The 56,044-nt window shown below is 41.5% G+C and overlaps 1 protein-coding gene across 1 annotated transcript; it reads right to left on the bottom strand.

Moving 5' to 3' along the window:
* Positions 1-10,665: 10,665 nt before the first annotated feature.
* LOC115192088 (opsin-5-like) lies at positions 10,666-52,275 on the bottom strand. The gene is made up of 7 exons (XM_029750209.1): positions 51,941-52,275; positions 43,549-43,703; positions 16,543-16,662; positions 15,266-15,436; positions 12,968-13,302; positions 11,958-12,202; positions 10,666-11,455 (listed from the first exon to the last, which is right to left on the bottom strand). Exons 2-7 carry the CDS (start codon positions 43,679-43,681, stop codon positions 11,389-11,391), a joined length of 1,071 nt encoding a protein of 356 aa, XP_029606069.1. The 5' UTR covers positions 43,682-43,703; positions 51,941-52,275; the 3' UTR covers positions 10,666-11,388.
* Between the last annotated feature and the right edge of the window lie 3,769 nt (positions 52,276-56,044).

Raw genomic sequence — 56,044 nt, 5'->3', positions numbered from 1 at the left:
ATAAGGTAAAGTTGATCTGTTTTTTAAATCTGATTTTACTGCTTCAGTGAGTTACTTGATGTGGTATTTCCCAGAGTCTGTTCTGGACTTGGGGACTGTGAAGAGAACCCTGGTGGCATGTCTTGTGGGGTATGCATGGGTGTCTGAGCTGTGTGCTAGTCCTTTCAACAGACAGCTCGGTGCTTTCAACATGTCAATACCTTTTACAAAGACAGGTACTGATGCAGTCAATCTCTCCTCTACTTTGAGCCTGGAGAGATTGACATACATTTTATTTATGTTAGCAATCGATGAACATTTAAGGGCCAGCCATGCTGCTCTGTTCTGGGACAACTGTAATTTGCCTATGTCCCTCTTTGTGGCACTTTACCATATGACTGGGCAGTAGTCCATGTGCGATAAAAGTAGGTTATGTAAGAATTGATGACAAGCTTCATGGTAAATGGTAAAATGTTCTACCCAATATTTTAAAAATAAGGTACAGTCATCGCTGCACTTTGAAATGTATGTGGGGGCAATGTACCTGTGGGACTCATTAGCATATTTGGGGTTGTGATCTAATATATGTGTATTTGTGCCAACAGTGAATGGAAGTATTGTACCAGTTTAAGTGGTTGATGATTATCTTGTCAAAGGTTGTCACCTCTTTTTTACATGGGCAGTTCTGCAATTGCTGTAAGCGCATGTGACATGAAAGAGCTGCTGCACCCAACGTTAATGTGCATGTCACAGTAATTTAATGAAAAGTAGTTGCTGTGAATTTTGTATTACCTAATTGGCATCCAGCTGTCAGTGAGTTATTGTAAAACTCACAGTAACTGCTAGCAATGCATTGGCAACCAGATGTCAGTAAGTTATTGTAAAATGCACTTGCAACTAGCTGCCAGTAGCTAGCAGTAGTTTTCTGATTACAGAAAAGCTTGAAACATTAAGTAACAACTAAGTATTCTTTGTGGTGAGCACACTTGGGATCCAAGTGTGCTCACTTCTTGTGCCTTCTTGGTTGGCAGCAAGCTGACCTTCCTGTCACACCATCATTGTGCAGTGAACATTACGGTGATCAGCCACAGTAAGTTACTGTGAATTTATCAATAACTAATCACAGCAAGCTGACAGTAAGTTACTGAAAATTAAACATGGACTTCCCAATGACCAACTGCCACTAAGTTACTAGAAAATGCACAGCAATCTCTTAACAGTGCACCTCTTGAGTGTCACACGCACTTGCAAAGACTATAGAACTGGGAGTGGACAAATTAATAAATATAACAATAACGAACCACTTAAACTCGTACAACACTTCCACTAATGGTTGGCACAAATACACCATATTTTAGACCATACCCCCAAATATGTTAAATAGCCCCTGCCAGCATATTTCCCCCGCCCACCTACGTTTCAAAGTGCAGTAAGGTAAACAACAAGTTATTTTACAACAACAACTCCTTAATTCAACTGTAAAAATACTGTATCTTTACTACAACTCAGTAGCCAGTAACTTACTGTCAAATTATAGGTACTTTTTAACAGTGTGTGCCAAAAGCACATCAGAAGTATCCTGGAAGTATAACTGTAGAACCTGTCATTGGTTCAACCTGGAACCAGAGGCTTCTTCATGAGATGGTTTTCAACGGAACTCAAAAGTGTTCCCCTACAGTGACAAATCAAGGGGTGCTATGTGGCACCCAAAAGGGTTCTCTCTAATGTCTATTGGTTCTAATATTTTAACAATCTTTATCATACCCACAGATAGCAGGAAATTCAGGTCACTGGCAACCGAGAGGTAGTGAACTCAACTCCACAGTGAGATTGATACCCAAGTAATCTGAATTTTGACGGTCTGCAAAACCACTCCCGTCATTAGATTTTTTCAATTGTTTGTTGCAGTATCTGTGTTTTTGAATGTACATTGATTGATTAATTAAACAATTCATTTGTTTTATGCTACACAAAGATAGCATACATTTCTCTAAACTAATCCAATCTGTTAGTTTGATTTATTGCGCCCATTACTGAAATGGTTGTTTCACTTTATATGGTTTAGGTAGTCTCATTCATTCATCTTTCTAACCTTAGTGGTCATTCTAAATGCAGATTGTGGGATCCACGCTAGGAATTAAACATCACTTTGTAAACCAGCATAATGTGACTTGATGCTGATTTCGCTTTAGCTTATACTGGTCACCAAAACACAGCGAAGGCAGGTCACCAGCAAAAACACAACAAAGGATGATCTGACAGAAAAAACAGCTAGACCATAATGGTCTGCCAGCATAACCAGCTACTGGCCGACCAGACAAACCAGTTAGACATGCTGGTCAGACCAGTTTAACCAACATCGAACAGCAAAGATCAGCATGGAACAGCTTGAAATGTATGCTGGTCTATGCTGTTTTTTTGTTGTTGTTTTTTTTAGGCAGGGCTGAGACATCTGTTAGAGCCGCATTGATTATGTATGTGGACTAGCACTGCCTAAGGCGGGGAATATTTATAACCTCAATCAATTCACAATGCATAGCACTACTCCTACAGTTCAGTTCGCCTCCCATTCACTGTGTGTGTTTTTTTACTCCTGTGTAGCTACAATGAGGGCTTAGATGAATTCCTATTTAATGGCACTATAGTTTTTATGATATATTTCTAAAGGAATAGTCAGAGTGGAATTCATTCAAACCTGCCAGTCATATTTATCATATTTATTCAGTATCTTTGTTTACAAAATTATTCCTGGCACTCTTACTATGAATCCAGTGGAAATGCGAAGCAGAGGAATTATCAATCCATTTATCAGTCCTCACCGTGCTGAAGCATATGATGTGATTCGACTCTACTTTGAATTAACATGGGGATCACGGCTAGACAAATTAATTTAATCATCTGACAGGACCCAATATTTGAGTTTCTCCACACAAACACCAGCGCCCAGGTTTTCCCTATTGTATTCCAATGAACCAGCTAGGCCACCAGATCCCTGCTACTCCAATGAAACTGACTAACTGGAAATATCTCCCTGGCACATCTAGCCATGCAAAGAAGAATGACAATCTCATGTCTGTTTCAAAATGAATTATGTTAGAGGGAATCTCATCTGTACTAATTATAAAACCCCATCAAATTATGAAAACAGTCCATTTGGCTTGGCAGAGGCAAAGGGACGCAGAGGGAGACAGGGAGTGCTGTGGCCTGGAGATTTAGTATCTCTCATCAGCTGTGCGTGTTTGTGCTGTTGCTATGTCAAGCTATGCCCCTTCTCTCTCTCCCTCACCCCCTCAGTCACCTACCCTCTCCCTATCTATCTCTCTCTCTCTCTTTCTGTTCCTCACCCACTCCACTGTCTCTCAAGGAATGAAATATTGATGGAAGACCTGGATTTATCTGCTGCCTATGATACAGCCGTCCCCCACTGAGTTCACACAGTTTATTATAAGAGCAGGGCCCAGGCATGGGCAACCTCTATCCATCCTACTTCCACTAAAATAAATGCAAAAGCGTTTCACGGAAATGGATAATGAATGAATGCATCTCCAGATGCAGGTGTCTGCTGCCAAGGTGGACCTAGCCATTTCTAGCAGCAATCACTTGACTGTTTCTACAACACAATATATGTTTCTTTATTTAACACAGATTTCTTTCCACACCCCCATGCTGAATTTAATGATACAATCAAAAAGTGTGGAATAAGTGGAATGCAGTAAAGGCTGCTGAGGGGAGGACGGCTTATAATAATAGCTGGAATACGGAGAAATTGGAATGTAATCAAACACACGGAAACCATGTGTTTGATGTATCTGATTCCATTCCAACCTCCTGTGGTGGAATGACAATACATCTCATCCAGACAGAGGGAAAAACAGTGGTTGTTTTGTTTTTAAAGCCTTGGAAGATGGCTCCCTCTACAGGGCTTAAAAGCGTATTTAATCGTCAGTCTCTCATTTTCTTTGCAATCTTTGTTTTTGGGGTTTAAATTGATTTGTGAGTAATTACTTCGTAAAAGCTTTACAAGTTAAATGTATTTGATTGTTGATGATGATGGGTGACAATGTTGACAGTAGAATTGATCATTTAAATATGTGTACTTTTTTACAACATTAAGATTGTTTTACAGGATTATCACATCAATGTTCACAGAAGAGTAGGGCAGATGTATGAAGGGAAAAACTTCCCTCTGAGATGAACATCTACAATTGGTAAATGTCTAAGTAAAATCATCAGTGAGCATCAGGGAATACGAAAAAACTAAAGGCAAAACAAAAAGATCTAAATAACAGCAACCATACAGCCATAGTAGGAGTTACTACTGGCTACTGCCTTCTATATATTTCATATTTGTAGAATGTCTACACAAAATAACGTAACTTGCATCACCAACCACTTCCATCCAGGAGGCAAATATGGTGTAGGTCATCTCAGTTACCAGCTGGTGGCAGTAAAGGATAGTGGATAGAATATATCCAATGGACGCATAGTGACCCAGTCTCCATCCGTGGAAGGCCAAGTATTAGTAGGCCACAATTATCTTATAAGAGTTTTCATTTTGGGAGACCCTATCTTTTAATGCCACAATCTCCTCAGATCATCAGATATCATTTAAGCATGGCATTTAAAGGGCATGATGTGAAAAACTATGTCTCCTTGGATTTCCTTGCTAATTATGAAATTAAAATATTTCATCTACTCCCTATTGATTGTGTTGACCATCTGATTATAGGACAAAGTAGATGTACAGTGCATTCGGAAAGTAGTCAGACCCCTTCCCTTTTTCCAAATGTTGTTATGTTACACCCTTATTCGAAAACAAATTAAATACCCCATATGACAAAGTGAAAACCGGTTTTTACATATTTTTGCAAATGTATTAAAACCCCCAAAATATCTTATTGACATAAGTAATCAGACCATTTGCTATGACACTCAAAATTGAGCTCAGGTGGATCTTGTTTCCATTGATCATCCTTGAGATGTTTCAAGACCTCAGAAAAAGAATTGTAAACCTCCGCAAGTCTGGTTCACCCTTGGGAGCAATTTCCAAACGCCTGAAGGTACCACGTTCATCTGTACAAACACCATGTGACCATGCAGCTGTCATACTGCTCAGGAAGGAGACGCGTTCTGCCTCCTAGAGATGAACGTACTTTGGTGCGAGGAAAGTGCAAATCAATCCCAGAACAATAGCAAAGGACCTTGTGAAGATGCTGGAGGAAAAAGGTACAAAAGTATCTATATCCACAGTAAAACGAGTCCTATATCGACATGACCTGAAAGGCCGCTCACCAGGAAAGAACCCACTGCTCCAAAACCGCCAGAAAAAGGCAAGACTTCCGGTTTGCAACTGCACATGGGGACAAAGATCATACTTTTTGGAGAAATGTCCTCTGGTCTGATGAAACAAAAATAGAAATGTTTGGCCATAATGACCATTGTTATGTTTGGAGGAAAAAGGGGGAGGCTTGCAAGCCGAAGAACACCATCCCAACCATGAAGCACGGGGGTGGCAGCATCATGTTGTGGGGGTGCTTTGCTGCAGGAGGGACTGGTGCACTTCACAAAATAGATGTCATCATGAGGAAGTAAAATTATGTGGATATATTGAAGCAACATCTCAAGACATCAGTCAGGAAGTTAAAGCTTGGTCGCAAATTGATCTTCCAAATGGACAAGCATGCTTTGAAAATTGTGGCAAAATGGCTTAAGGACAACAAAGTCAAGGTATGGCCATCACAAGCCCTGACCTCAATCCTATAGAAAATTTGTGGGCAGAACTTTAAAAGCATGTGCGAGCAAGGAGGCCTACAAACCTGACTCAGTTACACCAGCTCTATCAGGAGCAATGGACCAAAATCCACCCAACATATTGTGGGAAGCTTGTGGAAGGCTACCTGAAACGTTTGACCCAAGTTAAACAATTTAAAGGCAATACTAATTGAGTGTGTGTAAACTTCTGACCCAATGGGAATGTGATGAAAGAAATAAAAGCTGAAATAAATAAATAAAATAAATAAATCATTACTATTATTCGGACATTTCACATTCTTCAAATAAAGTGGTGATCCTAACTGACCTAAGACAGGGAATTTTTACTAGGATTAAATGTCAGGAATTGTGAAAAACTGAGTTTAAATGTATTTGGCTAAGGTGTATGTAAACTTCCGACTTCAACTGTAGGTACAAGTGTCTGAATGTCCTTGAGTGGCTCAGCCAGAGCCCAGACATGAACCCGATCGAACATCTCTGGAGATACCTGAAAGTAGCTGTGCAGTTACGCTCCCTATCCAACCTGACAGAGCTTGAGAGGATCTGCAGAGAAAAATGAGAGAAACTCACCAAATACAGGTGTGCCAAGCTTGTAGCATCATACCCAACAAGATACAAGTCTGAAAACCTTGCCAAAGGTGTTTCAACAAAGTACTGAGTAAAGGGTCTGAATACTTAAGTAAATGTGATATTTCAGTATTTTTTTTTTATACATTTGCAAAAATGTATAAAAACCTGTTTTTGCTTTGTCATTATGGGGTATTGTGTGTAGATTGATGAGGGGGAAAAACTATTTAGTCAATTTTAAAATTAGGCTGTAACGTAACAAAATGTGAAAAAAGGCAACGGTCTGAATACTCACCAAATGCACTGTAAGCATGTAGTTAAAATTGAGGAAAATCTGCAATCATGGTACTGGATATCCATTTCTTCAGCAAGATCTTGAGCCTTTGCCAAATTAAATAAAATGGTTTGCTGTTAAGTGCCATTGTCAGCAACTAAATACAGCAATAAAATGTTTAGGCCATGCTTGCTCAAAGGCATGGAAATGTTCAGTTAAAATTCTGCTGAAAATATGAATGTATATATATATATATATATATATATATATATATATATATATATATATATGCTTCACATGAATATTGGTCTGACTATCTTACATTTTAGGATCAATTTATTGTAGGGTATTGTGCATGTAACTCATGATGATTAAATCAGTCTTTACAGTAGAAGTGTTATGTGACTCTGAGTTAAGTGTTTTGTGACTCTGAGTTAAGTGTTTTGTGACTGAGTTGTGTTAGGTGACTCTGAATTAAGTTTGTATCAACATGGGACCCAGACTATTTGTGTACCATTCTATTCTCTCCTCATGAGGGTGTTGGATGCCTCATGAGGCTGCCTTATCAAAAATAAATAAAACATATATATCATCTAAATATATGTGCATAACTGCACCTTTTATTTGCACTTATCTTTATTCAACACAACAGATTTGCAATGGCTATGGAATACTGTACTTTTTCTTCACAAAATAAAGGGACAAAAACAAATTCCTCAAAGAATGTGGAATGAAGTATAAGGTGTGACATGTGGTACTTGAAAGCAAACTACAGGTAGTATAAATTAATACAATTACATACTGTATGCTTTTAGGAAATACATATGACAATAAGCAATGTGACATATTCCTCCTGGACCACAGTACTTGCTTCTTCAGATTATGTTCTTCATGATAAAACATTAAAACAAAACACTTTCAGAGATTTAGTTTGGAAAATGCAATGAATAACAGATGTAGGATCTTAATTTGATCACCCTGCTGCAGGAAATTTAAAAAGGCTTCTGAAGTTTGTAATTTCCACTTTGAAATTACAGACTTGATGTTCCCGCACAAAAAAAATGTATCAACCCCAACAAAAATTAACATTAACTATAATGCACAAAATAATTCAAATTTTCCCCTACTGAATAATTACTTTCCTGCTGCAGCAAACTGCCTCAAATTAAGATCCTACACCTGTAGAGCCGCCTTCTTTTCTGAGACACAATCAAACCCTGTTGAAGTTCACTAGTGCATCATCCTTAAACCCCTTTAAGAAACCCAACAGAGGCAGACAACGTGGCAAGACTAATCCTGTGATGTGGAGACATACAGACAGCCCACCAAGGAAAAAAAATACACCTATACCTGAGATCAAATAACGACATTAGCTATCTCCTTCCTCATTCATCATTTTTGTACATAAGCAAGATGTGATGACAGGTAAGCATTGCAGTTGACTATTACCTCTTTGACGTCAATATTAACGTCTTAGTTGACATACATTTTATACAGATGCAAATCTCAAAAATGGGAAAAAATGCATAACATTATAGAACATTTGATATCAATAAGCTTCTCCTAATTCTGTCATTCACAACTTTACACAATAAAATAAAAAACAAATACAATCAAATGATTAGCAAAGCAATGAAAGAGTACCAACAGAAAATCATACAAACAACAAAAACACAGATCCACTAAAACAGGAGATATTGCTTAATGCCCTTGAAGCTGGTGTTTGGAGGATATATTGGCACGGGTGTTGTAAGTCTCGGGCCGGCAAACCATGCCAATATATCCTCTAAACACTGGCTTCAAGGGCATTATCACTCTTAAAAACGGGTAACCAACATATTCAAATAATGATTGACATATTTTCATTAAAAACATTATTGTGATGAATTTATTCATACTATTTCATCCTTTCACAAGATATAGTCCCGACACAAATCTAGAGTTGCTACCCAAGCCGTCTGGTCGTTCGTTCGTTCTATCGGTTCGGTTGACAGAGACGCGACCCATTCGTTCAGCCTTTTTGTTCTGTATCTATGGACGCGACCCAGTCGTTTTTTCTAAATGTTCCATTGACATACTGGCTGGCAACGTACTCATCCCTTGCTTTCTAGATCTCCAACTATGGCTAACTTACAGTCACGTCAAACAGTGCAGCTAGAATAACAACAGTAGCTGCATTTGCCTTTTTTTATGTTTTCTGGAGACATTTAATCGGATACATCCATAACAATGAGCTAATGAGGCGCGATTTCGCCTGGCATAGAAAATGTGCTCTCTCATCAGGAAACTGTTGTTCAGAGGAGCTAGCCAACAAGACAGCTAACAGAATCACTTCAAACTGCAGCTAGAAAGACTGTAAACGTTTCGTTTGACCTGTTTTCTATTGATAGTTCTTTGTATATATCCATAAAAATTATGCTGATTCATGATTTCGATTGGCTGAGAAAAGTTGCCTGCCTGTCTCGTCCCAACTCCCGACATGTGCATTACTATGCGACAGCTGGAGATCGAATTTGAATATTGAAGTAATATTGTAAATGTCGGAGAGACAGATAGCAAGGTTTATACAAATCTCCGCTGTTGAAAACTAAATGTTAGTCTAAAATAAATGAGATAATGTCTAGATGCTTTTTATAGTGGAGATCAAGTTTATAAATTGCCTGGCTGGGCTGATGAGACAGTGGATTGCACCGTCAGATGGAACAGAGTAAATAGGCATTTTAACGTCATAGATTTAGCCGGTGGTAACTTGTGGAATAGACGCTAGCTCGAATGCGGTTTTCCAATCAGCATTCAGGATTAGACCCACCTGTTGTATAATTTTGAATAAATCCTGTCAAATAAACATTTTTGATTGTTCTTGCCAATGTTAGGACCTTAGGCTGAGTACAAGTGTGTTGATCCTTTCTATTGTTCTAAGGAGGTCAGCGAGACCAGGGCCTCTTTTGTTTTTACAGTGTGTTGAATGCGGACACCCTCAGTTAGAGTAAAGATGAAAGATTTAAAAGACAATAATAGACAATATGACAGCTGTAATAATAACCAATAGGATCATTATTTGCGCTGAATGTTTGTTTTTCTAAAGATTTAGTTTTCTTGCATATAACTCAAAGCCTGGACTCCATATACAAGCACACACAGTATAAATACTTAAAAAAACATGAAACAACATTAAACAAAATGTTACTCAAAAGAAAACTGACTTTGATCTTAATAGCACCTCTCCTTACTTTAATTAATTGAATTACTTTAATTAATTTAGTAATTGAAAGGTATACAAGCAAAAAACACATTTATGGTTGTCTTATTCTTTCTGATTATGTGGATTTTTATTAAATTGTGCTTTGTCAATCAACATAAACTGAGTGTACACAGCATTAAGAACATCTGCTCTTTCCATGACAGAGACTGACAAGGTGAATCCAGGTGAAAGCTATGATCCCTTATAGCTGTCACCTGTTAAACCCACTTCAATCAGTGTAGATGAAGGTGAGGAGACAGGTTAAAGAAGGATTTTTAAGCATTAAGACATGGATTGTGAATGTGTGCCATTTAGAGGGTGAAAGTGCAAGACAAAATATTGAAGTGTCTTTGAACAGGGTATGGTGGTAGGTGCCAGGCGCACAGGTTTGTGTCAAGAACTGCATCGCTGCTTGATTTTTCACGCTCAACATTTTACGGTGTGTATCAAAAATGGTCCTCCACCCAAAGGACATCCAGCCAACGTGACACAACTTTGGAAAGCATTGGAGTCAACATGGGCCAGCATTCCTGTCAAACGCTTTTGACACCTTGTCGAATCCATGCCCTGACAATTTGAGGCTGTTCTGAGGGTTAAAGGGAGGGTGCAACTCAATATTAGGAAGGTGTTCTTAATGTCTTGTATATGAGACGTAAAAGCTAACATCTGCGCATACAGAATGGATAACGATGACAGGAGCATAGTGCTGTACCACATAGCCACTACTCTTAACAGACATTGTTATGCTGTGACTTGATATTTGGTCCAATTAACATGCGCTGGTGGCTACCTCGCAGTGGAGCGTGCAGTTTGTGCATGAGCTAAAATAGTATTTTGTTATGTGATGTCAATGACGTCTCTAAACATGTATCCAGTGACACTAACATTCACATGATGACATTGACCATTGATGAAAAGTGCTGCTACGGTCAAACCTGCCTGAAGCCGGGAATAACACTTAACCCCAACATCAACACCACAGCCTCTCCAGCTCTCTGTTCAGATATGGTATCTTCATTTGATCACTTTGCTCCACAGAACATTTTTAAGAGTCCTAGTAGTAACTGAAAACCTGCAGTTTCTCTTTCTATCACTAGATCTCACACCTAAACTATAGCCTACTGTGTATCCTATCAAAACTATTTTCCTGTTAGAAATTATTACTTTATTTTGAGAATAATCAAATAATCCTCCTCCTGCTGCAGGATTATTTTACTCCTGCAACGAAACTGGTCAAATTAAGATCCAACATCTGTATATCATACCTCATTCTTAACAACACTTTAGATCTTACAGGAGCACATATAGGTTCAAGTTTAAATATGCATGTCACAGGTGTCACAATACACAATTTGTACAAAATGTAAAAATACATCTTGACAACAGCCTTGAGCTGTAAACACAGAGGGACGTGAGGTAGGAGAGTACAGAGAGCTGTTTGAAGCAGGAACATAGATACAGCAAGGCTGGGTAGCATGGTCAATATCTTTGAAGATGATAGCAGGGTTGTCATTGGACAGGTTTCAAATCACAGGAGATTACCACTGTCTTTCTCTCACATTTCAATGTGAGCCTCATTACTGGATGGACTGACTTTAAGCGAGCCAGAAATTGTGTAAAACCTGTGGAAGATACAATGGGAGAAAAGTTTCATAAGTTAGAAAAGTTTCATTGAAAACTATGCAGTTTTTAAGGTATAGTGGCGATATGACGTAGATGCAGAAAGTAAACAGCATAGTGGGTCAATTTCCACAACAACTAAGAGCGTTGAAGCATGAGGCTCAACTTCTCCGCTGTTTTGGTGCCCTGACTACCACGCTGTGAACAGCGTGAAGCGAACCCGTTGCACATGAGCAGATATTATGTATGACTGTGTGAGAGCAAAGTCTTGCATCTCGCTCATCTTAATATCTGCGATGCTGCTCGTGGCAACGTCATTTAGCTGAGTCTACCTTTAACTCTAGATCTAGCAAGCTGTTTGAGAAAATGTTTAAACTATATCGTTTTAACTCTTTCAAGCCATTAAACAAGGTAAATGTTAAACTAGGTCTGTACAGTTTTAACTGTCAATCCAGGGGAATAGAAAGTAAAAGAGAAAGCCATGAAATGAATACTACTCCATACCTTGACTTTTTTAATTGTGTGCGCTTCTTCAGAACTTGAAAACAGGAGGATTTAGCGCAGGAGTGTTTCAGGTCGATGACCTGGTAGATGATGGGATTGTACATGGCAGAGGACTTAGCAAGCAGAGTGGGGATCACAGAGACCGAGATAGGCACTGAGTCGGGCTCGCCAAACGCAGACACCACTGAGACCACTGCATACGGGATCCACGCTATCAAGAAACCAGCACAGATCAGCATCGCCACCTGGAGGACACAAGTAGAACCACATCACTGGTCAGTCTCACAATAGTTAAAGTATCTCTAAGGTGAGGTTCCGTGCACACACACCCACACACACACAAGAGCTCTGCTAACCGACCCGAGCCCGACGGGCCCTGACATTATACATCGGGTTAGGGCCGGGTAGGGCCTGTTTTTTCGTCAATAACTAGGGTACGGGCAGGCCTTGGGTATCCATAAATTGATCACTAACATTTTGAAGCTGCGCAATACAGTCATATCTAACTAAGATCATAACGTTGTGTCAGAAGTGCTTTTTCAAATTTAAGACAGGAGAGATTATTTCACGGAAAATAATAATGTTCCTTGAGTTTTGTCAGAGTTTAGAGTGACAAAGTTGCTAACAGCAAACTGCTCTCTCATGTCTCATAATTGAGCAGAGGAGCCCAAGTGGAGCCATTGCTATGGATACTCACAGTCAGATTCGTCATGAGCAGAGAGTATGCAGAGTTAGCAGCGCTCAGGGAGCAAGTGACAGACAAAGAGGAGCAGCTAATTGATTTACTAACGGAGGATGTTATTTCTGATTTCGGGTTTCGGGCAGGGCCTTAAATTTGGCAGAAGCAATCGGGCCTGGGTAGGGTAGAGCCTGAACGTTGCAGGCATAGGTAGGGCTCGGGCTTAAAATTCATGTCTGTTCAGGGCTCTGACACACACACACACACACACACACACACACACACACACACACACACACACACACACACACACACACACACACACACACACCTTGGTCAGTTTCATCTCCAGATTATGGCTGTTCTTGTTCCTGGTGTCAAAGTGGGAGATTTCCTTGGCTGAGGACTTGACCTTGAAGATGATCATGACGTAGGAGAAAACGATGATGCCGGTGGGGAAGATAAGGCAGAAGAAGAGGATTGCAATGACGAAGCTCTGGCCCGCCACGGAGGCCTGGGCTAGCCACCAGTCCAGAGTGCAGGAAGTGCCAAAGGGCTCGGGAGCATAGCTGCCCCAGCCCACCAGGGGCATGGTGGCCCAGAAGCCTGCATACAGCCACACAAACACCATACTTAGGAAAGCATGTTGCCTCTTTAGCCACGTCCCTGTGGGTACAATTATGGGCAGAATGATTGATAATTAATTGGTTCATCATAATAATAAAGTGTCCAGATATCACAGATCATAATTTCAATTAACCTATTAATGAAAAAGTGCTAATTATTCATTCTTATAAAGGTCTTGTGTTACTGTAAACAGGGGTGTCAAACATACGCCCCGGATCCAATCCGGACCCCGGGTGGTTTAAGTAAAACAAATACAACTTGTAAAGTTTTTTTTATACTTTAAAATTACTAAATAAAAACTGTGTAGAAATGATAATGGACCTACAGTACATTCATAAAGTTTCTTGACTGTGTCTAGCTCGCTAATAATCACTGATTTGAAAGCTAGACTGTCAGGAAGTGTCTACAATTTTTTTTTTTTAACTATTAGATGATACACTGTACCGCCCAAACAGATCCACAGATGACACAATCTCTATTGCACTCCACACTGCCCTTTCCCACTATGTGAGAACGCTGTATATTGACTACAGCTCAGTGTTCAACACCATAGTGCCCTCCAAGCTAACAGTAAGCTAAGGACCCTGAGACTGAACACCTCCCAGATTATGGCTGTTCTTGGATCCTGGACTTTCTGACGGAACGGCCCCTGGTCGCCACGCTGACCCTTAACATGGGAGCCCTTCAGGGGTGCATGCTTAGACGCCTTCCTGTATTCCCTATTCACCCGCTACTGCGTTGTAGAGCACAACTCCAACACCATCATTAAATTAGCCTGATTTCCGACAACAATGAGACAGCCTATAGGGAGGAGGTCAGAGACCTGGCAGTGTGGTGCCAGGTCAACAACCTCTCCCTCAACGTCAGCAAGACAAAGGAGCTGATTGTGGACTACAGGAAATGGAGAGCTGAGCACGCACCCATTCACATCGACAAGGCTGTAGTGGAGCAGGTCGAGAACTTTAAGTCACGAGATCCTGAGGCCTATTGTCGTGCCATTCATCCCCCGCCATCACGTCATGTTTCAGCATGATAATGCTCGGTCCCATTTCGCAAGGATCTCTACACAATTCCTGGAAGTTGAAAATGTCCCAGCTCTTCCATGGCCTGCATACACACCAGACAAGTCAACCACTGAGCCTGTTTGGGATGCTCTGGATCAACGTGTACAACATCGTGTTCCAGTTTCCGCCAATAACCAGCAACTTTGCACAGCCATTGAAGAGGAGTGGGACAACATTCCACAGGCCACAATCAACTCTATGCAAAGGAGGTGTGTCTCGCTGCATGAGGCAAATAGTGGTCACACCAGATACTGACTTGTTTTCTGATCCACGCCCCTAGCTTTTTTTTAAAGGTATCTGTAACCAACAGATGCATATCTGTGTTCCCAGTCATGTGAAATCCATAGATTAGGGCCTAATGAATTTAGTTCAATTGACTGATTTCCTTATATGAACTGTAACTAAATTGTTGCATGTTGCATTTATATTTTTGTTCAGTGTAGTTAGGTAAACAGTTAACGAATAGCTATCCAGACTATCTGCACTGATCGCACACAGTTCTTTACCCATCACATACACTGCTGCTACTGTTTAAGATCTGTCACTTTATTCCTAGCTTTTTTGTACTTATCTACCTCAATTACCTCATGCCCTGCACATTGACTCGATACTGGTACCCCTTGTATATAGCCAAGTTATCATTACTCATTGTGTATTTATTATTACTTATTTTATTATATGTTTTACTTTTCTATTATTTCTATATTTTCTTTCTCTCTGCATCATTGGGAAGGACTCGTAAGTAAGCATTTCACTGTTAGTAATTTATTTGTTAGAGGATATTCTTTGCTAATTCTTTGCTTTGCAAGGAAATGTAAGCGATTTTCAGTGCAGCCCTACGGACACCATTGAAGACCGAATGCGACCCGCGGGGCAAATTTTTTTGTTGACACCCCTGCTGTAAACCAAACACAAACTGAGAACATAGACCACTGTACCGTATCTGAGATGGCAGATCTTGAGGTATCTGTCTAGGCTGACTACGGTCATGGTGATGAGGCTGCCAACACCGAAGAAGAAGCCAGCCCAGCCATAGAAACGACAGCCCTCCCAGCCAAACAGCCAGCGGTGGGAGAAACTGGACGCCACAAAGAACGGCTTCCCTGTGACTTCAAGACCAAACACACACAGTTGTTAACCACCTCAAATGATCAGTGTGTGCTATAAAGACATGACAATATATAGTATACATGTACAGTAACATAGTAGGTCTTAGAATGCATGAGAATTCCAATGAAAAACCATCATCTTCATCCAATTCACATAACAGAAGTGCTGTTTCTTCAAACCCACAATGATAACAGATGCAGTAAAGTTACAATCCTGAGGCATAGCATGTGACCGAAGAGGTTATCATAAATAGTGTTTCTATCGCGTGAGGAGAAAGTGGCATCCTCACCGGTCTGTCGCCAGAGGTTCAGAGAGCACAGTTATGACCCTGTCTCTATGTACATGTTGACGTACACACACTGCACTCTCCACCAACCCTCATAGTTAATAAAAGAGTATTTCTCTCACTTTATGACTCCTACAGTACTAAGGTAAAATGGCTACGAAATATTCTGGCCCTCTTTTCATTCGGACCTCCAACATCTGAGTGATATTCCCAAGATGCAGGCAAAGCTGGCAGACACAAATAGATCATGCTTGTTGTCTGCTGTGGACGTTGGCTCAAGTCCTAGAGAGCAATGCAGGCGTCTCATACAGAGAGACATAGTTGGCCCAGAGACCAAGAAATAAACAGATGAGTGAACAAGTGAGCATCCCGTGGTTGTATGAGACACAGAGAGAGCTGGCCAGAGATTGTTCTGAGACTGAGACATACTGTTGTGAATTGTGCTTCTGGCTGGGTCACAGGGACTCTTTGAGAAATTAGAATATTCTCAGATAAAGGGGATTTTTAAAACAAAATACCTTAACTAAGATGACTGCTTACAGTGGAAGTAAATCTCTTGTACATCAAAGGCCTAGTCTATCGATATATTGTGATCAACATGCCAGGTAGAGTAATATTAGAGGTGAGTTTTTTTTACGTGATGCTGTTCCTCTAATATCCAAACGATGGCGATAAAGGACTAATTCCAGATTAAGCCACAATTTAGCATATTTCAGGGTGAGTTACCAAACATGCCTAAAAAGTTATGACTTTAACTGTTCTGTCCAGAGACACACTGTACATGGACATACTGTATGAAGAGACTGCGGAATGGTTTACCTGATATGCCAAAGTCAAATATGGCTAAGTTGACTGTCATGAGCTCAGGCGGCCTTAGCTTTGTCTTGCGTTTGATGGTCATGTATATAACATAGCCATTTCCTATGGCTGACATGATCCCTGCAGAGAAAACAGAGGACAAGAGGAAGACATGACAAGTTGTAAAATGCAACATGACAGGGTGTACCTACAGGTTAGTCAATTTACATACTTAGGCCTATGGCATAATTGGTTTAATTATAATGCTATAATACTTAAAAGGGCAATCTGCAGTTGCTATGTCCATTTTTTGACTTATAAATGATTGATATATGTACATATTGATTTTTGAAGAATATAACTTATAAATGCCTCATGATCTTAGTTTAACTGTCGTACCCCATTAGAACCCAAAATATAAGCTAGTTTATTTTACTCGCTAATGTCCAATCTCTGGATAATAAAATTGATGAGCTCAAGGTGAGAGTTGCTTTTCAGAGAGACATCAGGGATTGTAACATACTCTGCTTCACGGAATGGCTCTCTCGAGATATACTGTCTGACTCTGTAAAGCCAGTTGGGATCTCAGTACATCGCACTGACAGGAACAAACATCTCTCCGGGAAGCAGAAGGGTGGAGGTATATGTTTTATGATTAACGACTTATGGTGTAACTGTGATAGCATACAGGAAGTCAAGTCCTTCTGTTCACCTAACCTAGAATATCTCACAATAAAATGCCGACCGTACTATCTCCCAAGATAATTTTTGTCAATAATAGCCAAAGCAGTCTAGACCCCCGTGGTATCCCCCCCCAAGCGGATACCACGGCGGTCCTCAAAGAATTTCATTGAACTTTATGCAAACTGAAAACCACATATCCTGAGGCTGCATTTATTGTAGCTGTGGATTTTAACAAAGCAAGAGACTCCCGAAATTCTATCAACATATTGATTGTTGTACTCGCGCTGCTAAAACCCTTAAGCATTGCTATACTACCTAGTCTTTCCTGTGGCTCAGTTGGTAGAGCATGGTGTTTGCAACGCCAGCATGGTGTGTGCAACGCCAGGGTTGTGGGTTTGATTCCCACGGGAGGCCAGTACAAAAAAAATTCATGAAATGTATGCATTCACTACTGTAAGTTGCTCTGGATAAGAGTGTCTGCTAAATGACTAAAATGTAAAATGTCTACCTTCCAGAATGCATATAAGGCCCTCCATTTGGCAAATCTGACCACAATGCCATCTTGATCCTCCTCTCCTATAGGCAGAAACTCAAGCAGGAAGCACCCGTGGTGAGGTCTATTCAATGCTGGTCTGACCAATCAGAATCCACGCTTCAAGATTGTTTTGATCATGCAGACTGGGATATGTTCAGAGTAGCTTCAGAAAATAATATTGACACATATACCTCCTCTTCGCTGATCCTCAACACTGGGGCCCGACAAGGGTGAGTGCTCAGCCCCCTCCTGTACTCTCTGTTCACCCATGACTGCGTGGACAAGCACGCCTCCAACTCAATCATCAACTTTGCAGAAGACACAACAGTAGTAGGCTTGATTACCAACAACGATGAGACAGCCTACAGGGAGGAGGAGAGGGCTCTGGGAGTGTGGTGCCAGGAAAATAACATCTCACTCAACTTCAACAAAACTAAGGAGATGATCGTGGACTTCAGGAAACAGCAGAGGGAGCACCCCCCTATCCACATCAATGGGACCGCAGTGGAGAAGGTGAAAAGCTTCAAGTTCCTCGGCGTACACACCACTGACAATCTGAAATGGTCCACCCACACAGACAGTGTGATGAAGAAGGCGCAACAGATGGATTACCAGGACGTGTACTCTGAGTATGCGTTGACCAGCTGGCAAATGTCTTCACTGACATTTTCAACCTCTCCCTGTCTGAGTCTGTAATACCAACATGTTTCAAGCAGACCACCATAGTCCCTGTGCCCAAGTACAGGAAGGTAACCTGCCTAAATGACTACCGACCTGTAGCACCCACGTCTGTAGCCATGAAGTCCTTTGAAAGGCTGGTCATGGCCCATATCAACACCATTATCCCAGAAACCCTAGACCCACCCCAATTTGCATACCGCCCCAACAGGTCCACAGATGATGCAATCTCAATCACACTCCACACTGCCCTTTCCCACCTGGACAAAAGGAACACCTGTGTGAGAATGCTATTCATTGATTACAGCTCAGCGTTCAACAGCATAGTGCCCTCAAAGCTCATCACTAAGCTAAGGACCCTGGGACTAAACACCTCCCTCTGCAACTGGATCCTGGACTTACTGACGGGCCGCCCCCAGGTGGCAAGGGTAGGTAACAACACATTCTCGGTCCCCTTCTGTACTCCCTGATCACTTATGACTGCATGGCCAGGCATGACTCCAACACCATCATTACGTTTGCTGATGACACAACAGTGGTAGGCCTGATCACTGACAACGATGAGACACATTACCTCAATTACCTTAACTAACTGGTGCCCCTGCACATTGACTCTGTACCGGTACCCCCTGTAAAAAGCCTCGCTATGTTATTTTACTGCTGCTCTTTAATTATTTGTTACATTTATTTTTTATTTTTACTTTACACTTATTTTTCTTAAAACAGAATCGTTGGTTAAGGGCTTGTAAGTAAGCATTTCACTTTAAGGTCTACACCTGTTGTATTCGGTGCATGTGACAAATAAAAATTGATTTGATTTCATCTGCTTGCTTGGCAGAGTGTCACTCTTCCATAGAAACGCTGTGCATTTATTGGCTGCAATGACTGCCAATTTAATGAATCTGGTTTTGCTAACAATATATACTGGTAGAACTGTCATCTCCAAGAAGAATAAGGGAAGGATCTAGTGGTACAGTCATATTAGTGACCTGTGATAAGATCTGAATAATTCTTCCCAATTATTGCCTAGCTCAGGGCAGGACAAAAACATATGCAAAAGTGTGCCTTTTGGCAACCTCCAAGCAGGCTGTAATGTGCCTTTTACCAAGGAGTGGCTTCCATCTGGTAACTCTACCATAAAGTCCTGGTTGGTGGAGTGCTGCAGAGATGGTTGTCCTTCTGGAAAGTTCTCCCATCTCCACAGAGGAACTCTGGAGCTCTGTCAGAGTGACCATTGGGTTCTTGGTCACCTCCCTGACCAAGGCCCTTCTCCCCCGATTGCTCAGATTGGTAAGGCGGCCAGCTCTAAAAAGAGTCTTGGTGGTTCTAAACGTCTTCCATTTAAGAATGATGGAGGCCACTGTGTTCTTGAGAACCTTCAATGCTGCAGATATTTTTTGGTACCCGTCCCCAGATCTGTGCCTCGACACAATCCTGTCTCGGAGCTCTGTGGACAATTCCTTCGACCTCGTGGCTTGGTTTTTGCTTTGACATGCACTGTCAACTGTGGGACCTTATATAGACAGGTGTGTGCCTTTCCAAATCATGTCCAATCAATTGAATTTACCACAAGTGGAGTCCAGTGAAGTTGTAGAAACATCTCAAGCATATCAATGGAAACAGGATGCACCGGAGCTCAATTTTGAGTCTCATAGCAAAGGGTCTGAATACTTATGTAAATGCTGTTATGTACCTGTAGCACTAACAACTGTTTATTTTATTGTATAAAATAGATCACACGGATTGTAAACCACTATCTACTGTTGTGTGTACACGTCCATTGAAACACCCATGAATAGAAGACAAAGAGACACTTCATGTTTAGGTAGACAGACATTATCCTCTGCTCTATTCTATGATATGTGATATGAGCATATACGCTGTAGAGCAGGGTTTCCCAAACTCAGGCCTGGAGCCTCCCCTGGCTGCATGTTTTGTTTTTGCCCTAGCACTACACAGCTGATTCAAATAATCAAAGCTTGATGATGAGCTGGTTATTAGGGCAAAAACCACGTGCGCCTGGGGGGGCCCCAGGACCGAGTTTGGGAAACCCTGCTATAAAGTGAAGGCTCTCTAGTGTTCATTCTCTGGTGACATTTTCCATTCACTCTGGACTGCATCAGCTGAATGACCCTGGTTTTGCACACAAAGAAAGTTATTGAGAGAAATTTAGGAGGGGAAAAATGAATTATCTATTGCATTCCAATTCTATCATATGATAAACAGATTAGAGAAAAACTAAACAAATGGGTTATACAGTTTATTTTTCAGTTATCGAGGGCACAGGATATGGACAGAACATCAGGGCGTAACCACATTTGATCTTTTTAATGATTAACTCCATGTCTAGCTTAAGGGTTAAATGGAAAATGTTAGAATGGCTGCACACATTTGTTTATGCCATGCAATATCAATGTGACCAAGAGTTATTTGACTTTTGTGATTCATTTATACCTAAGCAGAAAAGTAAAGAAAACATGCAAGAGAACAGTACACTGTCCTTCTCTCAGCACATATCAAAGCTACAGGCTAAAGTTATATCTAGACTTGGTTTCCTCTATTGTAATCGCTCCTCTTTCACCCCAGCTACCAAACTAACCCTGATTCAGATGACCATTCTAACCATGCTAGATTATGGAGATATAATTTATAGATCGGCAGGTAAGGGTGCTCTCGAGCGGCTAGATGTTCTTTACCATTCGGCCATCAGATTTGCCACCAATGCTCCTTATAGGTCACATCACTGCACTCTATACCCCTCTGTAAACTGGTCATCTCTGTATACCCGTCGCAAGACCCACTGGTTGACGCATATTTATAAAACCCTCTTAGGCCTCACTCCCCCCTATCTGAGATATCTACTGCAGCCCTCATCCTCCACATACAACACCCGTTCTGCTAGTCTCATTCTGTTCAAGGTCCCCAAAGCACACACATCCCTGGGACGCTCCTCTTTTCAGTTCTCTGCAGTTAGCGACTGAAACCAGCTACAACAAACACTCAACTGGACAGTTTTATCTCAACCTCTTCATTCAAAGACTCAATCATGGACACTCTTACTGACAGTTGTGGCTACTTTGCGTGATGTATTGTTGTCTCTACCTTCTTGCCCTTTGTGCTGTTGTCTGTGCTCAATAATGTTTGTACCATGTTTTGTGCTGCTACCATGTTGTGTTTCTACCATGTTGTTGTCATGTTGTGTTGCTACCATGGTGTGTTGTCATGTGTTGCTGCCTTGCTATGTTGTTGTCTTAGGTCTCTCTTTATGTAGTGTTGTGTTGTCTCTCTTGTCGAGGTTTTGTAATTCCAGCCCCCGTCCCTGCAGGAGGCCTTTTGCCTTTTGGTAGCCAGTCATTGTAAATAAGAATTTGTTCTTAACTGACTTGCCCAGTTAAATAAAGTTTAAATGTAAAAAAATTCAAATTAAAAACCAATACAACTTCCCACAATACCATTTGGAGAACCTTTAGCAAACAAAGGAATGGTCTGAATGTCCTGAACCTGTTTGGTGGGACTGTGAGTTCACCAAGAAATTCCAAGCAGACCTGAAGTTGTATGTAATTTATATCCTGAATGTCCTTGTACACAGCAACTCATCACTTTAATGTCAAAGCATCTCCTGTCTCTCTGTTAGACACTTTAGGGTGAATTGGATGTCCCTGTTCACTGCTGCCTGCCTCTCTTTTCCCATCACCACCTTCCAGACTCTGCTCAGTACACCTAAGTACACACATCTGTGGAGGTTAGCAAGGGGCCTCAATGTGGAAGTTAGCTCTGCCTGTTGTTTATTGTGTGCCAGTTTCGGGTCAGAGACCTTAGGGGGCCTACCATCCTACCTTACATCCATGCCATGGAGAGCAGGGGGCCTACCATCCTACCTTACATCCATGCCATGGAGAGCAGGGGGCCTACCATCCTACCTTACATCCATGCCATGGAGAGCAGAGGGGCCTACCATCCTACCTTACATCCATGCCATGGAGAGCAGGGGGCCTACCATCCTACCTTACATCCATGCCATGGAGAGCAGGGGGCCTACCATCCTACCTTACATCCATGCCATGGAGAGCAGGGGGCCTACCATCCTACCTTACATCCATGCCATGGAGAGCAGGGGGCCTACCATCCTACCTTACATCCATGCCATGGAGAGCAGGGGGCTACCATCCTACCTTACATCCATGCCATGGTGAATAGGGGGCCTATCATCCTACCTTAGTAATACATTCTTATTGATTCAGGTGTTTGTCATGTTCCTATGGACTTTGTTTGTATCTCTCTTACAGTAAACTAAACCAACATGGAGCATTACCATATCAACAGAAACACACAATGGGGGAATTAAAGCAGAGTTTGAAGTTGTGCAAACAACAGATGTAAATTCTTAAATTAAATTGTAATGTAAATTCTTGGTTATCTTCACGAACGCTGGCTAACAAGTTGAATCAGCAATACAAAATTGGGTTTAATTATTTATTTACTAAATACCTAACTAATCACACAGAATTACATATACACAGAATGCAAATTATGTCATACAGAAAACGTCCCTGGGGGACAGAACCTGTATGACGGCTGGTTACACAAAGAGAGGGGGTTGGGCTTGAATGAAAGAGCGGGAAGACTGAGGAACAAAGGGATAAGCTAAGCTTTCGTAAATACAGTATCTTATGCATTCTAAATTACCGCCCGTTTTGAAAAGGAAAATGCAATAAATATTTACTCTGAGCTGCGCTTCGGTAGGTTGGCCGTAGATGCTGGTCGTGTTGGCCAACAGAGATCTTCCTGTCCTCGGAAGAATGTCTCTGGTGGTAAATTGGATACGTTGTAGTATCTTCGTTGTGTGTTAGACTGAATACGTCGTCCGTCCTTTCCTAGCCCACGTTTACAGCTTCTGTTGCTAACTCAACAGCTAGGAGGTCTCACTTCTTTAGTGAACAAGAGTTCAAAGTTCATACCATTCACAACCAAAGCTCACGCTGAGTAGTTGACATCCTTTTTAACGTATGGACCATCGTCCTATCGTCCTCGGAACCGGAGGTTACATTTTCGTCAAGGGCTTATATAGTGGAGGGAGAGAAGGGTGTGTTTCATAGGTTATAACCCATGTCTCTTCACAGGGGCGGGCCACTGATTGAGCAGGGCTCTAACCTTATGAAAACCCAATTCTCTCATTGGAAGCTAAAATTACATTTAATCTTTTCACAAATAGTTTCATTTACATTGAACAACAATTCCATGTGAATATGATAACTATAATGTGTAGACTTTCCCAGATACAGTTTATGTCGTCCTGTCATCAGTCATAATGTCTCAGATGACAACCGAACAGACATCATATTCATTAAGTACCAACGCATCATCATATTCATTAAGTACCCCCCCCCCCCCCACTTGTTTGATGTTCCCAGACTCTCTATGTTTAACAAAGGCTATTCAAGAGTCCTTCAGTAGAGTCAGAGAGAGAGGGAAGGGAGAAAGGTATTTATGGGGGGGGGTCATAAACCTTCCCCACAGGCCAACGTCATGACACAGCTAAACCGAACCCGTGAAAGCATGTTTATAAACTCAGCAAAAAAAGAAACGTCCCTTTTTCAGGGCCCTGTCTTTCAAAGATAATTCGTAAAAATCCAAATAACTTCACAGACCTTCATTGTAAAGGGTTTAAACACTGTTTCCCATGCTTGTTCACTGAACCACAAGCAATCAATAGACATGCACCTGTGGAACGGTCGATAAGACACTAACAGCTTACAGATGGTAGGCAATTAAGGTCACAGTTATGAAAACTTAGGACACTAAAGAAGACTTTCTACTGACTCTGAAAAAATACCAAGAAAGAAAGATGCCCAGGGTCCCTGCACATCTGCGTGAATGTGCCTTAGGAATGCTGCAAGGAGGAATGAGGACTGCAGATGTAGCCAGGGCAATAAATTGCAATATCCGTACTGTGAGATGCCTAAGACAGCGCTAAAGGGAGACAGGACGGACAGCTGATCGTCCTCGCAGTGGTAGGCCACGTGTAACAACACCTGCACAGGATCGGTACATCCAAACATCACACCTGTGGGACAGGTACAGGATGGCAACAACAACTGCCCGAGTTACACCAGGAACACACAATCCCTCCATCAGTGCCCAGACTGTCCGCAATAGGCTGAGAGAGGCTGGACTGAGAGCTTGTAGGCCTGTCCTCACCAGACATCACCGGCAACAACGTCGCCTATGGGCACAAACGCACTGTCGCTGGACCAGACAGGACTGGCAAAAAGTGGTCTTCACTGACGAGTCGCGGTTTTGTCTCACCAGGGGTGATGGTCGGATTTGCGTTTATCGTCGAAGGAATGAGCGTTACACCGAGGTCTGTACTCCGGAGCGGGATTGATTTGGAGGTGGAGGGTCCGTCATGGTCTGGGGCGGTGTGTCACAGCATCATCGGACTGAGCTTGTTGTCATTGCAGGCAATCTCAACGCTGTGCGTTACAGGGAAGACATCCTCCTCCCTCATGTGGTACCCTTCCTGCAGGCTCATCCCTCCAGCATGACAATGCCACCAGCCATACTGCTCGTTCTGTGTGTGATTTCCTGCAAGACAGGGATGTCAGTGTTCTGCCATGGCCAGCGAAGAGCCCGGATCTCAATCCCATTGAGCACGTCTGGGACCTGTTGGATCGGAGGGTGAGGGCTAAGGCCATTCCCCCCAGAAATGTCCGGGAACTTGCAGGTGCCTTGGTGGAAGAGTGGGGTAACATCTCAAAGCAAGAACTGGCAAATCTGGTGCAGTCCATGAGGAGGAGATGCACTGCAGTATTTAAAACAGCTGGTGGTCACACCAGATACTGACTGTTACTTTTGATTTTAACCCCCCTTTTGTTCAGGGACAGATTATTCCATTTGTCTTGTCTTTGGAACTTGTTCAGTTTATGTCTCAGTTGTTGAATCTTGTTATGTTCATACAAATATTTACACATATTAAGTTTGGTGAAAATAAACGCAGTTGACAGTGAGAGGACGTTTCTTTTGTTGCTGAGTTTATATGCTGAAAACACACCAAAGACACGCGAATCGATCAAGTTAATCCTAAATGCCTTTGTTAACCTATAGAGTGTGGTCGATGAATAGGCAGACTCCACAGTATCGAAATATCCAACAGATGCGCCATTCAGACCAAATAGACAGTAAGAGGATTAGTTAGGCAGTCATATTTTCTTATGATCTCCTATTCCATAGAGAGGCCTGACACACATTAAAATCAATCAATCGTTTGGGGTAATTTATGGCATTGCTAGTGGTACTACTGTTTCTAGCGGGAGAGACTTTGAGGTGTTTATAGTTTGGTCTTGTACAACTGGGCTTATTAGCTAGCATCATTAGCATAGTCAACGTCAACCAACACCGCTGTAAAGAGAGTGCAGACCGGGGATGGGGATGGTACAGTCCCTCGGAGCAAGTAATGGAGTAGACAGGTGTAGGACTTATGGATGTTAGGGAGTGAGAGATGGAGGGAGGGAGTGGGAGAGAGACATGGGATTCATGGGACTCAGGAGTTCAGAGGGATAAGCCCCAAATGTCTTTCTCACTGAAAAGCCGCATCAAAATGCACAAGACCCCGGCATAAGGCATCTTCACCGTCCATCGGTTCATTGGGTCAGGAAAGCAGTTATACAGGGCATTGTAGAGTTTGCAAATGGCTCAGCAAAGTATAAACAAAAAATGTGTCGGTATGAACATTTCTGTGAACACACACAAGGCAGTTGTTGTGGCAAGAGAAACAAACAATGACAAGAAAAGATTTGTGACAGGTGTGCAGCCTGAAGTAAAGAAATAAGTAATCTGACATCCAGGAAAAGAAAACCCTGAGTTTCTCTACTGACAGCAAGTGATGTTTAATATGAAGGTGAGCATATTAAAGAGACAGAGATTGCATAACTGTATCTATTCATAAATTCATCTATCGATTCCTGTATCTATTCAATCAATTTGAGTCATGGATACAAATCTACCTAATTTTCGAACGTTGCTACGGGCACAGCCAAATAACACAAGTAATTCGATTCGACTCCGCTTTACTTCCGTACTGCAGCGCGCCGATGGCAAACTTGCTGGAGTAAATTATTTGAAAGAGTCCATTTATAGAGTATAAAATTCAAGTAAACAAGTATAAGTGTATAAGTGTAATTTTACATTTATTTCATTCAAGTTAGCTAATGTTACCTTGTAGTAGTTCTGTTGTGATAGATAGAGGACTCATCTTTAGATCTTTGCTATTATAGCATCTGTGACAGCATGGACAGCGCCATTGAGGCTACAACCCTAAGGAATCTCTACACAGTTGACTACTATGACTAATCTAAAATGGTGGAAACATGGTGGAAGCCCTCAATGGCGCAGCCCATGCTAAAATGACCTATTGGCCACTAGAGGCCTCTATCATTCTCTATGGTTGTGTCAGTATTAAGGGCCATCGACCAAGGCAATAACTAAACTATAACTATAATATAAAAAACTATAACTATAAAACGATGGTGAGCATCCACACTAGAGGAAAGTGTATTATTCTACAGTCCTACACCTGTCAATCAACTGATCATTGCATCCTACTGCATGCTGCCTATTAATATGGTGGTAACAAGACATCATTTACATGTACGTAATTTAGCAGACGCTCTTATCCAGAGCGACTTACAAATTGGTGCATTCACCTTATGATATCCAGTGGAACAACCACTTTACAATAGTACATCTATATATATTTTTTTTGGGGGGGGGGGTTAGAAGGATTACTTAATCCTATCCCAGGTATTCCTTAAAGAGGTGGGGTTTCAGGTGTCTCTGGAAGGTGGTGATTGACTCCGCTGTCCTGGCGTCGTGAGGGAGCTTGTTCCACCATTGGGGTGCCAGAGCAGCGAACAGCTTTGACTGGGCTGAGCGGGAACTGTGCTTCCTCAGAGGTAGGGAGGCGAGCAGGCCAGAGGTGGATGAACGCAGTGCCCTTCTTTGGGTGTAGGGACTGATCAGAGCCTGAAGGTACGGAGGTGCCATTCCCCTCACAGCTCCGTAGGCAAGCACCATGGTCTTGTAGCAGATGCGAGCTTCAACTGGAAGCCAGTGGAGTGTGTGGAGGAGCGGGGTGATGTGAGAGAACTTGGGAAGGTTGAACACCAGACGGGCTGCGGCATTCTGGATGAGTTGTAGGGGTTTAATGGCACAGGCAGGGAGCCCCGCCAACAGCGAGTTGCAGTAATCCAGACGGGAGATGACAAGTGCCTGGATTAGGACCTGCGCCACTTCCTGTGTGAGGCAGGGACGTACTCTGCGAATGTTGTAGAGCATGAACCTACAGGATCGGGTCACCGCCTTGATGTTAGCGGAGAACGACAGGGTGTTGTCCAGGGTCACGCCAAGGCTCTTAGCACTCTGGGAGGAGGACACAATGGAGTTGTCAACCGTGATGGCGAGATCATGGAACGGGCAGTCCTTCCCCGGGAGGAAGAGCAGCTCCGTCTTGCCGAGGTTCAGCTTGAGGTGGTGATCCGTCATCCACACTGATATGTCTGCCAGACATGCAGAGATGCGATTCGCCACCTGGTTATCAGAAGGGGGAAAGGAGAAGATTAATTGTGTGTCGTCTGCGTAGCAATGATAGGAGAGACCATGTGAGGATATGACAGAGCTAAGTGACTTGGTGTATAGCGAGAATAGGAGAGGGCCTAGAACTGAGCCCTGGGGGACACCAGTGGTGAGAGCACGTGGTGCGGAGACGGATTCTCGCCACGCCACCTGGTAGGAGCGACCTGTCAGGTAGGACGCAATCCAAGAGTGAGCCGCGCCGGAGATGCTCGGCGAGGGTGGAGAGGAGGATCTGATGGTTCACAGTATCAAAGGCAGCAGATAGGTCTAGAAGGATGAGAGCAGAGGAGAAGAGTTAGCTTTAGCAGTGCGGAGAGCCTCCGTGACACAGAGAAGAGCAGTCTCAGTTGAATGACCAGTCTTGAACCTGACTGATTTGGATCAAGAAGGTCATTCTGAGAGAGATAGCAAGAGAGCTGGCCAAGGACGGCACGCTCAAGAGTTTTGGAGAGGAAAGAAAGAAGGGATACTGGTCTGTAGTTGTTGACATCGGAGGGATCGAGTGTAGATTTTTTGAGAAGGGGTGCAACTCTCGCTCTCTTGAAGACGGAAGGGACGTAGCCAGCGGTCAAGGATGAGTTGATGAGCGAGGTGAGGTAAGGGAGAAGGTCTCCGGAAATGGTCTGGAGAAGAGAGGAGGGGATAGGGTCAAGCGGGCAGGTTGTTGGGCGGCCGGCCGTCACAAGTCGCAAGATTTCATCTGGAGAGAGAGGGGAGAAAGAGGTCAAAGCATAGGGTAGGGCAATGTGAGCAGGACCAGCGGTGTCGTTTGACTTAACAAACGAGGATCGGATGTCGTCAACCTTCTTTTCAAAATGGTTGACAAAGTCGTCCGCAGAGAGGGAGGAGGGGGGGGGGCGGGGGAGGAGGATTCAGGAGGGAGGAGAAGGTGGCAAAGAGCTTCCTAGGGTTAGAGGCAGATGCTTGGAATTTAGAGTGGTAGAAAGTGGCTTTAGCAGCAGAAACAGAGGAAGAAAATGTGGAGAGGAGGGAGTGAAAAGATTCCAGGTCCGCAGGGAGGCTAGTTTTCCTCGATTTCCACTCGGCTGCCCGGAGCCCTGTTCTGTGAGCTCGCAATGAGTCGTCAAGCCACGGAGCAGGAGGGGAGGACCGAGCCGGCCGCGAGGATAGGGGACATAGAGAGTCAAAGGATGCAGAAAGGGAGGAGAGGAGGGTTGAGGAGGCAGAATCAGGAGATTGGTTGGAGAAGGATTGAGCAGAGGGAAGAGATGATAGGATGGAAGAGGAGAGAGTAGCAGGAGAGAGAGCGAAGGTTGCGATGGCGCAATACCATCTGAGAAGGGGCAGAGTGAGTAGGGGCAGAGTGAGTAGTGTTGGAGGAGAGCGAGAGGGAAAAGGATACAAGGTAGTGGTCGGAGACCATTCAGTGATTTCAGGGTGTCAGTCACAGTGACAACTGCAAATAATACTTAAATGTACATGTAGGCATAATAAAAAATAATAAATTAACTGATATTTAAATGTTGCAATTCAACAACAAATACTGTTTAGCCTGCACATATTATACAGCATGTCATTGCCTCGTTGCTCACGTGGTTTGCAAGTGATTTCCATTTTTCAAATGGTTGTCAATTCCTTTGGTTCTTCTTTTTCACTGTGCTCTCTGTCTGTCCTGTGCAACTATTTGCAATGCATCAGTGCAACAATGTTATCATAATCGGCCAAAAGTGATCACACCAACTTTCCCAGACAACTTTCAACTTTCCCAGACAGATAATATGGCCTGTGCTGTAGGCCTGTTTTAAGCCTGCTTCTTTCCCCAGGGCTATTAGGCCTAGTATAGAAATATTATCAAAATAAATGTCCTATAGCTTTCACAGCCTAAAGCTTTACCTGGGATTTCAAGAGAAGAGGAATGGCCTAATGATGAGAGACTTGCGCAGCCTTTAGCCTATTGTGCATGGGAACTGCTGGAAGAGAGAGGCTAATGATGTTTAGCCAACGTAAGAAGCTAAATAGTAGCTAGATATTAGGCCATTCATTAGCTAAATATTAGGGCTATACAGAGCTGTAAAGTAGCCAAGAATAAAACTTTGAAGTACTACTTAAATCTGTACTTTACTATTCACATTTCTTACAACTTTTACTTTTACGCCACTACATTCCTAAAGAAAATATGTATTTTTTACTCCCATACCTTTTCACTGACACCCAAAAGTATTCTTTACATTTCGATTCACGCACCTATCAATATAACGCGTTGTCATCCTCGGACTCACTAAACACAAGTGAGTGTGCCCCTTGCTGTGTGTAAAAAAAGAACATCTTGCTGTCTGGTTTGCGTAATATAAGGAATTTGATGTGTAGAATTTACTTTTACTTTTTACTTTTACTCAAGTATGACAATTGAGTACCTTTTCCACCACTGTACTTAAGTACATTTAAAATCAGATACTTTTAGACTTTTACGCAAGTAGTATTTTACTGGGTGACTTCCACTTTTACTTGAGTCATTTTCTATTAAGGTATCTTTACTTTTACTCAAGTATAACAACTGAGTACTTTTTCCACCACTGGGGCTATAGACTAAATATTTACCAGTCAAAGTTCAAGAAAACAAAGTTAACAGATGATGAAATGGCAGATCTTTGCTTTACTCTAGACTGCGCTCTAGATCCAGTCAATTCACACAGCTTCAGAAAAAAAGTTATCAGATAAGGAAATCATAGGTAGGCCTAGTCTACGTTATGTGCACTCCTAAAGCTGCGATGAGACCCCGGGCATGCAGCTTGAAAAGCTACCCTATTGATTATGTTTTTTAGGGGCAATAAATGTATCCTACCTAAGCTACAACAGCACAATGTAATGTTAATATTGTTTTCAAGAGTACTAAACTGTAGTCTAGGTTGTCAACTGCAGTAAATAGTCTATAGCTCAAAACGCCTGGCATTTTGAATACTGTGGAAGGACCAACAGAGGGCAGGCTGCTCCCACAGACAGTAGCCCAGCCCGGCATGTGAGTCAAGGTGATCAGAGGCAATTAAGCGCAGCTGACGGTACTAATGAGCTATTCTCTTTCCCCTACAAGAGTGAGGAGGGAACCGGCAGAGAGGGGAGAAAGAAAAGAGTGTTTGCTTCTACAAAGGAGAGGACGTACCTTTCGGAAGGGATAAGAAGGGGGACACACCACCTCTAGTGAATGTTCACCACGGATCCAGACAACCACCTGAAGGGAGCTCTCCACGGACGGATCGTGAAGGCGGTGACACACCTGTGATTTATGTTATAGTTTAACCTCTCTGGTATCAGTGGGACGGTAGCGCCCCACCTCAACAACAGCCAGTGAAATTGCAGGGTGCCAAATTCAAAACAGAAATCCCATAATTAAAATTCCTCAAACATACAAGTATTATACACCATTTTAAAAATAAACTTCTTGTTAATCCAATGTAAAGCCTGAAACAGTGCCTAAAGACTGGCCACATGTAGAAGAAGCCATAGAGATCGTGAACTGGGTCTGAAGTCTTTGTATGGTGGATAGGCTTTCAATGGAAAAACAGCCTTTCAAAATAATAGTACTTCCTGGATGGATTTTCATCAGGTTTTCACCTGCCATATCAGTTCTGTTATACTCACAGACATTATTTTAACAGTTTTGGAAACTTTAGAGTGTTTTCTATCCAAATCTACCACTTATATATATATCCTAGCTTCTGGCCCTGAGTAGCAGGCAGTTTAACTTGGGCAAGCGTTTTCATTCAAAATTCCGAATGCTGCCCCCTACCCTAGTGAAGTTAAAGATACTCACCTTGTGTTCCTTGTTCTTGTGTAGATTTGTTTTCCTTGGGATATCATCCTTGATTGTTTGAGAAGGGGAAAAAATACCCCAATAGAGAACTTTGTTCAATTAAGAAAACTTGCTCCTGACTCGTTTATTCCACTTTAGAGCAACCTCCAAGTACTTGGTCTGCTCACAATACATTAATTTTGAAATAACTGCATCTAGCCTGCCTGATTGGGAAACCATTTGGATTAGTTATGGGGGGGTTTTCTCTGCAATTTAGCCTACAAGGTCAAGGCATACTAGTAGACCAGTAATATGGTGTATTTTGCAGTTGCGTGTCTTTATGGATGCCAAGGGACGCTAGGCTTCCCCCAAAAATTGACCATGGGGGAAAAAAATAAATACATAATTTATCTTTCGTCTCTGTTTCGTAATTGTCCTTCAATTTGCAAGAGGATGAATATATCTCAACTGAGAAAGCATTGAAGCAAGCAAACCAGCACCCCTCTGTATATGTACGCCTCGATTTGGTGTTATGTACATTACACTACCGTTCAAAAGTTTGGGGTCACTTAGAAATGTGCTTGTTTTTAAAAGAAAAGCACATTTTTATCATAAAAATAATTTCAAATTGGTCAGAAATGCAGTGTAGACATTTAATGTTGTAAATGACTATTGTAGCTGCAAACGGCTTATTTCTTTATGGAATATCTACAGAGGCCCATTATCAGCAACCATCACTCCTGTGTTCCAATGGCACGTTGTGTTAGCTAATCCAGTTTATCATTTTAAAAGGCTAATTTAATTGATCATTAGGAAACCCTTTTGCAATTGTTAGCACAGCTGAAAACTGTTTTGATTAAAGAAGCAATAAAACTGTCCTTTAGACTAGTTGAGTATCTGGAGCATCAGCATTTGTGGGTTCGATTACAGGCTCAAATGGCAAGAATTAAGGCCTTTCTTCTGAAACTCGTCAGTCTATTCTGAGAAATTAAGGCTATTCCATGCGAGAAACTGAAGATCTCATACAACGCTGTGTCCTACCTTCACAAAACAGTGCAAACTGTCTCTAACCAGAATAGAAAAAGGAGTGGAGGCCCCGGTGCACAACTGAGCAAGAGGACAAGCACATTGTCTAGTTTGAGAAAGACGCCTCACAACAGCGATGAGGCGACTCCGGGATGCTGGCCTTCCAGGCAGAGTTCCTCTGTCCAGTGTCTGTGTTTTTCCCAACTTAATCTTTTCTTTGTATTGGCCAGTCTGAGATATGGCTTTCTTTGCAACTCTGCCTAGAAGGCCAGCATCTGGAGTCGCTTCTTCACTGTTGACGTTGAGCTTGGTGTTTTGTGGGTACTATTTAATGAAGCTGCCAGTTGAGGACTTGTGAGAGGCGTCTGTTTCTCAAACTAGACACTCTAATGTACTTGTCCTCTTGCTCAGTTGTGCACCGAGGCCTCCCACTCCTACTCGAACCCACAAATGCTGATACTCCAGATACTCAACTAGTCTAAAGGCCAGTTTTATTGCTTCTTTAATCAGGACAACAGTTTTCAGTTGTGCTAACATAATTGCAAAAGGGTTTCCTAATGATCAATTAAATTAGCCCTTTAAAAGGATATACTTTGATTAGCTAACACAACGTGCCATTGGAGCACAGGAGTGATGGTTGCAGATAATGGCCCTACGTAGATATTCCATAAATGTTCCGTTTCCAGCTAAAATAGTCATTTACAACATTAACAATGTCTACACTGTATTTCTGATCTATTTTAATGGACAAAAAATGTGTTTTTCTTTAAAAAACAAGGACATTTCTAAGTGACCCCAAACTTTTGAACGATAGTGTAGCAAATAATGAAATTGTGTTTTTTGTTAGATAAAAGTAGAGACTCAGAGCTACGAAATGGTACATCATACACTGCAGTTGAGGAACAATGAGAGTCATTCTGCTTTGAAAGTTCCTTGAATGTTTTGGTACATCTACTGGAGAGCTCTTTGTCTACACCTATTCAGCATCATTCACAACCTTTTAAGCCTTAGGCCGACCCGCTCTCTTTAAGGATTCACATGAGACCATGTGCTAAACAGAGTAAGGTACAGTAGTATAGTAAACCACCAAAGAATTCAAGACTAAAAGTGGTTTAAGTAGTGGCCTACTATAAGGAAAAACACCAGGTAAAAATGTTATCTAGTCCTTGGCCTATATCCTAATCTGACTTTGAAAGTGTCCAGATAAAAATATTGCATAAATATTTTATAATTATCAGATGGGTCATGTGAAATAAATGCTATAACCACCCCCCCAACCACATCTAGACTGTTGTCTAGACATACACATGTTCATGAAATACATCTATTGTTCATGAAATACAATAGATGGCTGTAATCACCCCCAGACACACCTGGCACAATTTTATGGGTCATGTAATTATTCTCTTGTGAAGTGGAGTCTTTTGTTTAGACATGTAGCTAGCTAGCTAAACAATTAATCATAGTCCCCAGCCATAGCTACAGTAAAAATGGATTGTCATAGCTAGCCACAATGCATGAAAGTATGAATTTGCAGGTAGCTAAAGCTAACCAACTAGCTATATATAGGCTATAACTAGCAATGCAAATGGCTTTCTGAGACACTAATAATATTACTACACAGATCATACATGTAACATTAGCTAGCGAGCCAGCAAGCTAATGTTCGCTAGACTGCGAACAGTACACTTAACTTGCAATGAAAACAAATTTCTGAGAAAACATATAGAAACATATATCTGAAAATGGACCTAGACTCTTACCCGTAAAGATGGATGAACGCTTCATGTATCTTTTACGTTTGTTTTGTAACTAGCTACGTTGTTGTGTCAGTCACTCCGGTTCACACTGACCGTGTGCAGAAAGTAGCCCATCACAACTTTTTCCCACTGATCTTTGTCGATAGCGCCTGATAAATTCTGGGCAGCAATGATGTAGAAAGCAGTAGCAACACTTTTGCAGTTCTCCTTGGCTAACGTTAGATCTTTGAAAAAAGCTGCGGTACCAAGGATTATCTACACATACTGAGCACCTCTGATTCAGAAGGGCTGGGTTAAATGCGGAAGAAACATTTCAGTTGAAGGCTTTCAGTTGAACAACTGACTAGGTATCCCCCTTTCCCCTTTCATGTCACAGACAGAAGCGTGCTACATGGCAGGCCAATCCAAACCCAGCCCATCCATTATCTCAGCTAATCATGACTACTATGAAGGTTCCTGTCTTTTCCGTGGCTAAACAAACTAGGCTCGTAATTTAACAATTCATTTGTATTTACAGATGGCTACACGTTTGTTATTAAGGCACATTAAATTTGGATTAAAAATAAATACAATTAAAAACGTTAAAATGCCTCTCCTGTAAAGTAGTGATGTGCGACATACGCCTAGTTTCTTGAAACGGGTCATCTATCTGATGCTGTCTGGTCATAAAGGGGAGGACATTGTTGCCGCCCGTAGCATTGAATGCAAGGGAAGCCAGCGAGCATTTGGGGTCCCTTGATTTAAAAAAATATAAAATAATAGTTTGGTGTTGAGCTAAACTGAGTGAGCACAACTGTGAATGGTCCTGACACACTAAAAAAAGTGTCAATGGACGCCAGTTTGGATTTGGCTTCACTGCTCTCACATCGCATCAAGAAAATTACGCTATTGACAGAAACAACTTAAATTGCTGCATCTCATTGTGTTTTTTTTATTCCGGGGGATGGCTAGCTAAAGTTGGCCCTTCTGTAAATTAGCCATGGATGAAGATGGGGATTTGGACTTGTGGCTTTACTTAATTCTCCGTACTGGCCAATGATTATGACGCCGATTCTGTTCCAACTATAAATTCATACATTGTTCCCCTGGACTCAGAGGATGTAAGTTCAATTTGTAGCTAGATGTAGAAGGCTAATGTTAACTAGCTAACGTTGCCCATGAAAGGATGCTAGGCTAGCGGCATGCATTTTAGCCAGATAGCCTAGGAAAACAAAAAATAAAAGTGTGTACTGTATGACAGGGTCATAGACCATTTCGTCAACATGAAACAGAGGAGGATGACATTGGCAATTCTCTATGAGTAGGGTGAGTCAACATGTTTTTTCTACTTGCACGAATGTGCACGCACATACACACATCAGATGGCGCCGAAGAACATGGCTGACGTTTTACATTCTCCAAACCAATTGTGCTATTTTGTTAATTTTTTTCCATTTTGTGTAACTTATTTTTTTACTTATTGTGTACATAATGTTTCTGCTACAGTCTCTTATGACCGAAAATAACTTCTGGACTTGAGAACAGCGATTACTCACCGCGGACTGGAAGAAACTTTTTCCTTTAACGAGTCCGACGAGAAGGATAAACTGCTTTCACTGGAACAGGCCCAGATCCCCGTCTTTTGTGTGAAGAAAAGACGCAGGAAAAGGGGCCACAGACCCGGCAGCCTTCTGAGAATCCGTAGGCGAGCGAGTAAACTCCCACTGCCATCCGTTCTTCTTGCTAACGTGCAATCATTGGAAAATAAAATTGATGACCTACGATTAAGATTATCCTACCAACGGGACATTAGAAACTGTAACATCTTATGTTTCACCGAGACGTTCCTGAACAACGATAAGGACAATATAGAGCTAGGGGGATTTTTCATGCACCGGCAGAACAGAGATGTTACCTCTGATAAGAGAAGGGGGGGGTGTCTATTTGTCAATAACAGCTGGTGCGCGATGTCTAACATTAAAGAAGTCTCAAGGTATTGCTCGCCTGAGGTAGAGTACCTTATGATAAGTTGTAGACCACACTATCTACCAAGAGAGTTCTCATCTATATTATTCGTAGCCGTCTATTTACCACCACAGAATAAAGCTGGCACCAAGACCGCTCTCAACCAACTCTATAGGCCATAAGCAAAAAAGAAAATGCTCACCCAGAAGCGTCACTCCTAGTGGCCAGGGACTTTAATGCAGGCAAATTTAAATCAGTTTTACCAAATTTTTACCAGCATGTCACATGTGCAACCAGAGGAAACAAATCATAGACTACCTTTACTCCACACACAGAGATGCATACAAAGCTCTCCCCCGCCCTCCATTTGGCAAATCTGACCATAATTCTATCCTCCTGATTCCTGCTTACAAGCAAAAACTAAAGCAGGAAGTACCAGTGACTCGCTCAATACGGAAGTGGTCAGATGACGCGGATGCTACACTACAGGACTGTTTTGCTAGCACAGATATATGTTCTGGGATTCATCCAATGGCATTGAGGAGTACACCGCCTCAGTCATCGGCTTCATCAATAAGTGCATTGATAACGTCATCCCCACAGTGACTGTACGTACATATCCCAGCCAGAAGCCATGGATTACAGGCAACATCCGCATCGAGCTAAAGGCTAGAGCTGCCGCTTTCAAGGAGCGGGAGACTAATCTGGACGCTTATAATAAATCCCGCTATGCCCTCAGACGAACCATCAAACAAGCAAAGCGTCAATACAGGATTAAGATTGAATCCTACTACATCGGCTCTGATGCCCGTCGGATGTGGCAGGGCTTGAAAACTATTACTGACTACAAAGGGAAACCCAGACGCGACCTGCCCAGTGACGCGAGCCTACCAGACGAGCTAAATGCCTTTTATGTTCGCTTCGAGGCAAGCAACACTGAAGCATGCACGACAACACCAGCTGTTCTGGATGACTGTGTGATAACACTCTCGGTAGCCTATGTGAACAAAACCTTTAAACAGGTCAACATTCACAAAGCCGCTGGCCCAGACGGATTACCAGGACATGTACTCAAAGCATGCATGGACCAACTGTCAAGTGTCTTCACCGACATTTTCAACCTCCTCCTGACCGAGTCTGTAATACCTACATGTTTCAAGCAGACCACTATAGTCCCTGTGCCCAAGGAAGCGAAGGTAACCTGCCTAAATGATTACCGCCCCGTGGCACTCACGTCAGTAGCCATGAAGTGCTTTGAAAGGCTGGTCATGGCTCACATCAACAGCATCCTCCCGGACACCCTAGACCCACTCCAATTTGCATACCACCCCAACAGATCCACAGATGATGCAATCTCAATCGCACTCCACACAGCCCTTTCTCACCTGGACAAAAGGAACACCAATGTGAGAATGCTGTTCACTGACTACAGCTCAGCGTTCAACACCATAGTGCCCACGAAGCTCATCACTAAGTTATGAACTCTGGGACTAAACACCTCCCTCTGCAACTGGATCCTGGACTTCCTGACGGGCCGCCCCCAGGTGGTAAGAGTAGGCAAAACATGTCTGCCACGCTGATCCTTAACAGGGGTGTGTACTTAGTCCCCTCCTGTACTCCCCCTTCCTCAATGTGAGCAAGACAAAGGAGCTGATCGTGGACTATAGGAAAAGGCAGGCCGAACAGGCCCCCTAACATCGGGGCTGTATTGGAGCGGGTCAAGAGTTTCAAGTACTTGGTGTCCACATCACCAACCAACTACCATGGTCCAAACATACCAAGACAGTCGTGAAGAGGGCATGACAAAACCTTTTCCCCCCTCAAGAGAATGAAAAGATTTGGCATGGATCCCCAGATCCTCAAACGGTTCTACAGCTGCACCATTGAGAGCATCCTGACCGGTTGCATCACCGCCTGGTATGGCAACTGCTTGGCATCTGACCGTAAGGCACTACAGAGGGTAGTGCAAACGGCCCAGTACATCACTGGGGCCAAGCTTCCTGTCATCCAGGACCTATATAATAGGTGGTGTCAGAAGAAAGCCCATAAAATTGTCAGAGACTCCAGACTGTTTTTTCTGCTATCGCACGGCAAGCGGTATCGGAGCGCCAAGTCTAGGACCAAAAGGCTCCTCAACAGCTTCTACCCCCAAGCCATAAGACTGCTGAACAATTAATAAAATAGTCTCCGGACAATTTACATTGACCCCCCCTCCTCCCTGTTTATTATCTATGCATTGTCACTTCACCCCTACTTACATGTACAAATTACCTCAACTAACCTGTACCCCGCACACTGACTCGGTACCGGTGTCCCCTGTATATAGCCTCATAATTGTTATTCTTATTGTGTTACTTTTTATTATTATTTTTTACTTTAGTCTACTTGGTAAATATTTTCTTAACTATTCTTGAACTGCACTGTTGGTTGAGGGCTTGTAAGTAAGCATTTCACGGTAATGTCTACACTTGTTGTATTAGGCGCATGTGACAAAGTTTGATTTGATTTAACACACACACACACACACACACAGAAATCAGAACCATGCACAGCCACATCATATTTAGCTTACATTAATTGGACCAAATTGTTTTTTGTATGTTTTAGTTGTACCGGTATTAGACTAAGCATAGGTGATTTGATCATGTTGAAGTTGAAATAACAGCTCCTGTTTTATTTGCGACTTGCGGTAACTCATTGTGGTTCTAAATCAATGGTTGTTTAGTGGTACGAAAATGTCATGAACATTAACTTGCTTAACAATGCTGCAGGTCATGTAACTGTTTGTTACATGCAATGTGCTTGTGGACAGAGGTTTATCTCCGGTTTTGTGATGAAACGAAGGTGTGGTTGAATTTATTCTGCCACTGTGTCTTCTTATTGTCTCGGCCTTGGGCCTATATGTCACAATCGCAAGACATATGAACTAACAGGTTATAGAGCAAACAACTCCAGAGTGGCGCAGCGGTCTAAGGCACTGCATCTCAGTGCTAGTGGCGTCACTACAGACCCTGGTTTGATTCCAGGCTGTATCAAAACCAGCCATCATTGGGAGTCCCATAGGGCGGTGGACCAGCGTCATCCGGGTTAGAGTTTGGCCGGGGTAGGCCGTCATTGTAAATAAGAATTTGTTCTTAACTGACTTGCCTAGTTAAATAAAAGTTAAATATATATATATATATTTAAATCACAACACATAGGTTGCAATATGGATATTTTTTCTAGCATGGCTTCCCCAGTGATTTTACCCACGCACCACTACTGCTATTTTGACAGGATGTAGCAGCTAACAGAATAATGCTATTGCAGGGATTTCAAGTGGCGCGCATATGAGTTATGATAATGCACAAGCACAGAGGAAGTTGTCTCCATATTTTCCTCATTTGGCTTCCGTGTTTTGAAAGCATGCAGAAATGAGGTGGATACAGCAGAAAACCTCAACAGTAAAAAGATGGAACTTTATCCCTGAATTCACATTTTTCCATCCAGTAGCTAAAGCAATGTCTACATTAAAATGCATTTTCAAAGTAGGATGTATTCGGCTTTGATGTTAAGCAACATCACTCCGTATCGCAGTACCTTCCTCTCCTAAATCAATCTGTTGATAATCGATCTAAGCACATCCTTCGAATACATTTTATATCATAACATTCAAATTCCTAAGGTTTCATTTAAGTGTTATGTACTTGAATGACCACAATAATGTATGTTGATTAACATTGGTTGATAGAAGAACATTCTTGATTGACGGATAGATCAAACAACCTGGTGGTCATATAGCATGATATCCCACAATGAAAGCTCATCAGAGCTGTTGACCAATCAGGATGCCAGAACAGTATCAACAGAGAGCTTCTGAACAGTCTCTAACAGGAGTCTCCTATGCCCCGTGCAGTCTGGCTTCTGAACAGCCTCTAACAGGAGTCTCCTAAGCCCCGTGCAGTCTGGCTTCTGAACAGACTCTAACAGGAGTCTCCTATGCCCTGTGCAGTCTGGCTTCTGAACAGCCTCTAACAGGAGTCTCCTATGCCCCGTGCAGTCTGGCTTCTGAACAGCCTCTAACAGCAGTCCCCTATGCCCCGTGTAGTCTGGCTTCTGAACAGCCTCTAACAGGAGTCTCCTATGCCCCGTGCAGTCTGGCTTCTGAACAGCCTTTAACAGCATTCCCCTATGCCCCGTGCAGTCTGGCAGACCAAATAGTGGCCTTTACAACTCAGTAGCCCATAGTCAATATGTCTGGAGGCTGTCATAGATCAGTTTGTGTACAGTATGTCCTGTAACTGTGTTAATTAGCATTAACTTTCAAACCTTTCTTGATGTGAGAACATTTATAGAAAGGCGGCGGCACATTAGAATTCATTTAACCTGTTAATAGACTAACCACTAACCATCACCATTTGTGTGATACGTTGCTGTCAACATTTCATTTTAATCGTTTTAGTTGGCTTCGAAGAAGAGGGTTTCCATTTGTTTCCAAGGCAACCTAGCCAACCTAGACAACTTAGCCAACAAAATAACCTGTAATTACTACTGTACCCTTTAGAGGAGAAACACAGTGGTTTCCAGTGGGGAGTCTGTCTGTATATAAGGAGACGGGCATCTCTTTCTAACTGCATGTTGTTAACTGCTGATACACAGCCACCTCTTGAGTGTTCTATTAACTTTTTAAGGTATAGGGAGCAGTATTTTCAACTGCCTAATACTCGGGCCCAGAGTCAAATATTTGCATATTATTAGTAGATTTGTAAACACTCTGAAGTTTCTAAAACTGTTTGAATGATGTCTGTGAGTATAACAGAACTCATATGGCAGGCAAAAACCTGAGAAAATTCCAACCAGGAAGTGGGAAATCTGAGAATTGTAGTTCTTCTTTTGAATCCCTATCGAAACTACAGTGTCTGTGGGGTCACGTTGCACTTCCTAAGGCTTCCATTGGCTGTCAACAGCCTTTAGAAACGTGTTTCATCCTTCTCCTGTTACTGGGCAGAAAATAGGAGCTCAGTCAATGAGTGGACTGCCTGGGACCAGTGAGTTGTTTACTGCGCAGGCACGTTTGGCGCGCCACTCCTTCTTTTTCCTCTGTAATGAATACGCTATTGTCCGGTTGGAATATTAGACGTTTTATGTTAAAAAGACCCTAAGGATTGATTGTAAACAACGTTTGACATGTTTCTACGAACGGTAATGGAACTATTTGACTTTTCGTTTCTGGATTTACGCTCGCGCGTTATGCCTTTGGATAGTGATCTGAACGCACGAACAAAATGGAGGTATTTGGACATAAATATGGAGTATTTCGAACAAAAATAACATTTCTTGTGGAAGTAGGAGTCCTGGGAGTGCATTCTGATGAAGATCAGCAAAGGTAAGAGAATATTTATAATATTGAGTTTTGAGTTTAATTCTGAGTTTAGTTGACCCCAGAACTTGGCGGGTATCTGTATAGCTTGCGTTGATGGCTGAGCTATGTACTCAGAATATTGAAAAATGTGCTTTCTCCGTAAAGCTATTTTAAAATCTGACACAGCGGTTCCATTAAGGAGAAGTATATCTATAATTCTTTCAATAACTGTTGTAAATTTTATCAACGTTTATATGATGAGTATTTTTGTAAATTGATGTGCTCATTCACCGGGGGTTTTGGTGGGAATACATTTTCTGAACATCACGTGCAAATGTAAAATGGGATTTTTGGGTATAAATATGAACTTTATCGAGCAAAACATACATGTATTGTGTAACATGAAGTCCTATGAGTGCCATCTGATGAAGATCATCAAAGGTTAGTGAATATTTTAGCTGTATTTTAGTTTTTTTGTGATGCATGTCCTTGCTTGGAAAATGGCTGTGTGGTTTTTCTTGTGAAGTTTATGTCCTAACATAATCTAATTTTATGCTTTCGCCGTAAAGCCTTTTTGAAATCTGACAATGTGGTAAGATTAACGAGAAGTTTATCTTTAAAATGGTGTAAAATAGTTGATTGTTTGAGGAAATGAAATTTTGAGATTTTTGCTGTTTTGTATTTCGCGCCATGCTATTTCACTGGCTGTTGAATAGTGTGTCCTGCAGGTGGACGCTAGCGTCCCACGTAGCCCATAGAAGTTAAAGTCCCTTTCATGTCAATGTGCCATATAGCTGATAATAGCAGGTTATAAAGTATATGTCTATTTTATCCACATTCTCTGTAACGTAGGCAACAGCTACAGTACTCTTCATGTTGTCCACGTAACATCTCCCTTTGGTCCACACAAAAATTGATAGAGGAGGAGAGGGGTACGTTTATAAATTAAATCTATCGTCTTTGAAAAGGTGCAATGAGTGATGGAAAAGTATGTGGAATCATTACAACCAGATTATTGCTATCAATTGAAGCAAAGCTGAAAAGCTACTGAATATAGGATCTTCTACATTCGAAAAGAAAATAACCTTCTATCCCTTTTCAAATACATTTTGAATCTACAATGTCTTACAGACATAGACAGTGCTTGACTTGGACTGAAATAGGTGCCGGTACTCATTTTGGGTGCCGATACTGTTTATATCTAGGTGCAGGAGCTCCAGAATACTTTTGAGCTAATATTCTCTTCTATAGGAGGAAGAGGAGCTTAAACAGTATTCAGCTCTGGTGAGCTCCTGCCCAAGTCAAGCACTGGATGTAGGATCTTAATTTGAGCCAGTCTCTTAGCAGGAAAATTTGAATTATTATGTGGATTATAATGAATGGACATTTTTGTAGCGGTTGATACATTTTTCATAAGGGAAAATCAAGTGGAAAATGTCAAACTTTCGAAGCCTTTTTATACCTCAAATACACTACAAGTTTAAAATGGAAAGGTGTCCTGCAACAGGGTGATCAAATTAAGATCCTACATCGGTACACAATGGACAACCTTGATGAATCACAATTGATTGCAAACATAATCGAATCAGAATTGCTCTCCTTGAGGTGAAGAATGGTTAGGCTATGTCTCTAATCTAATCTATTGATGAGTCTACTAACCCTGTACTTTATTGACACTTACCTATGATGCAGATGTAGAAAGCAGCCACAATGTCGGCCTCCTTGGACAGCTTGGAGGCGAAAGGGTCGCCCGCCAGGAGGTAATGGGGGACATAATCGGGGCGAGCTGAGGTGTAATTTCCTATCAGAGCCATGATTAGGAGTGTCAGCCGCTTCCTGGGGAGCCAAAACAAAAAAGAAAAAGCAGTAACACACCTGATTACTAGCTCACATTCTATCACTGCATTTGTAAAACTCAATCATGTCTTGAATTATCAGTCTGTACCTCCATAATGTTCAGTGCTGTATATTGCCTCTAATGGAAGACAGCGATAAGATAGAGAATTTAATCAAACACTTGGCCATGAAGAATAAATCTCAGATTAGTCACCATGGCGTTCAGTCTAGTTTCCTGCTTACTGTCCTTGGCTATCTCTCCCTCCACACACTGCACCATCTCACCTAGGGTGACCACGTCCCGCATTTGATCAACAAATTCAAACAACAACAAAAAGGTTGATTTGTTCCATATTTCAGTCTGACATTCCAGCAAAGAGGAAGAGGCGAAACCTGTCCAAAATAAGCCCAATGCATTTGAACTGGCTTATTTTGGACCTAAGCTGGTCGACTGCCTTCCCGCCTTTGGGATAACAACTCCCATTGTTAGGGCGGAAGCATGAGCAACTCGTCATCTTGTCTCTTTTTGCAGTCATGTTGCGCTTTTGACAAGATTTACAGTATATCAAAAGGATGTGGTACTGGAGATGTTAAACACTTATCCAATCGTTGTTGAGATCTGATATTCAGCGCAGCTTAAGGTGAGACGTAGGCCAATGTCATTTCGTCAACCAATCACTGTCAAATCCTTTTGGTTTAAATTCCAGCTAAACTTGGAGAGAGGGCAGTTAACTACCTACAAAAAGCTGCTTCTGATGAAGATCTACAAAGTAAGTAAATAGCCATATTAGACTGAATGATATAACATAATTTCGTTAAACGTGTGAGGCGCTCCATGCTTATTAGTTGCTCATTCAACATATTTTCTGCTACTTCTCTCAATTCAATTTTCAAAGTCTTCCTTCCTTACTTTTGTACATTCCCTGAGACCAACCAGAAATGTTTCCTTGGCCAACTATTCCCAAAGTTTCATAAAAAGTCACACATTTGGTCTCTCGTTTCTGCATGACCAAATTTTGCACGAGGCAAAGGAGTAACCTACAGGCACACATAACTTAGCTTGTTCAGTGGATTGGGAGGGGGATTTATGTGTGTGTGTGGGGGGGGGCGATGACTGGAAATCACTACTAGATTTATCGTGAGAAGAAGCACATAACTTTACAGAGAGACCAATGGTACCATTTCAATGTTCTTTAGTGTTTTAGTCACACTGTTTTGAGTTCAAAGGCAGAAACTACACAGAAATACTCACAAACCAGACAAAAGATCACACACACATGCACACACACAAACACAGTAATTTCTGAAAACAAAGAATCCCAATTTTCTGGTGGTCATACAGGGACTCACTGCTGGGACTCGTGAGTCATCCTTTTAACAAGCACACAAACACGCACACACACACAGATACACACACGCAGAGATACACAGATACACACACAATCAAACACTATAATCCTTTAGTGAAATCCCTTTCTGCTGGCCAGTAGGGCCTTCAGCAAGGAGGCACACTGTAGCCCTTAAGGCGCCCGCATGCTTTCATCAAAAACAGTTACTGCATATATTATGACGACATTTTGGTCTTCGTTTTGGTCTTCCATAAGGGTTTTTTCAGCGGTTTGTGCACACAAAAAATGTTCTGGAGGCAAGCCAAAGTTCGGTAGTGGAAGTCTAAGCCCCTTCGTCGGTGATTGGGCAACAGTAGGGATTCTTCAATTAAGTGTTTGTTGTCATTCAATGAGAGGTGCCTCGTTTTCATGCACATTGTTTCACTTGAGAAATACTTCACCAAACATCTTAATCACCTGCAAAAACATAAAATGTATTACAGATTTCTTGAGTTATCTCTGAATTTCAGTCAGATTTAAGTCAGGACTGAGTCAGGACTGAGACTGGAACATTCAGAAACCCTCAAAACCTATTGGAAAGCCATTCTGGTGTGTCTCTGCCATTAAAATCTGTTTAATTGACCCGGTGAAAAATGAAACTCTATCCCAGGGTTAGGTATTTAGAAGACTGAGGCAGGGTTTCCACTAACTTTTTATCTGAGCTTTGTTCCTTCCATATTTATATCCTGACAAACTCCCCAGATCCTGACAGTGACAAGCATATACCCGTAACATGATGCTGCCACCACAATACAGGGTTATGTAAATCGGTAGGGATAAAAAATTTATTTAATTTTAATGCAGCAAAATGTGATGACTGTGCATGCGGTGTGTAGACTTTCACTAGGCACTGTATGTGTGGACTGGGGAGTTTGTTTGTTGTGGCCAGAATCGGTGCAGTGAATCCTATGGCAGACACCCCCAACCTCTAAAGTGTGGCTCAGCTAAGAGAACGAGCAGCCAGCCAGGCAATTCTGAGTGTAATGAACATGATGTGAGACAGAGTTCTGGTTTCAAGCGCAGGGCGCAGCAGGTGTTTATTAGCAAAGGACCACAGGAGGAGGCAGGTAGCTGGGTCCAGGGGCAGGCAGAAGGTCATACACAGGGGGTCCAAAACAGTAACAGAACAGGCAGGGAATAGGCAAAAAGGCATTGTTAGTGAGGATGGCCAAAAACTACGATACTAATTTGGAAATGACCAGCGCTCCGAGTAGTACATGTAACAAAACAAACAATACCTCACAATGATGGGGTGCAATGAACTGAACTAAATAGTGTGTGTAAATGACATACAGGTGTGTGAACAGGTGATCAGAATTCAGGTGATTGGGATCTGGAGAGTGAGCTGCGTTCAGGGGATCTATGTGTTTGAGGGTGTGAGTTGGAAGCAGACGTTACACTTAGTGGCACTTCTGCCTTCAAAATCTAATTCACCTCAGAAAGCATACCTCCATTTACAAGTCAGACATGAAAAAATGTCAACTTTTGCTTTAACTCTGAAGGCCAGGTGCAAGCAAATCTTTCCCTCGACGTGTTGAAACAATATTACACACCCCACAATAGTTTGTTTGTTTTCAAAGCCCTTCAACAAAGTCTAAAATCTGAAACAGAAAAAGAATAAGTCTGACATTTTCTCTCAAAGAAGATGTGAGTAGAATATTATTTTTTCTATGCTCTAGGTTTCCAGTAGTGCAGTTTTGATGCAATTATTGCCTAAGCCTAGGTACCAGACTCTCCATGTAAAACAAGACCAAATGTTCTTCAGAGTACTAAAACTAACAGAAGTTTGTGACATTGGGTGCTGTAGGTGTCCTTGGAAGGCAGGCAGTGTGCAAATGCATTCCAGATTCAAGTCAGCCACAGTAGCCTGCAGGGGGTGGGAGCACCTGCCTAAAGTTATTTGCTATATTTAATTTCAGGAGCACCTTTAGGGGTTACTACCAGTAGCAGATTATCATGACTTTCCCCAACCAAAAAAGTCTGCCTACCGTCTGCCAATCAAGAGTAAAACACTGGCAGGTCCTACAACTTGAGTATTTCTGACAAGGGACACCACAAAACACCACACAATATAATGAATTAGAAAGGGATGTGTACAAAGGGTGTGTAGACTTTCACTAGGCACTGTGTGTGTGGACTGGGGAGTTTGATATACAGTACCACACATACAGTATATTATGTATAATATGGTACTTGGAAAATGTAGGTTTATTTGAAAAATTGATGAGCAGTCCATGCCAGAAGAGTCTGACTCTGAACAGCAGGACTTCTACTATAGTTCGCAATGTTAAGGAAGAAATTCCAATGAACATATTCAAAGGAGAAAACATAAAGATAAAGAACTGTACATGACCTTGAAAAGTGGTAGCAGAATCTAGCAAAATCCCCCAAATTAGTGACACATTCACTATGACAGCAAATACATAATTCTTCAGGGGAATAATACATCTCTTGAGCTGAAGTTACAGGTGATTGTTGGTATTCAACAAAATAATCAGGACTGTATGCTTGACGTTTAATCAAACCCAGTGAATTGCATGATGAAGTATTGACTGTGATGTACTTTGAGAATTCTGTCATACATCAGAATTCTCAAAGTACATCCGAGACACACCATTTAAGTAACCATCTGTCTTATGTACCCATACCAAACGTGACATATCGTACTAAATGGAGTGTCTTGGATTTACTTACAGAATAATACGAAATGTTCTGAGACCAGGTTGCTGTCTATGGGGACAAACATCTATAGCCGTCCACAGCATGCATACTGTTGACAACTTTGACTGCTAAACTACTGCAGATGGGAGCTTTTATATAGAGGTTAGAGATAGAGTGTGGGGGCAAGTTGCCACAGGGATTATGGATTTCAATGCAAGATTTTTCAGAAGGAGTCTCTGTGCAGTTTGATTGAGGACACCATAGCAGCAGAAACCCAATCAACTTGATATTGTGGTCTAACGACGTCTCGTCTAATGATCCTCTGTGGAGATGGATTATCATCGATTATCTACAACTTGGTCTTTCGACAAGAACAACAAGAGGAGAAACATACCTGATAGGGCTCCATTTGAATGAGGAAGACTTCAGAACATGACGTTTCTGAATGTTTACTGTGACTGATGCAGCAATCTGAAAGTACAATGACTACACTTCCACCTTCCCTTTGGTGCTTTTGCAGGTGTACATAAAGGGCAGAACTAAACACAGGGGAGACATCAGAGGAGGCTGGTGAGGGGAGGATGGATCATAATAATGGATGGAATGGAGTAAATGGAATTGTATCAAACACATGGAAAACCAGATGTTTGATACCATTCCCTTTATTCTGTTCCAGACATTACTATGAGCCTGTCCTCTACATTTAAAGTGCCACCAGCCACAAGAGTGAGAAATGTGTTTGATATGCAAATAGGATATTTGATTCAAGTTCACTGGACCCTTCGCTGGAGCAATTGCATTGGAAATGAAATGTTGTGCAGTCACAAATGTAATTGTCCTGTGTTTTAAATATATTTCCACACTATGAGGTAGGAATAATACTGTGACCTTATGAAAATGTTTTTTTATGCCCTTTCTGTGTAATAGCTGTTTGAAAAGACCGCCTGAAATTTCAGCCTGTTTTGGTGGGATGAAGTTTCGGCCTGCCTGGTGACATCACAGGACAATAAATCAGTTAATAGACCAATAAGAAAGAGTTTTACCCTCCACATTAAGACCACTCCAAGAAAATCCGAGCAAAAATTTGTGCTTGAGAAATGTCTCTTTGCTAAGAAGTAAATTGTTTTTCTTTTTGACCATTTTAATGGAAGACAATCAAGGTAAGGTATTGAATTGTTACCCAGAAGTGATTTGATATTGAGATAAAGACCTTTAAAATATGTAAAGATAATATATCCACATCTCACTATTACTATATTGTTACAAACAATGCAACTTCCATGGACCAGCTATTTCCTGAAAATAAACAAATGAGCATATTTAATCAGATTTGTGTCTGTGGCCACAGCTGATATACAGTACCAGTCAAAAGTTTGGACACACCAACTCATTCAAGGGTTTTTCTTTATTTGTACTATTTTCTACATTGTAGAATAGTGGTGAAGCCATCAAAACCATGAAGTAACACATATGGGATCATGTAGTAAACAAAAACAAAATATATTTGAAATGTAAGATTTTTCAAAGTAGCCAGCCTTTGCCTTTAACACTTTTTTGCTTACTGTGATTCCATATGTGTTATTTCATAGCTTTGATAACTTCACTATTATTTTACAATGTAGAAAATAGTAAAAATAAAGAAAAACCTGTGAATAAGTAGTTGCGTCCAAACTTTTGACTGATCCTGTATATATAGTGCTGTTTTGATTATCTCCAAATATGATGCTGCAGTTCTGCATCAACTTTCCCTCCAGAGTCATATGTGCACAGCAGACATCATACAGCTACTTTAAGAGTAGGTCTTCCACCTGCAATGTATTATGAATGCATGCATTATATATAACACTACGTAAAATGTACCGTACAGCAATAACCTGTGTGCACGCGTCGTAACGCATTATGTACACCAGACGCGCATGTGTTTTCCATTGCACATTTGGTGTCTAGTCCGCATTTTCGATACTTAATGCACATGTGCTTCGCAAGGCTGCAGAATGGAGAAGGTTGTTTTCGCCGTCTCTGGGTTTCCTTCCGTGTTCGACCAAAGCGCAGATTGCTATCGGGACCGCTATGCTAAAAATACTGCATGGAGACACATCGCCAATACGATTGGATTACATGGTCAGTTGATTGTTAAATAATTAGCTGGAAAGTGGAAGCTATGTGCTGGTAATTTCTTAGCTAAACTATCTAGCAAAGTGGTTAGCTTTGTAGTTAGATAGTTAACTAGCTTGACTGTTTATGAACTTCCGTTTGTACCACTGCACGGTAAAGCGACGCACACATTTAAAATATTGAACGCATGCGGTACACAACGCACCGCAGCCTAGTGCGGCATCCCCAACACAGCTTTGCGGACTGCTCCATTGACAATGAATGACTTCCATCTGAACACAGAGTTTAACACATCTGGTGGACATGAGGCTTAAGCCTTGTACACCAACTGTGTCAAACTGTATGCGTTCTGGCGGAAATTAATTTCAATGAGAGGCAATCCGCACCACTACGACTCATCTGCTGGAATATGTTGTGGTGTGTGGCATGTGTTGGATTTTGCCAATTTGTGCCTTTGCCGAGTGTTATCAGAATCGGACGTAGATAGACAACCGAATACGGTGCTAATGTGTAGGGGGAATATTTTTGTTGTGATGCTGCACATGGATTTTCAGGTGTACCCACTTTTCTTTCTACAAAAAAAAGGTAATTTTGTCAGCAAGACAGATCAATTAATTTGAGTGTAGACCTAATGACAATCGCAGAATGTTATTACACGTTTTGGTGTTTTGTAACAGATGTCTCTCCAGTCAACAAATGACAGGTGTAACAGTATAGCTTCCGTCCCTCTCCTCGCCCCAAACTGGGCTTGAACCAGGGACCCTCTGCACACACCAACAAAAGCCGCGGCCCTTGCAAAGGAAGGGGAATAACTAATTCAGGTCTCAGAGCGAGTGACGTCACCAGATTGAAACGCTATTAGCGCGCACCACCGCTAACTAACTATCAATTTCACATCGGTTACACAGGTGCACAGTGCACTGTTTGGATTCTGGAATTGTTTTGGAGTGGCGGAACATGCCCAGGTAACTTACTTCTTGAAGTGATTTATTTGACAATCAGATGAAAACATCATAACTGGTTGTGTTCATGCCACATGAAAAAGGTAAAACTTTTTTACCGTTAAATTACATGTTTACTATTAGGCCCAGAAATTGTTTTCGTGGACACATAGGAGGTCCCGTGAAAAAATAGAGACCTCTGAATGTCACTGTATAATTTGTACTCTGCTTATTTTGAATGCACTATACCCCCAGCGTGCAATGCAGGATAAGCATCTGTGGACTCATAAATGCTGTTTGTTGTATAATTGATTATATTAAGTTTTTTGAACTAATTAGAAATCCATTACAGAAAGTTGTAAATATATTAATGAGGAGTTTATGAATAGGCTATTAACCGTCCTAACCCCATCGACTTTACAAGAAAAATAAACTGGTATAATTCAGTGGTATCCATTATCAGCCTTACTCCTCTATTCATGATTTCATTAACATATGCATGATTACATAAATCACAACCCACTGGGCACAGACTTCAGTTCAATGTCAAGTTTTGATTTACATTTGGTTGCGTTTTCAATTAACGTGTATTCAAGTGAAATAAACAAAACATGCCACATGTCATTGGATTTAAGTTAAAAGTTGGGTAAAAAAATAGACAATATGAATTTAAGATGATGACCTTTTAGTAAATCCAATCAGTTCTCCACGTTGATTCAACGTCATCACATTGATTGTTTTGGTTGAAATTACGTTGAGTCGAGTCGACCAGTTTTTGCCCATTGGGAAGGGATTCTACTGGTACTATAGTAGCCTATACAATGCGTTGTTGGCTCTCCTATGACTGATTTACCAAAAATATCTGCAGAAGGGATAATGATGTAGCCTATAATAAAGACTAAATCGATGCAACACATTCCCGCTTCTTGAAAGCGCATTGAGCGAGGTTTGTATACTGTCCAACATTGTTACGAGAAACAAACTGAATAGCCTACATTGCACATTCATGTCAATATTTTTTCAACTTTTGTTTTGAAAATAAATCTAAGTCTTCCACAAAGACTCACAATAATGATAGTATAATATAGAATAATAATAGCAATGTGAGTGAGTCTTAGTAGAAATGACTTGCCTTTACAAGTCTTCAGTCATCCCCGGTAGTTCCGTTCACTTTCCGCCAAAATAATACTGTCCAACTGCCTCCCGCAAAATTCAAAATAAAGAACCGACAATCAACTGTAGCAAATACTTTGTACGTGTTCTTGTGATAGTACACCCGTTGGACAGAGAGTGCACTCGGTGTAACAGCCTGTTTTCTTCACAGCCTGTTCGTCCTGGTGGGGGATTCTCAGTAGAGCGCTTTGGTGATGCGCGGCGCCTCCAAACTACCGCTGCGAGTAAATCAACCACAGCTGAATCATTGCGTTCAGTCGTCTACAATAGTGTCATGTGTTGACTTCATTACGGAATTAAACACATCCCACCTAGAGTGTAAAAACAGAAAACCTCGCAGCCTCCTCTTTGGATGCCACTGAAATCCATAACCATAACGGGATAAAATAGGACGTCATCAGGCTTATTCTCCATATAATCCAAATAAGTGAATCAGGTTGCAGTCGAAGAGTTTGATTCGCGTTCGTTAGTCTCGGAGTGAGTGGAGTATGCAAACTATGGCGCATACTTGAATGCACACTGGAGCCTATTCATTGTATAATGGATTGAGCACCACCCATCTTAATCAGGCAATGTAATGTAAAGCAGACAGCAGGCTACATGAAGCTGCCAGATGTGGAGGGGTACGTGCCATAGGTGCTCATATAAGCTATTGCTAGGAGGCTGTAGAAATAGGGATGCATGGAGCTCACTTGACCCATTTCTTACATTTTGTAAATAATCATATCAACCAAGTTATACTTTAGAAGTTGCACTAAACTCTAGGGAGCCGAGTCTGAAAACATAACCCTTGCATCAAGTAAACAAAAACACATTTATTCAAACTGCCCAGAGCTATCATGGTCTGAGAAGTCACATCTAGGCCTACAACTTGTGGCTTCTGCCAACTGCACTCTGCTCCAAAAAAAAAAAAAACATGCATGCAGAAAAAACAATTTCAATTGAATGCTTAGCAGATAAGGACAAAGAAATGAAAGAGAGAGAGCCTTCCTTAATCCCCTTCTGGGATGTAACTGAGTAAGTCATTTTCACAATGTTGTATCACTCAGAATTACTCAACCCTCCTTATGGCGTAGGCCTATAACAGCGCAAACTGTATGGCTCAATGTTTCCCCTTATTTGTCTGTTTGTGAATCAAGCATGTGAAGTGGCGTATGGGGAAATCTTAACATATCTCCAGTGTCCTCTGGGTTATGTTTGTAGCACCACAGATGCTGCACGTCCTCCTCAGTGGATGGATATGACTCTCGCAAAGACCACGTGGAGCAATAAATAGCACTCGATTTCACATGACCCTTTCAACTGTTGTCAATCTCCTCTGAAAGAATGCTGTCCACTGTGCAGTTAGTGAATGATATCCTGGCATGAAGCACAACAACCAAAGCGGTTACATTGGTTTTACTGTCTGCGCTTCAGTTAATATCCAAAGGATCAGTGGTGGAAAAAGTACTAAATTGTCATATTTGAGTAAAAATAAAGATACCTTTTTATAGAAAATGACTCAAGTAAAAGTGAAAGTAAGCCAGTAAAATACTACTTGAGTAAAAGTCTAAAAGTATTTGGTTTTGATAATACTTAAGTATCAAAAGTAAATGAAATTGAAAAAATGTAGTTAAGTATCAAAGTAGAAGTATAAATCATTTCAAATTCCTTATATTAAGCAAACCAGACAGAACAATTTTCTTGTTTTTTTTTATTGACGGATAGCCAGGGGCACACTCCAACATAATTTACAAACAAAGCATGTGTGTTTAGTGAGTCCACCAGATCAGATGCAGTAGGGATGACCAGGGATGTTCTCTTGATACTTTAAGTATGTGAATTGGACCATTTTCTGTCAATGTTAGGAGTACTTTTGGGTGTCAGGGAAAATGTATGGAGTAAAGAGTAGATTATTTTCTTTAGGAATGTAGTGAAGTAAAAGTTGCCAAAAATATCAATAGTAAAGTACAGATACCTGAAAAAAATACTTAGGTAGTACTTTCAAGTATTTTTACTTAAGTACTTTACACCACTGCAAAGGATAGACCCTATAATGTAAATCAAGTCTGCTTCTCAACACAGATCAAATAAAATGTTATTGGTCGCGTACACATTGTTATTGTGGGTGTAGCAAAATGCTTATGTTCCTAGCTCCAACATTGCAGTAACACCTAACAATACAAAAGAATATATGCAAATCCAAAACCTAAAAAGAAAGGAATTAAGAAATATAGAACAAGCAATGTCAGAGTCCAGAATATAAATATACTTTATGATGATGTGTATAGACATTATATGAACAGAAAAGGTGTGTACAGCAGTAGTTATATAGGCTGAGCCATGAATACAGTAAACATCAGTCTTGTTTCGTCCCTCTCCTCACTCCAACCTGGGTTTGAACCATGGACCCTCTGCACACATCGACTATAGTCACCCTCAAAGCATCGATACCTATCACCCCACAAAAACCGTGGTCCTTGCAGAGCAAGGGGAACAACTACTTTAAGGTCTCAGAGCTAGTGATGTCACCGATTGAAATGCTACTAGCGCACACCGCTAACTACCCATTTCACACTGGTTACATGAACATTTGTGAGAGATCATTTTCTTTACACAGTGTCTTCAGAAAGTATTCACACCTCTTTAACTTTTTCCACATTTTGTTGTTATAGACTGAATTTAAAATTGATTACATTTAGATATTTTTGTCACTGGCCTACACACAATACCCCGTAATGTCAGTGCAATTATGTTTTCATTTTATTTATTTTTTATACAAATTAATAATAATAAAAAAAAGAGTAAAATATTCAACCCCTTTGTTATGGCAAGCCTTAATAATAAGTTCAGGAGTAAACATTTGCTTAACTCTGTCACATAATAAGTTGCATGGACTCACTCTGTGCGCAATAATAGTTTTTAACATGATTTTTGAATTATACCTAATCTCTCTATCTGTGGTCGCAGTGGCGGTTCTAGACCATTTCAACTGGGGAGGGCCAAGCTGGGGCCAGTTGTACTGTTAGAGGGGCCAGTTACATTAGAAGTTATTGTTGTCATATCGTTTTCTTCACCGCATTGCAGGCATCAGCAGGCAAAAGACCATGTTCCGCGTTGCCACTGTCTAATAACGGATGTAAAAAAAGAACGATAGCAAAAATTAGTTATGTAAAAATTATTTCATACTCCACATTTAGGGGGGCCACAAGGGGGTCCAAAATTGTTGTCACAGGGGCACTTGCCCCCCCCCCCCCCAGAACCGCTAGTGAAAGGTCGAGCAGTGAATTAGAAGCACGAAGAACAGGGAGATTTTCCAATGCCTCGCAAAGAAGGGCACCTATTGATAGATGAGTAAAAATGTAAAAAGCAGACATTGAATATCCCTTTGAGCATGGTGAAGTAATTAATTACACTTTGGTTGGTGTATCAATACACCCATTCACTACAAATATACAGGCATCCTTTCTAACTCAGTTGCTGGAGAGGAAGGAAACCACTCAGGGATTTCACCATTATGAGAGTTTAATGGCTGTTTTTTTATTTTTTTATTTATTTCACCTTTATTTAACCAGGTAGGCAAGTTGAGAACAAGTTCTCATTTACAATTGCGACCTGGCCAAGATAAAGCAAAGCAGTTCGACAACATACAAAAACACAGAGTTACACATGGAGTAAAACAACATACAATCAATGATACAGTAGAAAAAAATAAGACTATATACAATGTGAGCAAATGATGTGAGATAAGGGAGGTAAAGGCAAAAAAGGCCATGGTGGCAGAGTAAATAAAGTATAGCAAGTAAAACACTGGAATGGTAGATTTGTTATTTGAAGAAAGTTCAAAGTTAAAATATAAATAATATGGTGCAAAGGAGCAAAATAAATAAAATTAATAAATAAAGTAGGGGAAGAGGTAGTAGTTTGGGCTAAATTATAGATGGGCTATGTACAGGTGCAGTGATCTGGGAGCTGCTCTGATAGCTGGTGCTTAAAGCTAGTGAGGGAGATAAGTGTTTCCAGTTTCAGAGATTTTTGTAGTTCGTTCCAGTCATTGGCAGCAGAGAACTGGAAGGAGAGACAA

Source organism: Salmo trutta, chromosome 1 (assembly GCF_901001165.1).
Source record: "Salmo trutta chromosome 1, fSalTru1.1, whole genome shotgun sequence".
Classification (NCBI taxonomy): domain Eukaryota; kingdom Metazoa; phylum Chordata; class Actinopteri; order Salmoniformes; family Salmonidae; genus Salmo; species Salmo trutta.
The sequence above is the reverse complement of the archived record's forward strand: the minus strand, read 5'-3'. Positions and strand labels throughout refer to the sequence as shown.

Excerpts from the sequence above, each read along its gene's own strand:
- LOC115192088 (XM_029750209.1), bottom strand. The coding sequence starts at position 43,681 with ATGGCTCTGATAGGAAATTACACCTCAGCTCGCCCCGATTATGTCCCC. Across the intron at positions 16,663-43,548 it reads TTTCTACATCTGCATCATAG|GGATCATGTCAGCCATAGGA; the intron begins GTAAGTGTCAAT and ends TTTTCTCTGCAG. Across the intron at positions 15,437-16,542 it reads ATTTGACTTTGGCATATCAG|TCACAGGGAAGCCGTTCTTT; the intron begins GTAAACCATTCC and ends TTGGTCTTGAAG.